The following is a 68,238-nucleotide window of genomic DNA, read 5'->3' on the forward strand; positions in this document are numbered from 1 at the left end:
GGCTCCAGGCCCCACCATTGACTCAGCCGTCCCCAGGCTGTGCCTCCTGGCCTCAGTTTCCCTGGCTTGCTCTGTTGATACTCCCCACCTACTGTAGGGTGTTAATAGGGGTGTGGTGCTTTGAACTTCTCAGATGAAAGCAGCTGGGGAAGCAGCACCTAGTTATTATCCCCGATATGGCCAGGCGTGGGAGTGGAGGTCGGCGGCTTTCATACTCACCCAGTTGGAGGAGCCTCCTCATCGCCCCTCACTCTTCTTCCTTCTGCTCTGACTCCCCAAATTGGGAAGCAAAGCCCAGTCGCCCCCATCTCAATGCCACTTCAGAACAGATTTTCCTAAGTTGAATTCTCCAACTGCCCAAACCACCAGTGACCTAGCGTCCCCCTGATTTATGATTCAGTAATATTCTACAGGTGTTTAAATTCTTCTTCCTGATGGGCTACAGATCCTGTGGGAGAAGGGCTGTGACTTTTCACCATCAAGAATTCACAATTAAGAAGTCAGCAAAGTGAACAATGAGACAGCCAGGCTGACCAAAGTTCAAACTCCTCATCTGTTGCCTCACTGTAAAATGAGCCTTCATAATATTCTATCTTGTCTCAATCTCCAGGAGTTGCTGTGAGAGCCACATGAGAAGCATGTTGTGTGGAAGTACTCTGTAAAATGCCAAGCCCTTCTCATGTGTTAACAGGACCAACTGTCTGCAAATAAGACTTCTGGCACAACTGCCATCTGTCCCCAGGCTGTGGCAGCAAAAAAAAAAAAAAAAAAAAGAAAAGAAAAGAAAAAAAAGCCTGGGGTGCCACCTATTGGTCGAAAATGTGAATCGCATTCAACCAGTTGCAAGAAGAGCAAGAAGCAAACGCTATTCCAACTTCAAGCCATCTTCATTTTTGCCACACTCCTCATGATGTCATGTTATATACTTAATATTTTTCTTTAAATAACTCACTTTTTATAAACAATTTCAAAGTAAACTTTTAACCACTCGTATAAATGGAAAACTAGTTAACACTTGCCAAAAAGGAATACAACTGTAAAATAAATACCATGAAAATAAAACGTTCAGATCTGCTAGGAAGCTTTGCCTGTGAAAGCTCAAGCTTGAGTCTCACTCCTAAAACTGACAATTAACCAAACTGCACAACCAGAGACTGAGTGTCAGTCCTCTAGCACAATCCCGTGCTTTGGGGGAAACACTGCCCCAGATAAAGAAACGGGACTCTTCTGAGGGAAGGCAACATTCCCTTGTTCTGCCTCAACTCTCTGGGCCTGGATGGTTGGAGAAAGTTTAGAAGTCACGAAAAGTAGAAAATAAACTCTTGTATTTGTAGCATATTCCATCATAGCCCAAGTGGGGCCAGCCCCGAATCCCCGGCAACAGCACCAAGAGCTCATGCCCACGGAGGGGTTGGTGGGTGCTCTGCTCTGGTTGGAAAGACTGCTCTTGGATCTGCAGTCCACTGAGCTGTCCACTGTCACTGGGAGCTGCCACGTTCTCCAGTGCTGGGTTATGCCTCTTGTTCTCCAGCCTGCTGCTACAGCTGCATGGCTTCTTGCTCCACCGACTGGTCTGAGGGTTCCAGGTACTTCTCCTGGATGCCCAGGGTACTGAGGGAGGCCGTGTCAAGGTTGGGAGCATAGGCAAGGATGGGCACTGATCAGGGCAGGATCTGACCTCGACGGATGCTGGCTCTACAATCATGTCTGGCTCCCATCCCTCTCCCTTTCTCACCATTATAGCTCCAGGCAACAGGAACCAATCGGGTCTGAGAAGCCCCTTCAAACATCCAAACCCAAATGCTCCCGTATTTGCCTCTTCCCACACTGCTGAGGCTCAAAGGACCAGAGAAGCACGAACCCTCCCGGCTGTGCTTGGGCACATGCTCTCCAGCCAGACCATTGGGGGGTTTAAATCCTGATTTTGCCACTTCCTTTCTTTTCCTCTGTAAAATGGAGTTGTTGTGAGGATCAAATTGAGACAATGAATACAAAATACCTAGTATGGCGCCTGGCACACAGCACGTTCGTAGTAAGGGTTTCTGACTTCTCTTCTGCCGTGGGAGGGAACTCAGGGAAGCACAAAGATAACAAATTTCCACTTGGGCTACTGGGTACCTTCTACCTCTCTCTGGAACAGCAGGGAAGTGGAACGGGAAGGATACAAATCAGATTCACAAAGGAAAACACTGTGATACTGCTGAGGACGCCCTGGGAGTCTGGCTGGCCTGAGGAGGAGATGGCCGTTGACCGTGGGAAGATGGCCACCATGGCTCTTCTACTAGATGACTCCAGTATCAGAAACTGAGATTCTACAACCAGGGAGACCGAGGTTTGAACTGTGCTTCTAACACATCCAGGGAGAAGGCCTTGCACCTGTCACTCTCAGAGCCCCAACTGCCTCGTCTGCAAGAAGGGACTGAATGAGGTTTAAACGAGATCCTGCAAGCAGGGTACGTAGTCCACCAAATGATGTTCAGGTTACAGACTTTCCTTCCCATCTCTTATGGATCCAGCCACCAAAATCCATCTCACCTCTACTCAAACTGACTTGGAACCTGTGCCCCTTCCACTTCACTCTTCCTCAGGAGGTAATGCCTTGTTCCTGTGGAAGTCGGCCCTGAGGGTCACTCAGGATGAGTGGAATCCATCCTGCTTGACATGCAATAATCTCAAACTTGCCTTGTCTCCAACCTGACGTCCACATTCCTGAGCAGGGCACAAGAAACCCTGCATCTATCTGCCCATCCGTCTGGCCCTATCCCTGCTCCCAGGCAAAGCCCTGTCCTGCCCACAAGTCACGCTATTCTACTTGCAACCCCCCACACGTACCTCAGCCTTGAACTGCCATGCCTCTGTACAAAATGTTCTCTCTGCCTTGAATTCCCTTTCCCTTTCCATCAGCCTGGCTGCCCCTCACTTTAAGATAATGCAACTCAAGTGCCGCCACCTCCATGAAGCTTTATCTACCCACTCATTGGCAGAGCTAACTTCCCCCTTCTCTGTACCAATCCTTAAATCATCTTCTACCTAGAGTGAAGCTGAACCTTAAGAGGATTAGGAGAGGTGGTAGAATCTAAAATCAGCACAAATGTGTAGATTAGAAAATATCCGTGAAAATTCCTCAAATCATCTATTAAAGAGTATGCACAGTCGGATAAATAGAATCCTGCACGGCAACGCGTACCAATGCATAACGTAATGCACCGCGTGCAAAAACTCACAGCACTGTTGGAACTGCCCCTTCTCTTTCTTGCTGAGCACACGCAGCTGATCTTGCCGACCGTAACTGCAAGTGTGAGGTAGCAACTCAACGCCTTCAACAAGCACTGAGCACTCTACTGCCACCATTTATAACATGTCTGTTTCCCTGGGAGCTTGGGAGCTTGGTTTCCCCCCTGTGAAAGGGCCTGACACAGACCCGTAAGTACGGGCTGGAATTCTCTTCCTCCATGCCAAGGACTCTGGAGCGCCTCTGGTCTCCAGCATACTGCGTAGGTGTCAAATATCTGGAACTATACTTGTGGGCCCGCATTTCCCTGTCCTGCCTCACAGGGGCCACCGTGACCTGACAGGCACCTACACATGACCTTAGGTCCACCCCAACGGTCACTAATCTGGCTCCAGTTCTGAAGGTCCAGCCGCCTCCCAGACAGCTCTGGCTGTCCCCACGGTCCCCTCCAACACAGCGCATCTGCCAGGGCCCATCCCTTCCACCCATGTGACAAACCTGCCCTCTCCTCTTCTTTTCTTGCCTCAGTGACCAACACAAGCAGCCACACCACTGTACTGGCCAGAACTGGGAGTTGAACTTCTGCTCTACCTCCAGTTATCCCATAACCATCCGGTCGGTGGGCCGTCTCCTTGTATCCAAGTCACACCCTTCTTTCCATTCTCACTACTCATGTTTCATCTCTTCTCATCTACAGACTGTAAGCACTCTCCTGCCCCCACTCACATCCCTTAAATGCAATTTCTTCACTCAGAGGGGCTTTTAAAAAATGTATGCCTGATCACGTCACACCCTGCACAACCATACGATGCTGGTTCCCACTGCCCACCCACAAGCTGAGGGCCACCCACTCCTTAGCAGGGCACCCAGGCCCCCTGCTGCCTGCCTTCTACTGCCCCTGCCCCCCTACATCCCCTTTCCCTTTCCCAGTCAGGACGCCAAGCACATTGAGGCCCTCACATCTCTCCCAAATGACCACTGCCCTTTCAATACTCAGCATCTGTATTTGCTGCTCCTTCTAATCAGTATACCCTCCCTTGTCCTCAGATACAAGCAAAGCTGAAGGCTTCTAGGGGACCAGCCTCTGCGCCTGAGAGACAGTCACCAGGGAGCCCAACCGGCCATCATGGAAGTAGTCAGCCACAAGGGTAGATGTGGCCATTCCTGAGCCCCACGTCTCCCCCTTGGCTGTGGCCCAGAGACTAGAGAGCAAGGATACGAGGAGAAATGGAAGTCGGCTCCCACGGCGGCAGACATCATGGCCTCCAGGCTTCGCTGTTCTTGGACCCCAAAGCAGTAGCCATTGGCTTTATCCACAGCCTGCAGGACCCGCCGGATACTCTCCTTGTCCTGGCCAGGGAGGAGAGAGACAGCTTTGTGAGTGAAACAGAGGCGTGTGGAACTGAGGCTGTACCAAACCGCAAGCAGTCTCCAAACATTCCCCTCGACCTTGCCTCATGAAGCCTCTGGACGTGCAGCTTCTGCGCCTGGAGTAGCTCTACATGTCCCCGGAGGCATGGCTACATCCTAGCTTTCCTGTCCACCAACCCACCCAAATCGGAACAGATAAGCTCCTCTGTGCACACCCATGGTCCCCTGGGGCGATCCTATTACAGCTCTGATCCTACCAGCTTACTATTGACAAGTCATGAACTCATCTGCCTCCCCTATTTGACTTTATACCCCATGAGGTCAGGGACTTATTTGTCGAGGTAATCCTCAGGGCCTGGCACAGTCCTTAGTTGAGAGTAGGCACACCCAATAAATATGTATATAATCTATTTGCTCATTCTCAGAATAGTGATAAGAATAGTCTCTACGTCCCGTGATGGCAAGGAGAGATCAGAATAATGCATGTACAAGTCCTCAGCACAAGGCCTAGCACAGAAAGTGCTCAGTAAGTGGTAGTTGTTATGATTAATATTGTAGGGTTCGATTTTCTCATTTTAGAGGAGAAAATTGTGGCATTAAATAGGGAACAGACAAGTTTGCTCATGTCCACACAGGGGCTGGGGACTACTTTGTCAAGTCAACAGGCAATTGCCCATCCTGAAGGAGGCTGAGAGACCTGTCTTTGGCCTTGGTCACGTCCCTTGCTGACGACTTTCTGAAATCACCCATTTTCACACTGATGAGGGAGCATGTGTTGAGACAACCTAGTGATACAGAATAAACAGGGCCAAAGTTTGGCCCACCCTCTTTACTGGAATCCTGCCCATGAGAGCCACTGGTCCTAAAACCAAGGGGACTGAACGATAGTTAGACCCAGGACAAATACCCCTGTTTGACCCCTCAAAGCCTCTTTGTACCCTTGGCTTAGTGAGATCCCAGGTACTGTCAGAGCCTAGGCGAGGGCTAGGCCTCTTAGTTCCCAGTACCTGAATGTTGAGAGGGATGAAGGAGACCAGACTGTAGTCTTCAATGAGCTGCACCAGTTTCTCATTGAGCTGACGGTAGTGGCGGAAGAAAGGGTCAGAAGCCAGGTGGTCGAGCAGGTAGGAGAGGTCCAGGACCTCTGTGTAGTAGTCCAGGTTGAAAGCTAAGGAGAGAAATTGGTGTTTAGGAGCAGCTGATATGAGGCTAAAAGATCCAAGGACAGGGACCGTATTTCCTTTCTTTCTTCCTTTTATTTTCATTCATTCATTCAACAAATATTTGTTGAGGCAGTGAAATGAACTTACTCAGAAGAAAATACTTGGTTTTACCCATTGGCTCTGTCATTTACTAGCTAGACGGGACTGCTGTGAGGATTAAATGCTCTAAGTCCCAGGGTCTGGTACACACAAGCACTTGCTCCATGGTAGGAAATAATAAGATCGAATGTGTCCCGAGAACAGTGCTGGGTCCCTGCCACATGGAGCTCAGGGTCAGGTAGTCGGACCCCCAGGACCCGGCACATGCACTGTAAGGACTCTAGCAGGGCACTTCTGGTGTAAATCACTTTCCCTTTCTGCGCCAGCTCCTTCTGAATGTAAAATGAGGACACCAGACTAGATGACTCCAAGTTCTAGGAATGCAAACTTCCTCTAAGAGAAGGAAAGTGGGCCTCCTGGCACTGTCCATTTCTGCTGGAAAACTCGAGCACTCGGGTTACTCAACTGGTCCGTCCCAGAGCAAGCCAAGGCAATCATTAGGCTGTTGGATTGACTGACTCACTCCCTACACCCAACGTGGGGCTCAAACTCACAATCCCAAAATCAAGAGTCACATGCTCCTCCAACTGAGCCAGCCAGGCGCCCCTCTGTCTCCTGTCTTCTAATCAGAAATTGTCACCCCTCTGCCTGCAAGGAATTATGTCCCGGGCATTCCTACAGACTTCTTGGATTGCCTGACAGGTACGTTCTTCCCCAGGAATTAAGCAATTGGAGCCAGGTGCACCTGGGTTTGGACTGCATCTGAGCTAATATACTAGCTGTGTGACTGACCTTGGGCTATTCATATAATGTCTCTGGGCCTCGATGGCCTCATCTGGTTTGCACATCAGTCTCTTATAAGGATGACTGGCAAGAGTCAGAGGCAGAAAGGTCAAGGATCACCACGTAGCCATCTGGGCTGGAGGCCATGAAGGTGGGCGGGGAGAGGGGCTTGGGAAGACTGTGGGCATAGATAAAATGGGGCTTCTGGGCCTACCAAGAGATGGACCAAGACTCTGGGCTGAGGCAGCCCCTCCAAGATGTTGACATCCCTCCCATGTCCTGACTGACAGCCAGCAGGCCTCCCTGGACAACGACCTGACACATCGTGATCCTAACAACATTTCTTCCTGTTCACTGCTGGTCATTTCAGCTTTTCTTCTCCAGGTTCCTTTGTGGCTGGAGATGCTATTTAGGGAACTGATGCCCCCAGCTCAGCGCACTAATTTTGCAGGAGTGCGGGCCATGAGGGCCCTAGGCAACTCCCCTGCCTCCTGCTTCTGCCTCAGTCTTTTGCACCCTGACAAAGGCACCTCCATCTGTCCATTAGCTCAGACAGAAACCTGAGAGTCATCCTTAATTCCTTGGTCTCCGTGCCCAATCCACTAGCAAACCCTATTTCTTGAGTGAGTTTTGGATCGATCTACTTCTCTCCATTCTCACTACCACTGTTTGGACTGCTGCAAAAACCTCCTCAGGGATTTGTTTGCATTCTTACCCGTTTCAATTAATTCTCCACGAAACAGCCACAATGACGTTCTTAATTCATGCTATGTCCTTGCTTAATATTCATCAATGGCTTTCTCTGGTGCTTCAACATTATAGGTTCTGGCCCCTGCCCATCTCTTTGACTTCATTTCCTACCACCCTTCCTCTGACTACTACCTCAGCTACCCTAGGCTTCCCCCCCCCACCCTCACTTTTTCCTTTAACACAAAAAACTCTTTCCCTAAGGGCCTTTCCTCCTACTGGTCCCTCTGCCTAGAACAGTCCTGCCTTGGCTGACTGCTTCTCACCATTTGGGTCTCAGCTCAGATAGCGCTGCTCACTGAGTAGCAGTGCTACTCACTCCCAACCACTCATTTTGTTTTAATTCCTTTGCAGTACATATCACCAACTATATAGCTCTCTTGTCCCCCAAACCCAGAACGGTATCTGGCCCAGAGTGGCACAAAATAAACAGGCAGGAATCAGGACCTGCCTGTGGCTATGATCACCAACATGCATGGTCCCTGGAAGCAGCTCCCTTCAGCTGAGATCTGCGCCCTTCTCCTTGCCTGTCCAGAATAGGAGCTCTCACCCAGCTTCCCATAGTGCTCAATGAGGTCCATCTTGGAGAGGAGGTTGACATGGGGCAGCTCCACATGCAGCATGGTGGCCAGAGAAGTACACAGTACGGAAATGAACTTGGCCGGGTCTGTGCAGTAATGAGAATCCACCAGGTGGACAGCAGTCAGCTGGAAAGGGAGGAAGAGACAGGGTGAGTGGCCTGGGGAGGCAGGAAACATCACGGCCTATGTCTTTCCCCAAAGGCTGGGGACTCCTGAGGACAGACTGCAAGCCTTCCCCATTAGTGTCCTCCTGCTTCTGCTTCATTCTAATAGCGACACTCATTTCCTTCTGCCAGGAGATATGGAGCATTTTTCCTTACAAGATGCCTTGCACCGTGCCTCCCAGTGGGCAACTAGCTCAATTCTGACTGCATCTGACTCTATTTCATTTACTTTTGCCCAGCAAGTCACAACAATAATCACCATACCGGGGCGCCTGGGTGGCTCAGTCGTTAAGCGTCTGCCTACGGCTCAGGTCATGATCCCGGGATCCTGGGATCAAGCCCCGCATCCGGCTCCCTGCTCGGCGGGAAGCCTGCTTCTCCCTCTCCCACTCCCCCTGCTTGTGTTCCCTCTCTGGCTGTGTCTCTCTCTGTCAAATAAATAAATAAAATCTTAAAAAAAAAAAATCACCATACCACTTTCTACATAACCCGTTCCATACTTCCAATAATCCCAAACTGGGTACTAGCACATCCATTCTGCAGATGAGAGAACTGAGACTCAGAGAGAGAAACTAACTTACCCAGGCCCACACAGCGAGTCAGGGGCAGAGCATGAATTCGAACTCACACCAGTTTTACTCCAAAGCAACTCGGCCCCTACCTCGCTGTGTGACATGGGGGCGTGGCATCTGTCCTCCCTGTCCCAGTTCCTCCATCTGCAAAAGGAGCCTTCTCGAACCAAGACGCACCCTGAGGTCCCACTGCGCCATCTGGGAGAAGATGCTGCGCAGGGCGCCGTGGTGCGTGCAGAGCTCCACCTGGCCCGGGCAGTCGAAGAGGAAGTAGTGGCCGCGGAGGGGCTCTAGCTTGGCCCGCAGCCAGTCCAGATTGGCCTCCAGGTACTCCATGCAGTAGAGCAGGCCGCCGTTGGGCCCCAGCCGCAGCGCGTCCATCACGTCGCCCAGGCCCACCAGCTCTCCCACGTCCACGGCGCACTCGTACGGCAGCCCCTCGTTGGCCGGGTCCAGGTTCACCACCGCCACGCGCCGGCCCAGCGCGCGCAGGAACTCACTCATGCCCAGGCAGTACGTGGTCTTCCCCGAGCCGGGCGGGCCGATCACCGCCTGCCCAAAGGCCGTGGTCGTGGCGGCCCCCGCCATGGGCGGCACGCGGGCCCGTGCAGGGCAGATAAGCTCGGCAGACACACAAGCTGAGGGCGGCGGTGGATCTCGGGGGCTGGCGGCGACGCCCGGGCGTCCCCGGAGGAAGTGCAGGTACCTGGGCGGTGCAAGGGGACCAAATGGCCCGTTACTAACCGGACCAGCACCCGACTTCCGGACGACGTCGGAAATGGCGGGGGCCCTGAGAGGAAGTCCCGCCCTCCCGATGGAGGCGCAGCTTGGCGTCTGGGGACGTGACGTGCAGAGCGTTTCTACCCGAGCGGGGGACTGCAGTCTGCGTGCGTCCCTGCGGTGTGGTGGGCAACTCTAACCCAGATTTTCCCGACCGTCCCCCGGCCCAAATTAGAAGATAAAAAGGGAACTCCGGTAGTAAACTTCTTTATTCTCCCGGTAGGTCGCAGACCCGGGCCACCTCCCGCCGGCCTTGCCGCTCCGGGTCCCAGCCAGTCAGGGGAGGAGGCGATGGAGCGCCCGCCCCAAGATCGTCTCTTACTAGCACCACGAGTCCTCCCCTCTTCCAGGTCCATTACCCCTTCTTTTTGACCTTTATAGCGACCCCCCCCCCCCCCCCCGCCCGCCAAGGAACTTTGTGCTGAGAACTCCAGTCAATACCGCTGTTCAAGGTACTGGGCGAGGCAACACGGGCAAGCCCAAACAGGGGCTGGGGATGGGAAACCAATGAGAGGTCATTAAGCCCTAATATTAAAAGAGGAGGCTAGGGGGCTTTGGGGAAACTGCCCTTGAGGTAGAGAGCCAGAAGGCAAGTTCAGAATAAAGCACCCTGAACAAGCTGCACAGATTGCTGTTCCCAAAGTTCTTTAGGCTGTGGTGGGAGATAAGGCCAAGGCAGTGGGCTGCCACTGTGCAGTTATGAGTGATACTGAGGAAGGCCTCAAAACTGTCACTCAGGCTCTGAGGGGGTGTCCAAGGCACAGCTGGAACTCCTCACAAAGGCCACGTCTGGCCGAAACTTCATGCTGGTGGGTGGCTGGCGTCGGAGCAGCGACTCCCCTTGATCTTGAGGTAGGGGCTCATCATAGATGGTGGAGATGAGCCCCAAGCCAGTTCCACGGAGCCTCTTCAGTTGCCCAAATGGCTGTAGCTTCTCTCCGTGGTACCTGCATTAAAAAGAGCTCACAGTGAGAGGACTGCTCTCAATCAAACTCTTTAATAGGTTGGGAAAGGACAGAGAAGCAGCTCTCACATGTCTGGTTTGTCCCAAAGACAGAGCCTTTAAATCTGGATCTTTGCTTTTCAGCCTCCTTATCTATTCACTGACAGTGCCAGCAACCTGGGGCCTCACACACTGCTTTCATTTTATTTATTTATTTATTTAAGATTTTATTTATTTATTTGACAGAGAGAAACACAGTGAGAGAGGGACACAAGCAGGGGGAGTGGGGAGGGAGAAGCAGGCTTCCCGCGGAGCAGGGAGCCCGATGTGGGGCTCAGTCCCAGGACCCTGGGACCATGACCTGAGCCGAAGGCGGACGTTTAACGACTGAGCCACCCAGGCGCCCCTCATTGCTTTCATTTTAAATAGTACACAGAGTTTAGAACAACTGTCAGCAAACTGTGACTTACAAGCACTCCCTAATGGCAATCATCAAGTCCAAACTCCTCAGACCAGGGGGTATGACTCCCCCAAAGATTAGTGATCCTGTTAAGCCTTAGGGCTTGGTCCAAAAAAATAGTGCCAGACCTACCTTTTCCTTCTAATTCTGCTTTGAAGTTCATCCTCTAGGAGTCTCTAGCACCCATCCCAAAATCAGAGGGACGGGGGAAACCAGGGTACAGATGAAAGGCTAGCTGGGTCTCCCAGGGAAGTCCCTTGGTCATACTCACCCCAATCCACGCTTGCATCTAGGGTGCTGGCCATCACTATCCAGGGCCTCAGGCACCCCTGAACACTGACTGCCCAGACCCTGGCCCTCAGCCCAGCCCTGCCGCTCCATCACCCTCCGTCCAATGCCCTGTGCAGGGAAGAGAGAAGACTCAAGAGTATGGGGTTCCTTGTGTGTGGGGGGGGGTTGGAATGGGGACAGAGAAGGAAAAGAGGGGTCAATGGGCTAGGCACAGTGCTTACCTTGGTGTAGCGCTCAAAGGTGCCCACTTGGCATTTGATCACAGAGCTGTCCTCCTGGCCATCACGGAGTCTCCGTTCCAGACGCATTTGGATAGAGTCTCGGGCATCCTTGTCTCCACCATCTGAGGAAGCAGAGCTCAGTTTGCAGAAGGGTCTCTCAGCAGAAAGGGGGGAAAAATCAGATTTCTAGGCCCTCCTCACAATATTTACATATTCATCTTTAGGGTGTTTTATTAATTTTTAAAAAATTTTTATTTAACAGAGAGAGCATGAGCAGGGGGGAGAGGTAGAGGGAAAGGGACAAGTAGACTCCCCGCTGAACAGGGAGCCCGACTCCGGACTCGATCCCAGGACCCCGGGATCATGACCTGAGCTGAAGGCAGACACTCAAATGACGGAGCCACTCAGGCGCCCCTGGTGTTTTAGTATTTTATTATTATTGGAGTAGGGACCCTGGCTTTCCCAGATGAGGAAACTGGTTACAGAAAAGTCATAGAGCCAAAAGATGAGAAGTGGAATTAGAACCCAGGTCTTTCCCTCCCACCCTCCCCTCACCCAGGTCATTTTTGACTCCAGAATCTAAACTCCTAACCAGAGCCTGAGCTCCTGGCCCTCCCATTCTACCAGGGCCTGCCCACCAGAACCAGAGCCCCCCAAAGGCTGACTCCACGAAAAAAAGGAAAAAGGCTCTGCCCACAACCAGCAGTTGATGCACACAAGTGGAGATGTTTGAAGAGAGGAACCCTCTCAGTGGCCGACCCCAAGGGAACTGGTCCCATCTCTGCTAAGCAGGCCTGGTAAAGTGTCACTGCAAGGCCAGAAGACCAGCTCCCCCTCCCCATACTGCAAGCCCTGGCCCAGTACCTGTGTCGTAGTACACACTCATGTCCACGTCCCAGTCATCGGCTGTCTGTTCATCAAAGTCTGCAGAGAAGTCAAACAGAGTCAGCAAAGGACTCACAGTTCTGTTGAGAGTTAAATCTAAACTAAGACCTATGTTCTAGAACTTGGGGCTTTTCATTGTATTTTTAAATCTTTCCTGGGGGGGTCATTTTTTCTCCACTCCACTGATCCCCCACCCCTAAAAAGGATGACAGGTCTCTCACACAAGCAAGGTAAGCCTCTTTGCTAGCCCTTTATTTGGCCTCACTGCCAAAGAACCCACCATGTGGAATGGAGAACCCTGACCCAATGCACCAGGGATCACTCCTGCCCTGGTCTGGGTGCCAGCATTACCTCCTTCTTCCTCCTGCCAGAACTGGGCGTCTGTGTAGAACACCAGGCCGGAGCCGCCTTTCTCCCACTTGAGCTCAATCTCCTCCTCAAAGAGCCGCTCAGTGATGCGCTCCTGCCCGGTCACATCTTCATGCAGTGCTTCATGACGCTCCCACTCTTCACCCCGGTCGTCATCCTTGGAGAAGGTGAGGCGAGGTGACCTGTCTGTCCAGCCTCCTGACCTCATGCCCGCAAGGAGGGCAGCTCAGGGCCGAGGAAGCCCGTGAGCCAGGCCCTCAGCTCCATTCTTCCAAATTTCTCTTAGAAGCAGCACATATTTGGCCCTAGAGGGCTTGCCCAACACATCTCTCCATCGGCCTTCCCCAAAGCCTGACTCCCTCTTAACCTCTGCGCTTCTGGCCATGTTGTTTCCCCTGCTGGAAATATCTGCCCTCCTCTCCTACCACCTTCTCTTCTTCAACTGGTAAATCCTCATCCCTCAAGTTCTACAGTCCTACACGAAGCCCCCACACAGAGGCCCACAGCACTCTTGCTGGTCTCCGAACTCCTCACTTTGGAGGTAATCGGTACACACTGTTTAGGCCTCCACACATTATGTCATAAAGAAAGAGGGGTAACAACTAAGACAACCTATTGTCTACTGTGTCAGGCCTTTCTCATAACTTAGCTCCTTTGATCACCCCAACAACACTGTGAGGTGAGTACCAACATTCCCGTTCTACAAATGAGGAGACCTGGGTTCAGAGGAGTAAAGTGATTTGCCCAAAATAATACACCAAGAGAGTGGCAGAGCCAGCATTCAAACCCAGGTTGCCATACCATACAGCCTTTCCAGATGCTGATTCTCTCTCTTCAGGGAGATTTAAGGCTCTTTCAAGGCAGGAAATGGATCTTGGAATGTCTCTGGAATCCTGCACTAGCCTGTGTGTACAACTACCTGTCTAGACTTGCAGAATGATAGGATGACTCCTGGCTTGAAATCTTGGGGGTCCCTGTCTTAGTTAAACTCCCAAGAGGCCTCAGGAGCCACTGCTGCAGAACAGGTGCTGGGGAACAGTCCAGACGGTACTATACTAAGGATGTGGTACAGATGTCAGCAACTCTGGGCTGGCAGCTTTGAAGACACAGATGAATTATTTTTTTACCCAGAGTATGCACACACAGAAAAGTTTCTCCAAAATCACACCTCTCCTGATTTTATGGATGAACAACCAAATTCGGAGAAAGAGGAAAAAGAAATGTCTATTTCATTGATAAAATTAGAGTGGGAGCTAGTGTCCAAGCCACAGACTCAAGGTCAGAAAATAGAGATGACTTCTCAGTCACGTAATGAAAGCACACAGAGGTTAGACAAGCAGCAAAGGGGGCCAAGTTCACATCCCACCTATGAAAAGGATGCTCCTCACATTCCTTCTAAGAGAATGCAAAGACGACCCCTTCGAGAATCTTCTGATAAAAACTCTGGCCCCTCTCCTCAAAGAAGTGCGTATTTGCACATGCAAATGCAGTTTTATATTCAACGACAGGGAGTTCTAACTCTCTGGAACCCTCCTGAGAAGCCTGCACGTTTAGAACTATTGTAATACACAACCGAAGAGTGATAGTATTAATGCTTTAGCCTCTCTTAAGCTGCCAGCAAAGACAGGGTAGCTCACTGTACTCACATCATCTGAGTGTGACTCTTCCTCCTCCTTTTCCCCTTCCTCCTCTGGCTCTCCATGGGAGCTGGCTGGTATGTCTGCGAGGCAGGTGCCTTGGGGTATTTCTTCACCTTCAGCCGTGTACACAAGCTCTTCCTGCTCCACAGTCTCTGAGTCCTCATACTTGAACGGTACATTGCCGTAGCGCCGGGAAGAACCTGTCTTGGGGAACTGGAGTTGCAGCTGGGTGATGATGCGAGGGGGTAGGCGGCAGGCCCGGATCAACTCCAAAAAGACCCGCAGAGGAGTCCCCACATTCCCATTGGGCATCAGCACTGGTGGGTTCAGCTCTGGCAGTTGCCTCAGATCGGCCAGAGTGAAGGCTTCACTCTTAGCTTTCCGACTATGCAGCTCCTTCCGGGTTTTGAAAGGAAAGGAGCCCAAACCTTGGAAAGGAAAGGAAAAAATGGCTCTTGAAATCTAGAAGCCTCCAGCAACACTTGAGCCAGAAATTGGTTCAACTCTTTTGGCCTAATGCTGTTCCTCCCTTTCACACTTCTCCAGAGTAACTTCCTCCATTTCCTGACCAGAACCACCTAATAATTTCATGCCATTTCTCATCACCCCAGCTGAGCACACGAGTTTCTTTCAGATCTGGTTCCCGTTGACTTTTTGATTCTCAAATGCCACCGACCCCCACTCCCTGCACATCCTCATACCATGTGCTTCATCCACACCAAACAATTTAACATGCCCTGAAAGTTCCATGGGCTTTCACCATCTGTCTGTGTCTGCAAATGCCATTTACTTTGAACACCGTTCCTTCCTACAAACTCCTGTTTCTCTTTCAGATCCAGATGAAAAGCCACATTTCCTGATCCCTCTAGGGGATCAGTTTCTCCCTCCTGTCATCTCGCAGCACTTGGTAATAAAGAGTATGGGCTCTGGGGCAATGTGCCTGGGTTTGTACTGTGCCTCTGCCACTTCTTAGCTGTGTAACCTTGAGCAGGTAACATAACTTCTGTATCCCTCAGTATCCTCACTTATAAAATGGGTAACAATAGCTCCTACCTTATAGGATTGTTGCAAGGAGTCAATAGGAAAATGAAAGGCTTAGAACAGTGCCTAGTAAGTACACAGGAAGTGCTCAGTAAACAATTATAATGGCATCTCGGGTGCCTGGGTGGCTCAGTTGGTTAAGCGACTGCCTTCAGCTCAGGTCATGATCCCGGAGTCCTGGGATCGAGTCCCACATCAGGCTCCTGGCTCAGCGGGGAGCCTGCTTCTCCCTCTGACCCTCTCCCCTCTCATGCTGTTTCTCTCTCTCTCTCAAATAAATCAATAAAATCTTTAAAAAAAATTATAATGGCATCTCTGTGACAATTACCTTTTTACAAATCTGTCTTCCTCTCTGAATCCTGAGCACAGGCTGTGTCTAACTGTTCTCTGCACAGCTGCTAGAGTCACACTAAGTGCAGCATATAAGCTTGATTTGTTGAATGAATGAATGAGAGGACTCTGCAGTGTTTCCTGTTCCCCCATCAAAGTGATTTCCCATGAAAATGGGAGCTGTCCAGAGAAAAGAGATTGTCTTTTCATTTGCGTCTTGCCAAGACAGGGCTGGATAGGAAGCAACGAAGAATGTGATAAAGACAGACAATAAGGGGCACCTGGGTGGCTCAGTCACTAAGTGTCTGCCTTCGGCTCAGGTCATGATCCCAGGATCCTGGGATCGAGCCCCGCATTGGGCTCCCTGCTCCGCGGGAAGCCTCCTTCTCCCTTTCCCAGTTCCCCTGCTTGTGTTCCCTCTCTTGCTATGTCTCTGTCAAATAAATAAATAAAATCTTAAAAAAAAAAAAAGACACTAAGTGACGCCTGGGTGTCTAAGTCAGTTAAGCGTCTGCCTTCCGCTAGGGTTGTGATCTCGGGGTCCTGGGATGGAGTCCCGTATCAGGCTCCTTGATCGGCAGGGAGCCTGCTTCTCCCTCTGCTTGCCACTCCCCTTGCTTATGTGCGCGCGCGCTCTCTCTCACAAATAAATAAATAAATAAAATCTTAAAAAAGACAATAAGAGGATTAGAAATCTCATTTCCTTTTCTTCCTTCCGTGTCAGTGGAATATCAACCCCTCAGATTGAGAAAAGGGTCTCAGAAGGAATCTAATAAATTGGAAAATGAAGTTTCATCCCATCAGGCCTCTTCCCGTTATTTCCACTCTAAGTTAGACTAACATGCAGTTGAGCCTGAAACTGATCAGAACTGACCTAAAACTCTCAATTAAGAGTCTGATAATCAGAGACCTGACTTATCCCCGTCATCCCTCAGGAAAGGGGTCTCCGTTCCAGGGCCGGTAGGCTCAGTCTATTATCTTTCCCACCCGTACCTGACGCCTCAGTAGGTAGCCGCAGTCTGCGGATGAAACAACGACCGGGCAACCAAGTCCCCTGAGAATCCAGCCATCTGCGGCCCGAGTACATGCGAAGAAGCTGTTGAGCTTGAGCTGCCCCCCGTACCGAAATGACGCAGCAGCAGGTGCGGGTCTGGACGGGAGCAGAGTCCGGAGTGGAGAGAGCGTGGGCATCGGTGGCCGAAGTCTGGGCGAGGTCCTGGCCCACAGGAATTAGGGCAGAGTCGGGAGCAGCCTTGGAGGGAGCCCGCTCAGGCCGATGCCGGTAGTGGAAACACAGGAAGCCACAGCCGGGCTGTTCTCGGAACTGGCTAAAGTAGCTCCGGAGCTGGGCCGACCGCAAACCCGCGGGGATACCGCTCACTATTAAATAGACTGTCGCCTCCTCCTCCGCCTCGCTGGGCACCGCCATCTTGGATTGTCACGTGATCCGCTGGGACCAACTCTCGCGAGAATAGCGCAAGCCGCGCGGAGGCCGCTGCTACGCAATGTAGAGTGATCCGCGATTAGTGCGCCGGGTTGTGGTGGAGCCGCTGAGAAGGTATGGGGTAAGTCGTTCGGGTCGCTCCCCGGCAGAGAGAAGCCGACGATGATGAGAACACTCACCTGAGAAATGGGTTTTACAGATCTCTTTCATAAGGCTTTAGTGATGATAAAATTAGAAGCCTGCGGGAGGTGCAGTTTTTAAGATTTTTGGTTTTTGGGGATTTCCCACACCTAATCACAGCTTTCTCCTTCACAGCCTTTTCAGTTCATTCACTTATTCTTCCAAAGCATATTCATGCCCTTCCACAAATCTCTAAGGAAAAGATAAGCCAATTGAAAAGTGGACTGAAGACACTTCACAGAAAAGAAACATCGAATTAACAATGAAAGAGCCTCAATTTCATTGATAATCAAGGAAATGCAGTGAGACCCACTTAACATCCATCAGACTGGCAAAAATTTTAAATCCTCAAGTGTCGGTGACAGTGTAAACAACTGGATCTCCCATACACCACTGAGGAGTGTAAACTAGTACAACCACTCTGGAAAACAATTTGACATTACCCAGTAGAAGTGAAGCTACTCATATCCTTTGACCCAGCAATTCCACTACTATGTATATATACTTAAAAGAAATTCTTGCATATGTCTCTATTGACAATGTTAAACTTCACCCAGCCCTGTGATCCTGGAAAAGAGTGAAGGTTAAGAAACCCCATTCCCACCCTTTTGTGTCCTGGAACACAGCTTACTGCAAAGAAACACGCTTCCTTTTATGACTTAGATAAAACCCATGGGTGCCCCCCTTGTTTACCTATGTCAAGGCTAGCAACAGGCTCCAAATTCCAATTCTTTGCCTTGTAAACGCTTAGATGAACTGCTTGTCCCCACTGATCAATCAGAACAAAATGCTTGTTAACCAAACTTTGGTTAAGCTTCTCTCCTTTCCCCGGGTCCCTGAACTTTGCCTCCCTCTCCCACCCCCCAAGTTTGCGCCAGCGCACAACCCCTCCTGAGAATAGGCTGGCTTCAGGGTAAAACATTTTCTGATCTACTGTCCCATCATGCCACTCCTGGCACTTCCTCACACCCAGTTCTTTGTAGCCTTGTTTACTTTTCCCTCTGAATGATGAACTCCTTTTGCCTAACCCTTGAAGGTAGATCTCATGGTCCCATTGCAATAGCTTCTTTCTCCCTTGCAATAGTTCCTTTCCTCTCTTGCAATAATCATTTAAAATGAAGTCCCTCTTTGGGACGCCTGGGTGGCTCAGTCGTTAAGCGTCTGCCTTCGGCTCAGGTCATGATCCCAGGGTCCTGGGATTGAGCCCCGCATCGGGCTCCCTGCTCAGCGGGGAGTCTGCTTCTCCCTCTCCCACTTCCCCCCTCTTGTGCTCTCTCTTTCTCACTCTCTCTGAAATAAAGTAAAATAAAATCTTAAAAAATATATATAAAAAATAAAGTAAAATGAAGTCCCTCTTTACTGAGTCCAGATTTGTTTTTTATTTGACAATATATATGAATATTCATAGCTGCAGTGTTTGTAAGAGCAAAAAATTGGCATTTAATACTATTAAGCAGGTATATGATGTTGAGGGGACATAAACAAGTCAGAAAACAGAATTATCTATATGAAAAGTTCAAAAATACAAAAATATTTCTTAGGGATACATAAGTAAGTATGCATTAAAATAATAAAGAAAAGGAAATGATTAACCCCAAATTCAGGGTAATCATTACCTTTAGGGGGAGGTGATAGATTTAGAAAGGGACTTCAAAGTTGATGGGACATGATGAGGGTTCATTGTACTCCTATTCTTTACACTTAATATATTTTATAAATGCTTAGAGCACAGCTCTTGATAAACGTTAGCTGGTTATTGTTTAGTAGCCACCCAGGACGACCCACCTGGAATGAGTGATTCCCCTTTTAACCCTGGTTCCCCTGAGACCTTAGCCTTGTTGCCTCTAGCAGTTTCACTGGGATTGCCTTTCTCTGCTTCCTTGTTCTGGGCTCTTGTCCACCTTTCCAGACCCATCTCTTGCTGCCCTGGGCCCAAGTTGCCCCAGACGGTTTGCAGTTAGCTGAACACTCTGTCACCCTGGTGTTTTTTGCACCTCTCATTCCCTCTATCTAGAATGCCCATCCCTTGGGCGCCTGGGTGGCTCAGTTGGTTAAGCGACTGCCTTCGGCTCAGGTCATGATCCTGGAGTCCCAGGATCGAGTCCCGCATCTGGCTCCCTGCTCGGCGGGGAGTTTGCTTCTCCCTCTGACCCTCTTCCCTCTCGTGCTCTCTCATTCTCTCTCTCTCTCAAATAAATAATAAAATCTTAAAAAAAAAAAAAAATAGAATGCCCATCCCTTGGGAAACCCCTATTCATTCTCTTTAGCTCAGAGCAGTCACCATGGGGCTGAAGCATTCTTCCCACCTCCAGACAGATTTAATCACTCCCTCTTCAGAGCTCCTGCTGCTCTCTGAACATCCCTCTATCACAGTTCAGATCTCTCTGGGTTGCAATTACTTCTGTGTCTCTCTCTGCCATAGACAGGATGTTCAGTGAAGGCAGGAGCTATATCTTATGTATTTTGCCCCCCTAAGCACCTAGCACAGGGTCTGGTACAAGTGGTCATCAAGAGAGATGTTCAATGATGGCATGAATGGAGGGATCGATGGTGGATGTTGGCTTTTTGTTGGCATCATAGGTTCTAGGATACCCACAGGCAGGGTGTGTCGGCCAAGGCACAGCACCTGACTGCTTATTAAGCAGTCAACGATTAGGCTAACAAAGGTAGAGATAATGGTGATAATAAAATGATACCCAAGGCTGAGCCCTCTCCTGACTCCTAGTGAGTTATCCCTGGCTGGGCCTGAGGATAAGGATCACGGCTGCGAGGGTAGATGGTCAGTAAACAGGAGCTGAGCTGGCTCCAGACAGCCTGATCCTGGCCATGACTCATGCCAACCTGTGCTGGCGAGCCTGGCCCCCACAGTCATACAGGCCTGAGTTCAAATCTCAGCATAGATAGTGATCAGTCGAGACACTGAGTATAAGTTGCATACCCTGTCTGAGCCTGTTTCCTCCTCTGCCCTCTCTGGTTGATGAGGCAGTTCCCACTTCTAAGCTGCTGATAATGGAGACACAGTCCCCCACATTTGTCTCACAGAGAAAGCATCAGTGCTCTTATTGTATTATAATTCTCTCTTTAGTTTTGCTAGATTTTTCTTGATCTTCCTTGCAGAAGGTTTGGATAGGGCACAGGGAACGACAAGAAATACAGATGAGAAACAGAGTGTAGCTCCCCAACCATGTGGAGGGGACAGGGAAGAAGTTTGCAAAGGAGCAAGGTAATGCTGATCAGGGAAGCTATTTGGGTGATGGAAACATTAGATAAGTTGAGGGGAAAGGCTGGGGTGGGTGGTGGAGAGGAGCACTTTCTAGTGGCTGTTCAAAGTTGGAGGAGGGAAGGGGTGAGGGGCAGGAAGATTCAGCCTGCAGGTTCAGAGAGGTGCAACAATAAACTAATGGGGGCAGTTAGTGAAGGAACATAAAAGATAGAAGGACCTGAAATCCCTGACTCCTCTGGATTTGGCTCCTCTGGAGAGACAAGGCATCTGCTCTTGGAAGAGTTCCCTCCCGCATCTGTGTGGTGAGATGGACAGTGTATGTCCAAGTGCCCGGAGGGGCAGGCAGAGAGAGGGGCCCTGGGGGCCTGAGCTCTGAGTCTGGGAGTTCTGGTGGAAAGGTAGGGGAGGGGGAATGCAAGGCCTGCTCTAGGCTGTAAAGGATGCTTGTATTTGGGACTTTGATTAGGTCCTGGCTTGGGGGAGCTGTGGAGCAGGGCATGGCCTGTGTGAGAGGAGGGTAGGTGTTGGGATCACCATGGGGAAAGGGGGTGATTGGTTAGTTGAGGCCCCAAATGCCAAGCAGAGCAGTTTGGCCGGGATTAGCAGGCTCTGGGTAGACCCTGAAGATGTGCAGACATCAGTCTGCTTACATTGGGGGCCACTTGTCTTTCTCCTGTGACATACAGAAAATGGAGAACATGCCCCAGTGTGAGGGTGTCTCCCTATCGTGTGCCCGCCCTTGAGCATAGGGATGGATGTGTGAACATCTGTCTCCAGTGCATGTGCCTATTGTCACGTGTTTGGGTCTGCTGAATGTCACCGAGTGAGTGTATCTTGGCTGTCCATTTCCGTGCTGTGTGTGGGTGGATGGTGGGTCTGTTTTATGGGTCTGCGTAGGTGTGTGTCTTAGCGCGTGCATGTGCGTGTGTGAGAGTTGTAGGTCTGAGTTGTGTGTGTCCTTGTGGGGTGTGGGGTGTGTGTTTCTGCCACTCTGGGTGTCTGAGTGGTGAGTGGGTGATTGGGTGAGGGACAGGGGTGCCCTTGCTGCTGGCACTGGGTGCCCATAATGGGTATATGGCTAGTTCAATTGTGGTCCTATCCTGGGGGCCTTCAGGAGAGGCCTGAATGACAACTCTTCGACTGTTGTCCCTGAGTGAATGACCTCTCATTGAGCAATAATTAACTTGGCCCCATGAAGAGAATCCGAACTGGTGGTGAAGAGGGTGGGACTGGTATGGGCAGGGCCTTATTGCTAAAGAAAGGGGGAGGCCTGCAAGGGGGTCCTATAGGCATGTGTGTTGTTATCATTCCCTCCCGTGTGCAGGTCAGTCACCCTAACCTGGGTGGTATTCAAAATCTTTACCCAGCTGTGAGCCACAGAGATTGACCAATCAGAACAGACCCGATCCCGCACTGAATGGAGTAGTCCTGGAGGCCTTGGTTATGCCAGGCACCGCCTCTCTGGTTGCTGGCCAATGAGAATGGATTCCACACTTGATCTTAGCCAAAAGGCTGAGAAGCGATTGAGAATGGATTCCAGGAGAAGAGCTGGGACAGAGGGGCCATGGAAGGGAACTCAGAGGGGCTCAGGGCTGTAGCTGTGAATCAACTGCTATGGAAGAGTCTCAGACTTCAAAGCTGGGGTGGCAGCTAAACCTCACCCGGCCTTGGCCTCCACACAGCTGCGCCAGGCCAGCCCTGGGTGCCCTTAAAAGAAGGGCCTCCCATTGGGACAGCAGTGGACTATCCTCTTCTGTCACCTGCAGGAATGGGGAAGTGAATGATCCCAAACTGTAGAAATTCCAGTGACCTTGCCTGTTTCAATTTGGGAATGGGCTGCTTCATATTCCTTACTGGCTGTGATCTGACTCTCATTGAGGTGAGAGGGAGCTTGTAGGGGTCAGAAGCCAAGGGAGGGGTCAGTGAGGGACTTAGGGATAAGGAAGAGACACCCCCAGCCCCAAAGGTAAAAGCAAGGAAGTAAGGAGGCCTGAACTGATCCTAACCCCTGGATTCAGTCCTGTGCAAAATAAATCTCGTCCCCCAAAATGAAATAATCATCCCACCCTGAAAAACTAATATCCCAGTTCCCTGAGGCCTGGCTCCAGCACTCCTTATGGTTCCTTCCTCTGGAACTCTTTCTGATAGGAGCAGGGTGGGCCCTGGAAGTGAGACATTCCCTTCCACATGTACAAATTACAGGGTCAGGCTCCGAAGGTGTCATGCCTTTTATTACAAAAACCAATAACTTAAATCAGTTCTGTGCAAAGTCAGTAGGACTCTTGTCCCAATGAGCAATCTAAGCTTCCATCCCCATCTCAGGAGGGGTCGGGAGTTTTGGCCCAGAGGCTCTGAGGACCACTAAGGGATGACCAGACAGCTGGAGCACCGTGTCAAACCAAGAAAGGCCAAGGGGGGGAGGTGTGCGGTGAGTGAGGGGCCCCATAGCTCGTCTTGTTGGTTCCAGGGAAGCTGAGGCCTGCCTCCTCTGGGAGCCGGTGTCACGCCTGGGGACAGCTGGACCAAGTCAGTGCTGCCAGCTTCTGCCCAGCCTACACTTGCTCTCTGCCTGGGCTGGAACAGGTTGGCTCAGCAAAAGCATGTCCTCAAGGAGACCAGCGATGTCAATGTCTCCAATAATAGGGCGGAAGAAGAGGTCCCCAAGCAGGCTGGGCGGGATGGACTTGAGGGTGGAGGCTGTGAGAAGGACACGGGCCAAGCGGCCTTGGCCTGCGGGGCACCAGGGCTCCAGGACCTCACACAGCGCGTGGTGAGCCTCTTGCTGCAGGTGTCCGATGTGGGAGGAGGCGTGGAGGCCTGGCATGTCTGTGGGCAGAGAGCGTGAAGAGGGCGGGTGAGTACCCCACTCCCAGGCAGCAATACTAGCCCAAGACCTGAGGTCACTGGGTTGGTCTTTGAGGCGCCATTACTACCTCCTCAATGTATTTATCATTTTATTTATTCATCCATTTATGGGGCAGCCCAGAGTAATGGTTAAGAGCCAGACTGCCTGGGTTTGAATCCCACACTGTCACTTAATAGCAGCATGACCTCAGATAAGTTAATATCTGTGCCTCAGTTTCCTCCTCTGTAAAATGGCAATAATAATACCTATCTCCTAGGCATGTTATGAAGTTTAAAACAGCTAGTATATGCAAAACCCTTATAATTGGGCCTAACATATGGTAAATGTAATACGAATATTCATTACTATCACTATAATTAATTAATTTATACATTCCATGAGGGCTTTCTGGTGAGGAATTCTCTCACATTTTCATTCTTCTCTATGGGGTCTTTCTGAACCCGCAGTTTTACCTGTGACTGAGGCACAGCTGTGTCTGCCCACCTTCCCTGAGGGTCAACGGCAAGTTTCTCAGGCAGAGTGGCAAGGACCAGTCTCTGGAGTGAATAAACCTGAATTCCCGTCCCTGCTTTGCCTGTACCAGGCTGTGTGACCTCCAGCCAATCACTTAACCTCTCGGAGCCTCTTTTGTGAGGTGACTTTCGGTGATAATGAGGACCCAAAGAGATAACGGGGGTCAAGCCCTGAGAAAGTGCCTTCCCTGGCTGGGCCCCCATCCAGGAATGTCTGGAAGCTCACCAGGATTGAAGAGGATGGTCTCTTTCAGGTAGGCATATTCCTTGGGGCCCAGCTCCAGGCTCCAGAAGGACTCCAGGCAGCATTGAAGCCGCTGTACGGCAGCTAGTGAGGGCTGGGGCCGATCGGGCAGCTGGCCGCCGCCTGCATTGCTACTGGGCTCCTCCAGCAAGATCTTCTTGAGTATGCTGGGGGCCGGTGCCTCAGCCACCTCGAAAGTCACAGTGTCTTGGGCCAACCCCAGCAGGAAGAGGGGGCCCCAGCAGCCTCGCAGCAGCCGCTGCTGGTCCTGAGGGGGCAGCTGACAGAAGGACGGCAGGTTCCTGAGGAAGCCTACTGTCCTGGCCAGAACATCCAAGGCCTCCCGGCAGGTGCGATGCGGGGCACACAGTCGGACAGGCCGGTGCTGTCTGCATAGGCAGCGACTCGGAGCTGGGGGCACAGCGGGCCTAGCCCTGAGGCTGGGGCTCAGAAGTGCATACAGGATGGCTGGGCGGCCTGCAGCACCCTGACACGGGCAGGTCCCTGGCTGGCTGGAGCTCATGGTTGGGGATCTGCTCGTCCTTCCGCCTGGCCCTCCTGCTCTCTGCTCTGCCCCCTGGGTGCTATTTATAGCCCCAGTGGGAGGGACGGTGCGGCGCGGGGGGGGGGGGGGGGGGGGGGGGGGGGAGTGGCCTGACAACCTTGACTCCAGAAGTCGTGTTCATTGAAAAAAAGAAACACGCACTGCCTGCAGGATTGGTGGGGCAGTGGTGGGGGAGGGGGCTTTGGGAGTTCCACGTGGCCCTGATAATCACTTCAGTCAATGAAGCAGCCCGTGCAGGGCACAGCCAGCTTGGCTGCCCCTTATCGGGTGACTCAAGTGGATAAACAGGGTCATTAACCTAGGCTGTACCAGGGCACCAAGGCCTCAGGTGCACAATCAGCAGGTGGCCATTGCAGGTGTCCCTGTTGGAGCCTGCAGGACTCTCACTAAGCTGGGAAGCCAGCCCTGGAGCTGGACAAGCCTTGAATGCAAGGCCCAACCTGGAAGTGCCTTATCACTGACTTGTTTGCCTAACCTTGGGGCTTTGCTCCTGTTGTTGGTAAGGAACCGGCTGCAGGGAAGGGAGCCAGGACCCTGGGGGGCTGGGAGGACTTTGCCCACTGTGCAGACTAGGAGGCCTCCCTCCCCTGACTCCAGTTCTGGGAGCCCTGCAGAAATAAGGTTCTTAAGAACTCTCTCTCCTCAGCTTGGATTCCTAAAGTTCTGGAAAGACTGTATCTGCTGAGAAGCCCTCGCAGAATGATAATGAAGTACGGCTACTATTTATTGAGCACTGACTGTATGCCAGGCACTTTCCATTCTGATATTCAGAGCTTCCCCATGAGGCAAGATTCTTACTTTTTGAAACTCAAAGAGGTGAAGTGACTTGCCCAAGGTCAGACCACTAAGAAGAGACAAGAGCTCAGATCTGTCTGACTCTAAAGTCCTTGCTTGTTCCCCTGGGCCCTCTGGCCAATTGTGTGGCCCAAGCTCTGTGACCTAAGTTTCCCAGAGCTGGTGGCCACCTGGGTCGCCCTCCCCCCCTTGTAGCAACCTGGTCTACAGACATTGCCTACTTATGATCTGGGCAGACACTTCGCACTGCCGCCAGCCACATGGCAACTCTGTCCTGGGCATCTGTCTCAGGATGGTGGGGCACAGGGTGTGAGAGAGGGTGGGAAGGTCCTCGGCTGTGTCAGGTCTATGGACCTTGGCAAGCCCAGCTTGGCAAGTCTTCTGCTAGCACACTGTTGGGCAGCCATCACCAACCCTGGCACTGGCTCCGGGCTCTATCATTTTCCAGGTGTGTGACCTTGGGCTGATCCCTGTGGGCCTCAGGTGCTTCATCCGGGACAATAACAAAGTGAGGTCCTGGATGTGAAATTCCAAGCAGTCTCTGGCATACAGTAGGAGGACTTTGCCCCTCCCTTTCCTCTGTGGAAGGAACTAAGCCCTAGCTGACAGAGTGCCTCTTTCTTTTGATTGTGAATAATCTTTTTTTTAAAAGATTTTTACTTATTTATTTGAAACAGAGAGAATGAGAGAGAGCACATGAGAGGGGGGAGGGTCAGAGGGAGAAGCAGACTCCCTGCCCAGCAGGGAGCCCGATGTGGGACTCGATCCAGGGACTCCAGGATCATGACCTGAGCCGAAGGCAGTTGCCCAACCAACTGAGCCACCCAGGCGCCCCTTGATTGTGAATAATCTTAATCCTTCCATTCATAAAATTCCTCTCACATCCTTTTATCTCACTGAGTCCTCAGCATCTCCCCGAAGGAGACTCTGGAGTCGGACTGCCTGGGTTCAAATCCTGCTTCATCACTTAGTGACATTGGGCAAGTCACTTTCTATTTCTGTGCCTCAGTTTCCTCATCTTTAAAATGTACAAGAAAGGCCAATAGTGGATAGTGGTTTTATGGGGCCTGACACTTATACAATTTGGAGGTTCCCTTTTTAGGAATAGAAAATCAGGTATGAGGGCGCCTGGGTGGCTCAGTCGGTTAAGCGACTGCCTTCGGCTCAGGTCATGATCCTGGAGTCCCGGGATTGAGTCCCGCATCGGGCTCCCTACTCAGCGGGGAGTCTGCTTCTCCCTCTGACCCTCTTCCCTCTCGTGCTCTCTGTCTCTCATTCTCTCTCTCTCAAATAAATAAAAATCTTTAAAAAAAAAAAGAAAATCAGGTATGAAAGTGAATATTTAAAATGAGAAAACAGAGGGGCACCTGGCTGGCTCAGTTGGTAGAGCATGCTGACTCTTGATCTTGGGGTTGTGAGTTCAAGCCCCATGTTGGGTGTAGAGATTACTTAAAAATAAAAAAAAATCTTTAAAATAAATAAAATGAGAAATCACGACCAATCACAAACTAAAATAAGCTGACTGAAAACCAAAATATTTTGATTAATTACTGACGATATTTGCCCATGTGTTTTAGCTGCACATTCTTTGCTTGCCTCTTCACATGAGATTTATTTTGAAACCATCACAAACACAGAAAGGTTCCAAGTACAGTACAGGGAAATTTTTTTTAGCTTGAACCGTTTGAGTAAATTGCCGACTCGCTGCCCCTAGCTCTCAAATACTTGAGCGTGTAATTCCTGCGTTTAAGAACATTCCTCTACATAAGCACAATACAACCATCAAAATCAGGAAATTAACATGGAACATTTACCATCTAATCTCAGGCTCCATTTAAGTTTCACCAAATGCTCCAGTGAAATCCTTGCAGCGACGGGGCTCAGGCCCAAATCTCACACTGCATTTGTTTGTCATGTCTCTTTAGTCTTTGTCAGTCAGGAAAAGTCCCTCCGTCTTTCCTTGCCTTTCACTACCTTGACACTTGTGAAGAGTTGTAGTTATTTTGTAGCAAGGCTCTCAACTTAGGTTTGCCTAAGGATTCTTTGTGATTAGATTCAGATTATGTATCTTTAACAGGAATATCACAGAAGTGATGTGGTTTGGTTTTGTTTTAAAGATTTATTGATTTATGGGCGCCTGGGTGGCTCAGTCGGTTAAGTGTCTGCCTTTGGCTTGGGTCATGATCCCAGGGTCCTGGGATTGAGCCCCGTGTTGGGCTCCTTGCTCTGCAGGGAGCCTGCTTCTCCTTCTTCCTTTGTCTGCCGCTCCCCCTGCTTGTGCTCTCTCTCTCTCTCAAATAAATAAATAAATAAAATAAAAAAGATTTATTTATTTGGGGGAGAGGGGGAGAGAATCTTCAAGCAGACTTCAAGCCTGCCGTGGGGCTTTATCTCATGACCCATGAGATCATGACCTGAGTCAAAACCAAGAGCCAGAGGCTTAACCAACTGAGCCACCCAGGCGCCCCATTCTTTTTTTTTCTTTTTAAACATTTTATTTATTTGAGAGAGAGAAAGAGAGCAAGTGGGGCAGGGGGAGAGCCGAGGGAGAGGGACAAGCCGACTCTGCACTGAGTGTGGAGCCCAACATGTGACTGGATCTCATGACCCTGAGATCATGACCTGAGCTGAAATCAAGAGTCAGACACTCAACTGATGAGCCACCCAGGCGCTCGCTCCACTGTTGTGTTCTTCTTGATACATTTTATTAGGTAACACACATTTCTTTTTTTTTTTAAAGATTTTATTTATTTATTTGAGAGAGAGAGAATGAGAGATAGAGAGCACGAGAGGGAAGAGGGTCAGAGGGAGAAGCAGACTCCCTGCTGAGCAGGGAGCCTGATGCAGGACTTGATCCCAAGACTCCAGGATCATGACCTGAGCTGAAGGCAGTCGCTTAACCAACTGAGCCACCCAGGCGCCCGGGTAGCACACATTTCTATCTGTCCCAAGTTTCACTTGATTAAAGTGATGTCTGCCAGGCTTCTCCACTTATTTACTCTTTTCCCTTTGAAAGGAACCGGTAGTTTGTGAGGAGGTATTTTGAAACTATGTAGATATACCTTCTCATCGTTTGAATGAATGTTTGTACTTATTATTTATTTATTTATTTATTTATTATTTTTAAAAATATTTTATTTCTTTGTTTTAGTGAGCGAGCAAGAGAGCACAAGCAGGGGGAGCAGCAGAGCGAGGAGAAGCAGGTTCAGCAGGGAGCTCAGGGAGCCCAATGTGGGGCTGGATTCTGGGACCCCAGGATCACAACCTGAGCCAAAGGCAGCTGCTTAACCAACTGAGCCACCCAGGCGCCCCTATATGTGTGTATTTAGTTATGAACTCATGGTCTCTTATTTTGTTTAGTAGCTTGTAATCTATTATTATCATTATTTCAATGCTCAGATTGTCACAGATTAGCCCAATGGAGCTAATCCTTAAACTGGAGTCTGTCCTTTTGACATGCCCCATCATTCTTCGAACATCCTTTGTTTTCTGATATAAGAAGATACCTCTTTTCAAGGCCCTGGAATCAACCAGTAATCCAAGAATCTCTGATTCAATCTTTTAGTGGAGTGGAGTATTGAAAAACTGTGATCTGGGTGCCAGGATGATAATTAGAAACCAAGACTTACTCACTGTTATGAGGGTGTCCCTGTTCCCAGGCCCTTCCAGAGCTAAAGAGTGTGCGCGCGCACACACACACACACACTTACAGTTACATTTATTTCTTTTTTAAAAGATATTTTAATTATTTGTCAGGGAGAGAGAGAGAAAGCATAAACAGTGGGAGCAGCAGACAGAGGGAGAAGCAGGCTCCCTATTGAGCAAGGATCCTGATGTGGGGCTCGATCCCAGGACTCTGGGATCATGATCTGAGCTGAAGGCAGATGCTTAACTGACTGAGCCACCCAGGCATCCCCAGTTACATTTATTTCTGTATCTATTTATACATACTAAAAAACAGGTTCAGACTATCATCTGCAATTCTAATCCACTATAATGGGGTTCATTCTAGTTCCCCCCCTTTTTTAAGGATTTTATTTATTTATTTGAGAGCGAGAGAGAGAGAGCACACAAGCAGGGGGAGTGGCAGTCAGAGGGAGAAGCAGACTCCTCGCTGAGCAAGGAGCCTGATGCAGGACTCGATCCCAGGACCCTGGGATCATGACCTGAGCCTGGGATCATGATCATGCTGAACACCACACTCAGCAGGGAGTCTGCTTGTGGATTCTCTCTCCCTCTCCCTCTGCCCTTCTCCCAGCTCACACCTGCTCTTTCTCTCTCAAATAAATAAATGAATCTTAAAAAAAACGTTTTCTTCTTTTTTAGTAATAAAAACATGTTTCTTTATTTTTTTTAAAAGATTTTATTTATTTATTCATGAGAGACAGAGAGAGAGAGAGAGAGAGGCAGAGGGAGAAGCAGGCTCCCAAGGAGCAGGGAGCCCGATGTGGGACTCGATCCCAGGACTCTGGGATCGTGACCTGAGCCGAAGGCAGACGCTTAACCATCTGAGCCACCCAGGCGCCCTGTTTTTTTCCTTATAGCCAGGATATATAAGCATGCCACTTCACACATACACGTTTCTGATACTTGTAGTAGTGCTTAGAGATATGTAGTAGGAATTTTGATAAATTCTACTTTGTGTAATTACTATCAAAAAAGAAAGATATGCATGTAGTATTTATAATTGCATATGCTGCATACTCCTTATAGGAGAGAACTTCCTTTCTGAGTTGGTGTCACTATTAAATGACAGACAACTTAGTGATGAATTTTGCACAGATTTGCTTCTTGCTCTTTACATATCCTTTCTCCCACCACCCACATACTTCCAGGTGTCTTGGGAATCATTCATACTGGGAAGTGGGATAGAGTGGGAAGAAAGAGTGGTCTTAGCAATTGTAGTTTTGAAATTTTATTTTTGCAAATTAAAAAGAATATATATATATATATACACTATATATAACATATAACAGTAAATCTGTATTTATCTATCTATCTATCTATCTACCTAAGAAGACATTGCTGGGCCTCTTCCAAGGCCTTGGAGGTGCCACGTGAAGTTTCACAGAAAATCTGCCCCTAATAACATCTTTCCTAGGTATTTGTCAGGTCACCAAGAGACAAAGAGCCTGGCACACAGCGAGTGCTCTGTAAAGGAAGGGCAATGCTCATTATTATTGTTGCTCTCACCCTCATTTTCTAGAGGAAGCAGGGGAGGAGGAGGAGACCCAGGGAAGAGAGGAGATCTCTCAGCCGGGGACGGGGGTGTCATGGTAAAGCTGGAACCCCAGGTTTCATCTTGCAGTTTTTGGGGTTTTTTTTGCACCGTGGAGAACTGTGTTTCCTGAGCCCTGTGTGTGGCCTGAAAGCCAACGTGTCAGTTATGGAGTCCTGGAGGGCAAGGAACAGCCCCAGCAAGGATCTCTCAGCCTGGGGTATGACTGAAGCTATTCATTCAGTGAGGTGGGAGGCCTCTGTGGGGGAGATGGCCCATCAGTTGCCCTCTGCCCAGGCCCTGCCTTTGGTCTGAAGGCAGAGACACAGGTCAACCTTCAGGAGTCCCTATTCAAGGGGAAGTCTTCAGTCTGTGGGGGAGACACAGGCCAGCCCTGAGGAGTCCCCATTCTGAGGAGGAAGAGACAGTCCTGCTTTCAGTAGTTCCAACAGAGGATGTCAGTGATGCACAGGGATGCTAGAATGGGGCAGCTGGGCCGAGCAGCTTGAATTCAGAGGGCTTTCTGGAGGGAAATTTCCTGACAATGCTCTCACATACAACACTCTGGTTTACAAAGTACTTTCACTGCAGTGATCTCAGTTAATCCTCAAGCGATGAGGGGATGAAGGTGTTCCTACCCGAGCAGGAACAACAATCATCATCATCCCAAGAATTATAATGACTGAGGCTTATTGAGCACCTACTATGTGTCAGGCACTGGGCTGAGTGTCATCTGTGAAGTTAAAGCGCACCCGGTAAGATAATATATGTGAAAATGCCTTGCAATCCTGTGGCCGGGGTGCACCTGTTTGCTCCCGTTGTGTACAAAGCCTTCAGGCTAATTGAGGGGGCAGCCACCAGATCTTGGGACAGAGAAGGCCTGGGTTAAGGACTAGAACTGGGAATCAGAGAAGCAGCATTAGGTGCCTTTTCATTCCCTGGGCATGTCACCTGTCTTTGTGCCTGCTCTTCCCCCTGCCTGGAATGCCTTTCCCTTACCCTGTCTGCCTAGTCAGCTCCCAGTCCCCTTTCATGGTCTTAGAACAAATGTTATTTCTCTAGCACAGGCTTCACATCTTTCCCTCTCCACCTCTTCAGAAGACTAATTTTCTCCTTTCCTGACTTCCCAGGTCACCAAGCCCGCACTCCTAATAGAGTGCTTAGCACATGGTGGTGTGATCACCCACCTACCTGCTGTTGGTGGTGTTGCTCACTGGTCACCAAGAGGCCTTCCCAGGCAACATTTATTATCTCAATGAATTCACCAGGGTCCAAGATCAGGTCTTGGTTTCCCAGGGAGGAGTCATATCAAACAAGCATCTGGGAATGATTTATAAAATCAGAGTGCTAATTCAGGGAGGCAGAACCCTGTGGTGAAGTGGGTAATGTGTGTGGACTCTGGAGTCTGGCTTCGTGGGTTTGAACCCTGGCTCTACTCTTTCAGCTGTGTGACCTTGAGCACATAACTTCACTTCTCTGTCTCTGTTTTCTCATCCTCCAAATGGGGACAATAACATAGGAGCATTATGTTAAGTCAAATAATGTTTATCAAGCGTTCAGTACAGTACTGGGTACTTAAGTCAATAAATTTTACCAGTATTTATTGATAAGTTGTATAATGAGATTCAATGGTACCAGGCAAAGACCACTTATTCATTCCCTAAATATTTACTGAGGCTCTACAATGTTTGAGGTTCTTTTTTTTTTTTTTTAAAGATTTATTTATTTATTTTGAGAGAGTGAGAATGAGAGAGAGAGAGAGCGCACATGAAAGGGGGGAGGGCCAGAGGGAGAAGCAGGTCCCTCGCTGAGCAGGGAGCCTGATGCTGGACTCGATCCCGGGACTCCAGGATCATGACCCGAGCCGAAGGCAGTCGCTTAACCAACTGAGCCACCCAGGCGCCCCTACAATGTTTGAGGTTCTGAGCTGAATGTTCATATGTATCAAACAGGTACTATCTTTCATGAAATTTATATTTCAGTGAGAGGAGATGAACCAAAATTTCTTAATTGTATGTTTCAATGTAGTCAGTAATTACAGAGGATGAGCATGAAGCACTTTGAAAGCAAGAGTCATGGAGGTGGAGACTTAATCTGCATATCAAGTTTCGTACAGTTCTCACAGAAGTGGCATTTCAGTTGAGACCTGATGGATAGAAAGGAGTTGACTGGCAAAGGCCTCAGAACTAGGACAGAGCATTTGAGGAAGCAAAAGAAGCCAATGAGGAGGGAGCCTGGTGAGTGAAGGGGAGCGTGGGACAAAATGTGTCCGGAGAGGTGGGCAGCACATTGATGGTGTCACTCGTCAGAAGCCATGGTTGGAAGTTTGGAATTTATCCTGAATGCAATGGCAATCCATAAGGGCTAATTTTAAGCAAAAGAGTAACAAGATATGCCTTATCTTTTAGAATAATTGCTCTGGCTGCTGGATGGAGGATGGACCAGAAAGAGACAAGAAAGGAGGTAAGGAGACAAGCTAGGATGCGAGAGATGGTGCTGTTTTGGACTAGAGTGACAACAGCTCCTTGCTTCACACGGCAAGGTGAGAAGGGGACGGACAGAGGATATACTTGGGAAGAAGAGCTGACAAGACCACTAATGGATTAGATGAGACTAGATTTTGGCCTGTGCAAATGGGTGGGTGAGTGGAGCTTTGGAGTTTGGCAAATTGGTGTTAGAAGAGGCCATGTGATTCAGTGGGGAAGACCTTGGGAGGAATTAATTTGTGTGTGTGTGGGGAAATATCGATGTTGGCCATGTTAGTTTTTTTAAAAACAATAATTCTTCAATATAATCAAATATCTAGTCAGAGTTCAAATTTCAAATTGTCTCATAAAAGTTATAAATGTTTTTATTGTAGTAAAATATACATGACATTAAATTTACCATTTGAACCATTTTTAAGTATACAGGTCAGTGGCATTAAGTACCTTCACATTATTGTGCAACCATCACCCCCATCCGTCTCCATAACTTTTTCATCTTCCCAATGCCATGTAAGTTTTGAGATACCTATCAGTCATCAAGCGGAGTTGTCCAGGAGGTAGTGAGATAGAAGAACCAGGAGCTCTGGTGAGGTCCGGGCCCAAGATACCATGAGATCACCTAAGGAGAAAGTGTAAGGAGGTAAGAGGAGAGAGCAAAGAACAGAGCCGCGAGCATTTACTGGTCTAGGTAGAAGAGGACACTGAGAAAGAGTGTTAGCGCAGTGGGAAGAAAACCAGGTCAGGGTGGTGACACAGAAGCTCTATTAGTTTGCTAGGGCTGCATAACAAAATACGACAGACTGTGTGACTTAAACAACAGAAACATAGTTTTTCAGTTCAGGAGGCCGGAAGTCCAAGATCAAGGTGTTTGCTTTCTCCTGCAGCCTCTCTCTTTGGCTTGCAGAAGGCTGCCACCCATGGCCTTTCCTCTGTGTACCAATGATTTCCTGGGGATCTCTTCCTCTTCTTGTAAGGACACGCTTTCAGATGGGATTAGGGACCCACCCTTATGAATTCATTCAACCTTAATTACCTCTTTAAATGGCCCTTACTCCAAATTGTCACACTGGGGCTTCAACATATGAATTTCGGGGAACACAATTCCGTATCAGAAGCCTAAAGGGAAAAAAAGGTGTTTATTTCTTAAGATTTTTTGGCAGCAAGTGAGAGAGCACAAGCAGGGGGAGCAGCAGGCAGAGGGAGAGGGAGAAGCAGGCTCCCTGCTGAGCGGAGAGCCTGACCCAGGGGCTTCATCCCAGGACCCTGGGATCATGACCTGGGCTGAAGGCAGACACTTAACCAAGTGAGCCACCCAGGCACCCCCCCAAAAAAGTGTTTCTAAAAGAAGGGGCAAACTGTGTCAAATGCAGTTGAGAAGTTGAGGAAAATAACAGTGGTCCATGGACTTTGGCAATAAAAGGTCATTATACCCTTGGCTAGAGTCTTTTAAGAAAAAACTAATTAGAATAAATTGAGGAAAGATGGAAGGTGACAAAGGGAAGAGACAAGTATAGCAATCTTTTCAACTTTTGCTGAAAATGAGAACTGAAAATTGGGGTGGTAGAAAGAGAAAAGGGGCTCACAGAATAGTAAAAAAATAAGTGACATTAGAGCATGTTTGTAAGTTGAGGGGAATGATCCAGAAGAAAGACATTTTTGATGCAGGAAATTTTAAAAAAAGGTTAATAACAAGGGTAGAATCTCTGAAAAGACAATGATGATGAAATTCACTGCAAAAGTGGAGGGGCTGGCCTTAGATGGCTGGGACATGTCCCCCACATTAACAGGAGTGAAGGTCGAATACAGCAACCATTACATAACTTGCAGAGCCCAGTGCAAAACGTGTTGTCTCTTGTTCAAAAATTAAGATTTTCAGGACTGCAGCAGAAGAACACTAAAACCAAGCACGGAGCACTTCCAAGACCGAGGCCCGCGCGACTGTAGTTTGTAATTCCAAGAAGCTGGTCCTGGCGATTCTGTGATGATGACGGAGGTAGGCTGTCCTTTAGGCAAGCCCCTTCTTTCTGGGCCTCCATTGCCTCATGGAAGCATTGGAGGAGATAACTAAGGACATTTTCAGCTCCACCGTTCTATAAAATGTTAAGTCACTCTCGAGGCGGAGGCGCCATTTATCCCTTTTTAACTTTCAACCCCACCAGATCGTAGCTCAGGGTTTTCTGGAAGGCTCCAAAGCATCTGGTGACCATAGCAACTCACGCCAAACTCCGGGACCCTCGGCTCCGCCTACCGCCTCCTGGACGCGCTCCTCGATTGGCTCAGCGAGTCGACCAATGGTTGGTGAAGCGGGCTGTTTGCCGCGCGGTCAATGGTCGCGGGCCGGGAGGGAGGCGGGAAGAGAGGGCGAGAAGGCGAGCCTGGGCGGTGCGGCGCGTGCGTGTTTCCGGCTCCGCTGCGGAAGGCGGACGACTGGAGCCGTTGGGCCGGACACTACCCGAAGGAGCAGGGAGAGCGCGGGACGCGAGTGAGGAGCTGGGATCTCGGAGCGTGGCTAGGGGCAGGCGCGATGGGCGGAGAGCAGGAGGAGGAGCGGTTCGACGGCATGTTGCTGGCCATGGCGCAGCAGCACGAGGGCGGCGTGCAGGAGGTAACGGCCCGCGCGGCGTCGGCCTGGCCTGGTCCTGCGGCGCTCGCCCACCCGCGCGGCCCTAGCCACGCTCGCTCCACTTCCCTGTCTTCGGGGGCTTAGATCCACGCCCGGGGCCTCGCGGGTTCTTGGGATTCCTCCTCCATTCTCACCGTGTCCCAGCTTCCGGTCTGGCCTCCCCACCGCACTTCAGGCCCCATTCGTTTCTGTCCCGGGTCCCCGGCGCCGCTCACTAGTTCCTGTCTTAGCAATTCCTGTGTCTCCGAACGCGGCCCTGGAAAACCCGCAGCTCCCCCCGTAGCCGGTCCCCCAGTCTCACACATGCTTCCGGCCTCGTTTCCCCCTCTGATGGCCGCCGGCGAAGAGCAGTTCTTAAGCTGAACCCTCCCAGTCTTTGGGATTTGCATCTACCAAGACCTGGACCGAGCTGACGAATGTGTGTGGGGGGGTGGGGGTGGAGGTGGGGGGGGTGTGATGTTAGCACGTGGTTCTTTCAGGCCTTGAATGGGGACTAGGAAGCCTGGGTTCACAATTTGTTTCTACCACCTACCCACAAGGGACCTTTCCACGTCTGCAAGCCTCAGTTCCTTTGTCTTTGAGACAGAGCTACGAGTCCCTTATTTTCTGAGCAGTGAGGAGAGTAGTGTCTTGACGTGAAGGATAGTAAGGAATTCTCAATAATCAGGTTTGTTCATTCAACAAATACTTGTTGAGTGATGTGTGCCAGACACTCACCGGACTGGGTCCTGGCTACATAGATGTGAGCAGAAATCTGTCCTTGCCCTGATGGAGCTTAAAAAGAGCTTTTCAAAAGCATAATTCATGCATACTGACCATGCAATAACACAGACCAACTGGTATAGATTCTGGAGTTGGTTTTTTGGACCCAAAACATGGAAAGTTAGAAGTAGAAAAGCCTATCAAGATCAGTTCCAGAACTCTCATTCTGAAAAGAAACCAAAGGAACTTGCCCAAAATCACCCAACAGGTTCCTGACTTAGGACCAGATTCCTTAGGCCTGTTTGCTTTCCACAGTACATTGCTGATTCTTTGTCTCACTGGGAACGAGTTTTCTTTGAGCTTTTCTGTTCCCATTCTTTTACCCAGGTACTGGTGGAGACCAAGAACTCCCAAGCCCTTTTAGGTGGGAAGAGTTACTAATTTGCGTGTGTAAAGGTTCCCTCCCCCATCCTCCTAAATTGTTGACTCCAAATTGGATTTGGGAGTGCATTTTTGAGTGAATCAAAAAAGTATCTAGAAGTAGAAACTCAAACCATGGAGATAAGTTCTAACATCGGCCTTAAAACCACTCATTTGGGCAAATAAAAGGGCTTGTATATGCTAACTCTAGGTCACCAGTAGATCTTTTCATTCAGTAGTTTTACTGAGCATATACGCTGAGCCAGATCTGGTGCCAGGCTTTGGGGATGAATAAGCCATAGTTCATGGTACCTACGTGTGAGGAGTTCACTCTGGCAGGAGGTCTTTTGCTCTGGGCCAGACACTGCTAAAGGCCCTCACCTGTGGTATCTCATTTGATCCTCACTAGGTTCCTAGAAATAGGTGTTGTTGCTACTTCTGTTTTAGAGTTAAGAAACTTCTCCAAGATGACAGCTAATATGTATCAGTCTGATACTCAAACCCATATGCTTAACCACTTGGAAACTCTGGTATACCCACCAGTTAGTTGGTTTTACCCTTTGAAGTGGCTTCATTTGCTCCCCTCTTTTCGAATCTGCCCTAGTAACTCAGCCAGTGCCAGTCTGGATGGACTTTTTACTATCTGGAAGGAAAACTGGGCCTAGGTATTTCAAGCCCTGGATGCAGAGGAGTGTTCTATATCCTTAGGCTGTTTTGAGAGCCTCAAGGAATGTGAAATGCATGTACACATATACAGGAGAAATGAAAAATCTGCCTCTCAGGCTATCTAAATAAGGTTAGGATAGGCTTCCTAGTGGAAGTGACTAAGGTAGGGCCCTTTGGGGGAGGCTGTCTCCTCAGATGAGAGGCTCAGGGTGAAACAGTCTAGTCTCAAGCTCCCTCCTGGACTAGAATCTGATTTCTGTGCAGTTGAGGGACTCCCAATGCGGCATCTCCACAGCTTCAGTCTCCTTCTGTTTTTCAGCTTGTGAACACTTTCTTCAGCTTCCTTCGACGCAAAACAGACTTTTTTGTTGGAGGAGAAGAGGGGATGGCAGAGAAGGTGAGTGTTGGGGCCTCCTGTCCCTTTGGAGCCTCTGTTTCTTCAGAAGGAAGGCTCACCTCATCTTCCTTTGGCCTAATAATAACGTTCAGCAGAAGTAAAAATGCCAAGGGCAAAGAGTCGCGGAAGGGAAGCAAACTGTTGTGTATTGAAGCCCCTCTCCTTGCCAGGTGCTTTATCTACCCCTGTTTCCTGTGATCCTTCAGCTTGAGACGGGCAGGTGTTACTATTCCCATTTTGCAAATGATGAAATTAGCTCAAAGTGTTTGGCACTTTGTCCAAAGTCTTTTTTTTTTTTTAAGATTTATTTGTTTATTTGAGAGAGAGAGTGAGTGTGCACGCATGCACATACATGAGCTGGGGAGGAAGGGCAGAGGGAGAGTCTTAAGCAGACTCCACGCTGAGCACGGAGCCTGATGCTGGGCTCGATCTCACAACCCTGAGGTCGCAACTTGAGCCGAAACCAAGAGTGGATGCTTAACGGACTGTGCTACCCGGGCAGTGGGACTTTGTCCAAAGTCTTGAGCTAAGTTGTAGAAGAGCCAGGGTGGGAACCAGAGTCTGTTGTAAAACTGCCTTCTGCCCCTGACACCACGCTTCTTGGTTCCTTTTCCATCAAGGAGGTTTTATCTGATTACCTAGCTGGAGATGAGAGTGGGCAAATGTTAGAAATTGAGCTTAGAAAACAAATACAGAAAAACTTAAAGCCAGCCAATCCCAGTATTCCCAGACGCTGTGACCCAAAATTCACGGGTTTGGGAATTGCATTTTGTGCTACAGGCTCTGAGACCTTGAACTTTCTTTTGATTCCTTAGGTTGTAATTATATTTTTGCAGCTTGGTAAGTCATGAAAAGGTTACCTCATTGAACAGTGATTTTTAGGACCTTGATATTTGTTTTCACTTAGAGACATAGTAACAAGGAGACATTTTTTGCAAACTGCTTTCTGTGGCTTCAGGGGTCTGCTTAGCTGCCATGCTGTCTCATGCATGCATCCCACCATGATCTGAGGCTACTCTGTCATAGACACACTAGCCTGGGAGTGGAGAGTCCGGGGATCTTGGCCCAGCTGTGTGGCTTGGTTGATTTCCCACTAGTTCTCTGGTTCTTTCAATCTACATGTCTGCAGAATGGAAGAAGGTGGATTTTTTGACCTGTAGGCCCCTTCTGGTTCATATATTCTTTCTGTGTTAGCACCAGCACCTCCTGTTTTTCTGTGGGCCAGACTGCCTTATAATAGTCATTCATTCGTTCAATGAGTATTTATCGAACACTTGATGCTTTGTTTGTGGTAGGTATTATGCCAGACCCTTTGGGATTATAGAGATGAATACAGACATGGTCTTTGTTTTCATGGATCTCACAGTGTAGCACCCTGCCCCCGGCCCCTAAAAAATGAAGAAGTCATGGGTGTTAGGGAGGAGACCTGGGAGCATTAAATGGGGACTAACCTAGGCTGACAGCTAGGTGTCAGCTGTGAGGCTGTGGTGCTTGAAGGATGAGTGAGCTGGATGAAGGGAGAGAGGTGAGTGATACAAAGAAGAGGTATTAGGGCGCCTGGGTGGCTCAGTCAGTTAAGTGTCTGACTCTTGGATTCGGCTCGGGTTGTGATCTCAGGGTCATGAGATCAAGCTCCATGTTGGGCTTCGTGCTCAGCTCAGAGTCTGCTTGACATTCTCTCACTATTCCTCTGCCCTCCCGATAAATAAATAAAATCTTAAAAGTGGTATTTTAGAAGTATGGGGATGATGGTAGCTGCCACGTACTGGATGTCTGCTGGTCCCCTCTTAGACCTTGTCATGCTCTTTGGTTTTTCATTCCTTTAGAAACAAAGCTCTTCCCCAGGAGGTTGGTCAGACTTGCGGGCAGGCAGAAACCTGTCCAGCCTTCTCACCTAGTCTCCATTTGTAACACAGTAACTTTTATATTGAGTGCCTACTGTGTGCAGGCCACCAGATACATCATTTTCAAGTGCACTGGTCAGGAGCATGGGCTCTGGAGTTAGGCAGATGTGAGCTGGAATCCCAGTCCCCGGTCTTTCACCCCCCCCCCAGCCCCCAGCAATTGTGTGGCATTGGGTGAATCATTTTTTTCTCTGAGCTTCATTTTTTTCTTACCTGTAAAGGGGTCTTAATCCTTACCTCATAGGGCTATTGTGAGGATAAAAAGAGGTCATGTAGATGAAGTGGCTGACGTTTGAGAATACAAATTCATGGTGGAAACAAAAAACATTGTTTTTTTTTTTAAGATTTATTTATTTGAGAGAGAGCTCATGAGGGGAGGGACAGAGGGAGAGGAAGAGGTAGAAACGCAGACTCCCTGCTGAGTGGGGAACCTGATTTGGGACTTGATCCCATGACCCCAAGATCATGACCTGAGCTGAAATCAAGAGTTGACGCCCAATCAGTTGAGCCACCCAGGTGCCCCAAGTTCATGATCCTTTTTTTTTTTTTTTAAGATTTTACTTATTTGACGGGGAGAGAGAGAGCACAAGCAGGGGGAGTGGCAGGCAGAGGGAGAGGGAGAAGCAGGCTCAGTCCTGGGACCCTACAATCATGACCTGAGCCAAAGGCAGATGCTTAAGCGACTAAGCCACCCACATGCCCCCGTGGTCCTTTTTTTGAACCTCTTAGGTGCAGATGTGTTTTGGGATTTCGAATTCTTTGGATTTTAGGAGGTGATAACGGTGCATATACTATACATATGGTAATTTGTTACAGTGTAGTAACGTGTGTAACATGTGCTGTGTGAGTTAGGAGCAGCATCCTGTAATGAAGCATTAGTATTTCTGTAGAGAAACGTCTATCAATATTCATACCAAGTGGGAGATATGAAGACTATAAATACCTTCATGCCACAAACTTATAATTTCAAAAACAGTTTTATAATTTTTATAGCTTTTGGGGCTAGGAATTATGGATAAGGGATTGTGGATTTGAGGAAAGCCATAATGATCAAATCCGTGTGTTATTGCCATAGGAAGAGACAAATGGAACAGTGAAGCAGAATAGAGAACCCAGAAAAAGTCTAGCACATGAGAATTCAGTACACGTCTGATGTAGTAATTCAGTTCTGTAGGCAAAGGATGATTGAATAAGTCATTGCTCCTACAACTGGCTATTTATCTGTAAAGAACCACAAGTATACCATCTGTTTTACTCATATGTAAAAATAAATTGCAGACCAAGAAGAGTCTGTTAAGGAAAGCTAGGAAACCATATGATCTTCTGTGGGGGAGGCCTTGCAAGATTAGAAACCTGGAAGCTATAAAAGAAAAGGTAGCTTTTTGCCTGTTCAGTCATTGAAAACTTTGTGTGTCTGGCAAAAGGGACATATAAAGTTAATTGGAAAACAGATTTAGAAAAAGTGTTCAGTGGAGAGGACAGAAAATTTAATGACTAATTTAATATGCAGGAACTTGTAAATTGACAAGAAAATGATAAACAGAAAAATAGGCAATTCCAAGAATAGCAGATCCAAAGAGCATATGAAAAGATGTCCAACTTCACTAGTTATCTAGGAAATCTAGGAGAAATAAACAGTGAAATGTCCTTTTTTTCCTGCCAAACTGACGAAAGTGTAAAAAGAAAAGACCCACAAAAACCATTGCTTACAGGGATGTGGCAAAAAGGGTAATCTTCAGGTATTTCTGATAAAAGTGCATTATTGTGGCTCTTTAAAAATTTTTTATTATAAAAGATGCTCAACATCACTAATCAGAGAGATACAAATCAAACCATGCTGAAATATCACCTCACACCCATTAGGATGGCTTCTATAAAAAACCAGAAAACTCCCAAGTGTTGGCGAGGGTGTGGAGAAATTGGCACATTTGTGCATTGTTGATGGGAATATAAAATGGTGCAGCTGCTGTGGGAAACAGCATGGCACTTCCTCAAAAAATTAAAAATAGAACTGTATGGTCCAGCAATCCCACTTCTAGGTACATTCCCAAAAGAATTGAAAGCAGGTTCTTGAGAGATTTGTACACCCATGTTCACAGCAGCACTGTGCACAGAGCCAAAAGCTGAAAGCAGTCCAAGCACCCATTGATGGAGGAGTAAAGAGTCTCGTATATACTTACAGTGGATCTAATGGAATATTGTTCAGCCTTTTAAAGGAAGACACACACTTACGAGTACTTACTGAATGATTTCATTTAAATGAAGTTCTAGAACAGGAGCGTGTTTTCTCTCTCAGATGTGTTGGGTCACACACACCCCACCCCTCCAAGCGCCTGCTATGTTCAGGTTAAATACCTCTTGGTGTCTCTCCTGGCCAGGCTGGTGGGAACCACTCTTTACTCCGCGATCACCCAGCCTCGGTCAGGGAAAGGCTGTGCTCAGTATGCCCGCTTAAGAATCTGGGGCCTGTCTTCTAGAACTAGCGTGACCGTCCTCATCCCTTTCCTACTCTGCTGAGCTGTGGTTCCTGAAGATGTGTCCAGTGACAGATGCTTTGCTCTGTGACAGCCTGCTGGTTGGCACCACAGAGTAGGCTACACACCCCCAGGGGTCTCTGCCTGGGACTGGGCCTGGGTAAGGCTGGGAGGAGGAGATTGGGAGGAGGGGTCAGAGGCTGCTGTGATTGGCCTTGACTGGGCCTGGTGGTTCAGCTCTGCCCTCACCTAACCTCCAGGAGCTAGGAAGGAACAGGACAAATGGGATGTAACATGATTCACTGGAGCTGGGAGAGGGGAGGGCCCTGCTCCCGCCTCCCCTTGGCCACTGGTTGGCAAATGGCTTGAGTTCAAGGTCTTCCCGATTAGGGATTTGGGACCAAGGCCCCGTGGTGGAACAGCCTCCGCTGGCGTAATTATCTCATGACTGATTCTGCTGACAGCAGAATGGCCTCCGGGTGACTCAACTTCTCTTTCACTGAAACCCCATTTTGTTAACCCATTTGGTTTGGGGGATGCTTTTGGTGCCTTTAGCCTTGTAGAGTATGGAACTACCACGGTGTGGCATGAGGTTGGGAGTTCCGAGGTAGCAGGAGGAATTGGCATCAAATGAATGAGAAGCCATGGGACATTTGCCAGAACCTAGGTCCAGGAGCCCATGGGTGACTTTGGTGACTTTGGTGACCCTGAGCCCCACGTAAGCCTCTCAGCTCTTACAGACCCTTCCCCCCCTCCTGCTCTGGCTCAGAGATGTTTGGAAGATGGTAAATTGACCACTGATCATGTGCTGAGTGCCCTGCAAGGTCTCTTCCAAGTGTGTGGGCTGACACGGTTGGGTTTCCTGAGTTGGGTGTGTTCCTGGGCCTGCTGAAGGTAAAGAGGTGAAGCTCCAGAGACACTGGAGCTGGTTCTAGAGGATGAGCAGGAGATTGCCGGGTGACCTGGGGGTAGGGACAAGGACATTGTAGGCAAAGAACAGCTTATGCAAGATTGCTTTTGAAAATAATGAAATAGGAGCACAGAGTGATGACCTCAGGGTCACACAGGTAGAAGGAGTAGTCTGGGAACTCCAATCTAGGTGTGACACTCTGGTCTTCTTGAGAATTGGGCAGGAGGGCTTGTTAAAAAAAATACAGACTGCTGGGGCCCCTTGGTGGCTCAGTCAGTTAAGTGGCCTGGCCGACTCTTGATTTCGGCTCCGGTCAGGATCTCAGGGTCCTGCATCGAGTTCCGTGCTCAGTGGGGAGTCTGCTTCAGGATTCTCTCTCCTTCTGTCTATCTCTCCCCTCCCCCCACTCATGTGTGCTCACGTGCGCTCTCTCAAATAAATCTTAAAAAAAAAAAAAATACAGGGGCGCCTGGGTGGCTCAGCTGGTTAAGTGACTGCCTTCGGCTCAGGTCATGATCCTGGAGTTCCGGGATCAAGTCCCGCATCGGGCTCCCTGCTCAGCGGGGAGTCTGCTTCTCCCTCTGACCCTCCCCCCTCTCATGCTCTCTCTCTCTCTCTCTCTCTCATTCTCTCTCTCAAATAAACTCTTTAAAAAAAAATTTAAAAAAAATACAGGCTGCTGAGCCCCACCCCAGAATGTCTGATTCAGTAGGTCTGGAGTGGGGTCGAAGTTTAGTGTTCCTAGCAAATTCTAGATGATGCTGGTGCTGTAGGTGTGGGGAACCACGTCTGGAGACCTACTGGTATAAACAGGTGAGCCGTCTCTCCCATTGTATTTTTATAGTGGAGAATGTACTTGTTCCCACCACTAACCAGCTGACACCGGGTTAGCCTAAGTCAGGCAAGGAGTGTTGGGAAGCTAACACTTTGTATGTGGCTGTGATTTGGCAAGGACTGTGCCAGCCTGTGTAAGTGTCTGTTGTGTTTGATCCTCATGACAGGTGAGAAAATGGAGCTTACAAGGTGTCAGAGTCGTTCCCTTGTCCAAGGCCACACAGTCAGATAGTGACAGCGGCAGCAGTCTTGTGGTAGCTCCTGGGCAGCAGGGAGGACAGCCAGCAGCATGTGGGTTGGAAGCGTCCTAGGGAGGCACAGTGGAAGAGGAGGGACTTGACATTGATAGCTTGCAGGCTGAGGAGAGGAGTCTAGCCTCTTCCCTCAAGAAAGCTCTCTCTGGCTCCCTGCTAATCTGGCAGTTCTGGACGTGGTGCTGAGGGCAGCACGGCTGGGTCTGCTGTCCTGGAGACAGGTACATGTGGGGGAAGAGATCAGTCAGGAGCTGGGCAGTGCAGGCCTGCGAGCTCAGGGGAGGCCTCTTGGGTGGAGGCTGGAGTTTGGCTTCTAACAGTTCTGCTCTGTAGGGAAGGACTCTGAGCACAACAACCCTGTGAGGTACAGAGATTCATCCTCACAGGTGAGGAATCTGAAGCTCTTACAGGTTAAGTCCTTTGCTAAAAATACAATAGCTAGTGTGTGACAGCCTGGGTGAGAACTCCGCTTGTCTGGCTTCACTGTCCGTGTTTTTAGTCACTAGACTTTTTTCTTTTTTAAGATTTTATTTATTATTTATTAGAGCGCGAGCGAGCAGCAGGCAGAGGGAGAGGGAAAAGCAGGCCTCCTGCCGAGCAGGGAGCCCGATGCGGGGCTCCATCCCAGGACTCCGGGATCATGACCTGAGCCGAAGGCAGATGCTTAACCGACTGAGCCACCCCGGTGCCCCTCGACTGTTGTTTTAAATAGCCACTGTTTATCCCACTAGGTACTTTGCAGGTGTTCTCATTATAACTCTGCGATTGCTGTGTACAGTGTGATCCCCGTTTTATAGATGAGGACCTGAGGTTCTGAGTACAGTGCCGTGCCCAGGCATCCAGCACATAGAGGTGGACTGGACTCCAAGCCTTGGGACACTGGCCACTGCCCCAGTGCCTCATCACCTTCTCTCCCTTCCCTAGCTCATCACACAGACCTTCAACCACCATAACCAGCTGGCACAGAAGGCCCGGCGGGAGAAGAGAGCTCGGCAGGAGACCGAGCGGCGGGAGAAGGCGGAGCGGGCAGCCAGGCTGGCCGAGGAGGCCAAGTCCGAGACCTCTGGGCCCCAGATCAAGGAGCTGACTGATGAGGAGGCAGAGAGGCTGCAGCTGGAGATTGACCGGGTAAGAGTGGGCTCCCCCACCCCAGCCCCCATCCCTGTTGGCACTGGCAGCGAGGATGCTCTTGCCAACTGCTGTGCCCTTCGCCACAGAAAAAAGATGCAGAGAATCATGAGGCCCAGCTCAAGAATGGCAGCCTTGGCTCACTGGGGAAGCAGGTGAGATGGACTGGGGGTGCCTGAGACTAGTCAGGGCTTGGGAACTTCCAGGGACCTTCTAGCCTTTCTCTTGTCTCTAGAGTGCCTCCCCCTGTGCCCTTTCCTTCAGCTGTGGGGGTCCTCCCCAGAGTTCAAGATCCCGCTCATAGACATCGGACCACAGGATCAGGTTTTAAAAAAACAACCCACTGGCCTTAAAGCCTTGGTAGGAAAGCCCAAGAGCCAGAGAGGGCAGTGCCTGGACAGGTATCATTCAGGCGGGCCGGGGTCTGTGGGCCCAGCCTGGCCCTGTGTGTTGGGCTACTCTGGACACATCTGGGGGATGTGCCCCTCAGGGCTCCTCCCTCTGACTCAAATCCAGCTTCCCAATCGTTTGGCTTTCCAGAGTTTCTGGTCTGACACTAGGGGTCTCAGCCCTACAGACACAGAAGAAGAAAATTGATCGTTGGGCAGTCTGGTTTTGTTTTAGAACAACCATGCGCATGGCTACCTTGTGACCTTCTGTTCTGCGCCGGGCTTTCTTTCCAAGTCCCTTGGCTTGGATCCCCAGCTAGGTTCTCTGGGTCCATCTCTGACTGTCACTGTTCCCCAGCTGTGTCCTTTGTCACACGGTATGCTGCTCCTCTCAGGCAGAGATCAGAAGCTGTGGCTCCCAGTGGGCCATGGAGTGGGCAGGGACTGGGTCTGTTTCATCTGGCGGCTGTATGCCCAGGGTCAGCCCTGGGCCTGGCTCAGTGGGGTACAGTCTGTGCCTGTCAGGTAAGTAGCTGAGCACCCCAACTGTGAGCAGGAGGCTGAGGAGGACGAGGAGGAGGAGGAGGAGGAGAAAGACAAAGGGAAACTGAAGCCCAACCTTGGCAACGGGGCCGACTTGCCCAATTACCGCTGGACCCAGACCTTGTCTGAGCTGGACGTAAGTGGCCACGGCTAGGGTTAGGAGGTTAGGGAGCCAGCCTGGGGCTCCTTCTGACTTCTCCTGCCCCATGCAGCTGGCATTGCCCTTCCATGTGAACTTCCGGCTGAAGGGGAAGGATGTGGTGGTGGACATCCATCGGCGGCACCTCCGAGTGGGGCTCAAGGGGCAACCGGCAGTCATTGACGGGGAGCTCTACAACGAGGTGAAGGTGGAGGAGAGCTCGTGGCTCATCGAGGACGGCAAGGTGGTGACGGTGCATCTGGAGAAGGTGTGAGCACCGCGGCCTTCTGGCCTGCATCTTGGTGGAGAAAGGAGGGAGGTGTCTGCTCATTCACTTGGGGACCATTGCTGGGGGTCTAGCGGACGTGCTTAATCTGCACCAGATTTTTAATGTAGGTCTGTCCCATTTTAGAGTCAGGAAAAGGGCAACTCGAGATTTGCCAGGCTCCTCCCTCTAGGTAGGGATGGAATTAAGATGGAAGGTCTTTGGTACTGAAGCATCTTCCTGTGGTTTGTACATGCTTTCAGTTCAGATACGGGGATACCTGCTATGTGCCAGAGGGTGTTCTAAGTGCTGGTGAGAGGGCAGTGGACAAAATGTAGAGAGTTGCCCTCAGAAAGCCTCCGCTCATTCCCTTAGAGAGACGGGGCAATGCATGTAATGTAAAGCAATGTCTCTGTTAAGTGCCATGGGTCCAAGGAAGGCTTCCCCTGGCACCTAAGGCCTCTCCTAGTCTACCTGCCTCTCCCTCACCTCTGCCCTTGTACTTGCTCCTCCTTCCAGCTGAAATCCCTGTCTTGCTTTTTCATCAGGTGTACTGTGTGTCCCTCAGGCCCAGCCCAGGTGCCACTCTTAACTTCTCGCTCTCCACCCTGGATGAATAGCTTCCTCTGTTTTATTTTTGCCCCGATGATGCTGATTTGTTACGGTCTCATCCGTTTCCCCCAGCCACTGGGGAAGGCAGAGGCCTTGCCCATCTGCACCCTAGGTCCCCGCACAGGATGTGGATGGGAGTGAGTTGGGTTCTGGAAAGGGTGAGGGGTGCATCCTAGGGCACAGAGGGAGCTACCTCCCAGCCCCCGGTGGTTCCCCTCCTCACAGATCAACAAGATGGAGTGGTGGAGCCGCTTGGTGTCCAGTGACCCTGAGATCAATACCAAGAAGATCAACCCTGAGAACTCCAAGGTGAGCCCTGGCTGGTTGTAGGGGGGCTTCAGCTGGGAGGTGAGGGCGTAGGGGGCTCCAGAGTTCACCTATCTTTGTTACCGCCTGCCCTTAGCTCTCAGACCTGGACAGTGAGACCCGCAGCATGGTGGAAAAGATGATGTACGACCAGAGGCAGAAGTCCATGGGCCTGCCTACCTCGGATGAGCAGAAAAAGCAGGAGATTCTGAAGAAGTGAGCAATGCAGAGATTGGCCGGGGGTGGGAGGTGGGGTGGGGAAGGTGGGTGTTGGGCCTGGACCTGGGTGACAGCAGTGAGTGGGTCACTGAGCAGGACACAGGAGCTGCCTTGTCCCTTCCGGGATAAGCCAGCCAAGTTTATGGATTTATAGCCTCAGTTTGCCTACCCTAATCATTTTCCAAGGTCATCTTGAGGGCAAAGGCACCTTGGGGTAGGAAGGGATAACACAAGCAGTCATTGCCTCCTACAGGAAGACCCTGAGGCCCTAGCACTGCCTGGCCTGGCTCCAAGTTGCTCAGGGTTCTAAAGAAATTAGACCTGAGGTTGTGGGGCTGGGAGAAAGGGGCTCTTTGATGAAGGGGATGGCCTGTTTTACCTTCTTCCCACTTTCCCTCCCCAGGTTCATGGATCAGCATCCTGAAATGGATTTTTCCAAGGCCAAATTCAACTAGGCCCTGTGTTTGCCTCCCTGAACTCTTGGGGCTGAGCCCCCAGCCATCCACCTTCTTTTCCTACCCTCCCCTGGGACTTGGGGGCTTCAGGGCTGGGGCAGGCACGGGACTGGCTCAGGCACACTAGTCCCAGGGCATCATGGGAGAAGGGCTGGGGCCTTGTGGGGGGTGTCTTATCTTCCCCAGTTGGCCTACTGTTACACATTAAAACTATTTACTCCACCTGTGTCTTCTCTTCGCTCTGGCCTTTCCCTGGGGGACAGGCCTCTCTCATTGCTGCTGCTGGGGGCTTGGTTTCTAGCCCAGATTCTGCCATGTGACCCAGAGCAAGTCCTTACACTGTTTTTCAGTATAAGGCTGTTTTTCATTACTTAAAAGGGAGAGTTAAAACAAGGCTTTTAGTCTGTGTGTGACTGAGCAAAGGTGAGTTTTTCTGGTTACAGGGACCAGAATATATGTCATTCTTAAAGGGGCCCAGGACTCAGCAGAATTTAAGACCAGCTGGACTTGATTCCATTAACATTCTCAATCTTGGCGAGGCTTTGATGTGGGTGAGATAGAGCTGAAGGGAAGGGGCCAGTTTTGTCACTGGTACTGGGCCTTGTGGTCACAGCCCCCAAGGGGACCGTACTGTGTGTCTGATAGGGAGCTGGATGAGTACAGTTTGTCTAGTTGTCACTTGCCAAAAGGGCCTGTGGGGACAATAAAAAGGTGAGGTGTGGGGGCTTATAGGTGAGGGTGTGGGGATCCTGGATAGCTAATTGTTTAGTCAAGAGTGGTCTGGTGGGCCTGCTCTGTCATTGCTGAGAGGACTAACAAGACACTCCTGTGTGTGAGGAGTAGCCAAGTAGGATCTTTCTGAACCCAGTTGGGCTTGTGTCCAAACAAGGGGACCCTGCTTCTGCCCCAAGCAGGTGAGCTTGCCAGCTTTGGGGCAGAACTGCCAAGAGGCCAGCTTCTAGGTCCAGAGCGAGTTACTAGCTGTGTGACAAGTTCCTTGACCCCTCTGAACCCCAGCCTCCTAGCCATGAAGGAATGACCCCCTCCACGGTAGTTGGGAAGGTCAAGAAGGTTCCAGTAGACCACAGTGCTCTGTCAGAACCAGGGAGAGGTGGAGGAAGCCTCAAGTCTGAGGGTGGGTGGGGGCTGACCCATGCTTAAGACTTGGGGAAACGGCAGGGATGGCCAGAAGCAGGCCAGCCTGCAGGCGGTGAACTGCAGCAGCAGGAGTCCGGGTAGGCCTGCCTAGAACCTCTCAACAATGACAGAAACCACTTGTCAGACCTTTCTCAGGTACAGAAACTACAGAAACTGGCTCTTTGGAACTCACAGTGAACCTGAGAGGTGGACGCTCTTGCTCTCATTTTAGCCGCCTTTGACCCCACAACACTAAGGCAGGCTGGGCGCTCTATCCTGTCTCCTGCTCTGTGTATCGGTCAAGCAGATTGGACAGAAAGGGCAGTATCAGCCGAGATGACCAGGCAGTCATCTATCTTTGTACTTGCAACTATGGTCATGTTAGGATATAGAACATCAGCCAAGAACCAACAGAACATAAGGTGGAGTGGGCACTGCCCACAGAATTCAAGACAGAGGCCCTGCCTGCCCCCCCCCCCCCAACCCAATCCATTTAAGATAAGCTGCTCTGAGCTGTCACCCTCTCCCCCCACCCTCATCCTGTGGAGGGAGAAGTTTGCATGACTGGTTATGGGGTGTATTTTATGGGGGTAAAGCCGGGATTCAATCCCAGAAGGTAACTCCTAAGTCTTTGCTTTCCATGATCCAGGCTGCCTGAAGACCGCGGGCGGGAAGGAACAGGCCCGGGCAGGGGTCAGGCCAGCAAGGGATCCAGAGTGACGTGGGCACCATGGCCCAGTGAAATGCACATGGTCCAGGAACCAGTCAGCCGAGGTGGGAGGAGCCAGCGTGGCCCAGCCTCCTCCAAAGGGGGTCCTGCTTCCCCTCTTCAGCTGTGGGCCATACTGGGCGGGTGAGGGTTAGCAGTACACCTGGAGCAGCGGCGCTCCCGACGAGTCTGTGTCTGTGCCCTGGAAGGATGAATCGTGGCTGGCTGGGTATCCTGAGGGGAAGGGAAGAGGAAACAGGCTGAGATGGGAAGTAGCTCATCCAGGGACCAAGGGCAGGGAGAAGCCTGCTGAGAACGAGCAGACTGGGACTCGAGCCTGGGTCAGTCTGATCTCAGTCTGATCCTGGCCGGGTGACCCACTCAGCTTCTTGACCTCTCTGAGCCCCAGCCTTGCTGTCTGTTAAAGGGTAGTGACCCCACTCCTGGGAGCTTAGGAAGCCCAAGAAGGCAGCAGAATGCACACGGGGGTGTCTTTTCAGCACTGATGGATGGCCTCCGCCCTTCACTGTCCTCCCCAGTGACGCGGGGGTGCTGAGATGCAACTTCGGAGCACCTGCCCCCTGCTGGTTCAGGGGCAGCTCCCTGAATGTCTCCTAAGTGAACCCTTTAAGCCAGCTTGCAGGATTAGGATGGGGTCTGTGGCTGCTCAAGGCTTCTGGTCCCTTTCTGATCCCAGCCCCACCCACCCCAGAGGAAGCTGGGAGAGGGGCATGGCGGGGGGGGGGGGGGGGGTGGTGCTGAGGGCGGTGCCCCCTCTCTGACTCATCAGGTCAGGACCAAACCTGGGGCTCCATAAGGCCTCAGCTTCCTGGCGATGGCATCTGCAGTGGTCTCCTGGGAGATCTGCACTGTGAGTTCTAGGGAGGGAACAGGAGGGGGCAGTGGTCATTATCACATCCTTTTTAACCCTACCCCCCCTTCAGCTCCCAGCCTGATGAGGGAGGGGTCACCTACCTGGGCCAGGCTTGAGAAACAATATTTAAAATAAAGACACAGACGACTTGCGTGTGCACATGCCTGTGCGTGCGTGTGTGCATGTGTGCATTTGTGTGTGTGTGTCTGCAGTGGTGGCTGGGTGGAGGATTTGGTTAGGCCAGGGCCGAGGTCCAGATTCATATGGGATCGCGTTATTTTAACCAGGCGAGGCCTGCAAGCTCTGGCAGGTGGTAGCGGGGGACAGAGGGTCCTCTTAGGGGACACGGGAGTCGAGAAAAGGGAGGAAAAGGACAAAGGAGAGCAGGGACTGGCTGAGGGGTGGACCCGCAGTGGCCACAGACCCAGTGCAGCCCTCCCTTGGCCAGAGCCTCCTTCACTCTGCCCTTCAGCCATGTGGAACCCCACCTACCATCCTGGCTGAGCCCTGAGCCCACCATGGTCTCGTGGCCACTATCAGGGGCAGCAGCAGGGGCTGCACCCCGCATGGAGCGCCCCTCTGCGGTCTGCGGACGGGCTCGGCTCTTGCGGGTACTGATGCGAATGATGCCGCGAACCAGGCGGCCCTCAGCATCCTGCTCATCCAGGTGGTAGTCCTGGGTGATGCTGCTGATAAGGTCCGAGATCTTACTGGTCTTCTCCAGGAACACAGTGTCTGATGTGCACTTGGCCAGCTCGTCAATCTGGTGTACGCTGAACAGCTCTGTCAGCTTCTTGAAGATGAGCACATCAATCTCTCGACTGGACATGGAGCCGCTTCCTATCTCGGGCAGGTCCAGGTCTGACTCATGGAAGGAGTAGTACTCTTCGGAGCCACGGGGGCTGCTGGCAAGGGTGCTGGGCAGGCTGTGCCGCATGGGTGGGGGTTCAGCCAGTGGCTCCTTGTAGCAGGAGTCCGCATCAGGGGCTGGGGAGGTGGCGCTGCGGTAGGGATACACAGGGATGCCTTTGAGCTTGACGTCAGGGTAGCTGAAACTGCTACCCATGGTTGACTTGAGCCGTTGGCCATCCCGCCGGCTGGGAGGTGCACGGTCGGGGCTGGGGGGCACTCCATTGTGTTCTTTGGCCCAGTTGGCTTCAGCAGCCCCCTCAGGGGAGTCCCCAGCAGACAAGCAGGGGCTGCAGCCCCGCATGCAAGCCCCGCACCGCTGGAGGCAACTCCAGCAGCGGCGGAAGCAGAAGGCAGCCCGGCACCAGTCCCACACCCAGGGGCGCCAGAGCAGACAACAGGCTGGGGGCTCGGCAGCAGACTCAGCAGAGCCAGAGATGAAGGTAAGGCTCTCGGGCCCATGGTGGCCAGGGTCCTTGGGGTCTGGCCTGCGGGTGCGGCGGCTTGGTGGGGGTTGGGATGGCTCATCAAAAGTCTCCAGGCATAGTTCTGTTGGCCGCTCCCAGGGTCCCAAGCGTGGGGGCCCAGATGATGGGCGGGGGTGTCCAGGGCGGGGCATGGCTCATTGCATGATTTGTTGCAGCCAGGCACCTATAGAGGAGAGGCCAGGAAGGAGTCAGGTTCAAGGGTGCAGTTATGCCCATGAACCCTCACCTAGTGTCCCTCCCTCCCCAAAGAATAAATTCTGTCTCTGGTCTAACCTACATGTCAAAATTTCCTGGGACAGGGCGCCTGGGCAGCTCAGTCAGTCAAGTGTCTGACTCTTGATTTCGGCTCAGGTCATGATCTCAGGGTCCCGGGATCAAGCCCCGCGTTGGGGTCCCACGCTCAGTGCACAGTCAGCTTGGGATTCTCTCTCTCCTTCTCCCTCTGCCCCTCCCTCTCAAATAAATAAATAAACCTTTAAAAAAAAAAAAGTCCTGGGTATTATATAAGACTGATGAATCACTAACATCTACCTCTGAAACTAATAATACATTCTATGTTAATTGATTGAATTTAAATAAAAATTAAAAAAAATTTTTTTTAATGTCCTGGGACTTCACACCCATGGATGTGGTGGGATGGCTACTATTGAAAAAGCAGAAAATGACAGGCCCTGGAGATGTGGAGACGGAGGAGCCCTTGGAGAATGGTGCGGCTGCTGTGGCAGACAGCACAGCAGTGCCTCCAAAAATTAGACACAGGACGGCCATGGGACCCCGCAATCCCAATTCTGGGTATATACCCCCCAAAAGGATGGAAAGCAGGGGCTGAAACAGACATTTGTATGCCAGTGTCCACACAGCAGCATTATTTGCAACAGGCAAAAGGCGGAAACAACCTAAATGTCCACTGACAGATGAATGAATAAACAAAACATGACGTATACATATGACAGAATATCATTCAGCCCTAAAAGGGAGTAAGATTCTGATATGTGCCACAACATAGATGAGCTCTGAGACATTATACTAAGTGAAATAAACCTGACACAAAGTACACGTATTGTATGGTCCCACTTATATGAAAGATCTAGAATAGTCAAATTCTTAGGACAGAAAGTAAAATGGTGGTTGCCAGGGGCTGGAGGCAGGGGGAAATGGGAAGTTAGCGTTTAATGGGTAGAGTTCCACTTTAGGAAGATGATAAAGTTCTGGAGATGGATGGTAGTGATGGTTACACAACACACAACAATGTGAATGTGTTTAATGCCACAGAACTGTAGAATTAAAATGGTAACAAAAAATTTAAAATGTTTTACCACATGGAAAGAAAATCTCCCGAGATCTCACTTTCTGGGGAGTGGTCTCCCCCAGTTTATTCCCTCTGTTGGTAATCCTACCCAACAAAGTCTCTGAGGCTCTCAACACACGCCTTCCCATGTGACTTGTTACAGAACCTGACCATTACTACCTTCCCTTCCCCTCTTCCTTCAAATCAGTCATGGGCATGTGACAGTTCCCCTGTCAGTGTTTCAGACCGGCTCAGATTTGCTCTCCTAGCAATATTTAAAACCAAGCACTCTTTTGCTTCCTTTGATTAGACAAGAAAGCCAAGCCACAAAATGTACCTTCTTTCCCTTCCTGACTTGGTTGCTAGCAGGCTCAGAGTGAGGACTTCCTTTATCCCATAATCACTGAGCCCGTAGGCGCTGTAAAACTAAAGATGAATAAACTAGAGACCCTGTTCTTGTGATTCACTCAGTTTTGTAGGAAAAACAGATGCTTAAAAGCTCCTAAGATGTAACGTGTAGGATATAGGAGGCATCATGGGAGTGAATAACTATGCCTGAGGGAGTCAGGGAACATTACGTAGTGATATGTGGAAGGTCCACGATCCCTGTAGGGGTTTGCCACGCAACAACCTGGATTTTCTGCAACACTGATCCCTTATCTTTTTATCCCTGATTTAATGGCATTGGGGTCCTAGAACTAGTGATGTGTGAGGAGCCTGGGAGTGGGCATCAGAATATCTGTGTTCTAGTCCCAGTTCTGGATCTAACAGACAATGTGCTTTGGACAAATAAATGCCACCTCTTTAAACAGGGCCACGATCAGGGCGCCTGGGTGGCTCAGTCGTTAAGCGTCTGCCTTCGGCTCAGGTCATGATCCCTGGGTCCTGGGATTGAGCCCCGCATCTGGCTCCCTGCTCGGTGGGAGGCCTGCTTCTCCCTCTCCCACTCCCCCTGCTTGTGTTCCCTCTCTCGCTGTGTCTCTCTCTGTCAAAATAAATAAATAAAATCTTAAAAAACAAACAAACAAACAGGACCATGATCATCTCTCACCCAGGTACTGTCAAGGCTCCCATTCTGGCCACCTCCATTCCCTTCTACTTGCTGCAGCCAGGGAGAACTTAAAAAATCTGGAGAAACCTGGCAGATTCCACTGTAATCAAACGATCGAAGTTAACATCATCAATAATGGGATGAACTGACATCCTGTGCCTCCTGATACTCTGCACTAAGAAGGATACTACATCACTTAAGAAGTATTTTCTGCCCAAAATGTATAACCTAAACATAATCATGAGGAGACATCAGATAAGTCCAACTTAAGGGAATGACAACTAAATGCAATGTATGATCCTTGATTGGATCCTGGATCAAGAGGAAAAACAGGAAACTGGATAATGTGGATAAGTGATGAAATTTTAAAGTAGACCGTATATTATTTACTAGGAATATGCCAATGTCAAATTTCCTGAATTTGATTGCGGTTATATAAGACAATGTTCTTATTCTCAGGAAGTATATACTGGAGCATGATATCAGCAAGCTAATCTAAAAAGTTTCCCACGAAAATCAGAAGCTGCATGTGTCTCAAGAGAGAAAGGGAGGGAAGGAATGTTAGCCATGCGACTGGTAAGAGGATACAGGAATTCTTTATTCCTGCAATTATAGAATTCACTCCTCTGGCCCCATTCAGCACTCCTTCTCCAAGGCCCCTCCAGCTCCCCAAGTCAGATGGGAGCCCCTCTCCTCACAGCTTCCTGCTGGGCTCTGTCAGCTGGGTCAGCCTTGAACCCACTGTTTGAAGATAAGCCTATATGACCCCAAGGGGCAGGGACTGTGTCTGACTCCCTTCTGCCTCAGTGTCAGAACAGGGTTGGGTACAGTAAGTGCTTGAGGGGACTGACACATTCTGTGCGACCTCAGAGTAGAACCAGGACCATTGGGTAGGAAGAAAAATGACTTAGACTCTAGGCTGACCAGAGTGGGGGTAGCAGCAGGCTTGGGGAAGGACAGTGAAACCCCCTCTCCAAAGGTGTGCACACAGAAACTGTAATAGATGACTTGGAAGTCCCTCACGATCCAGACAGGCTAGTGGTTAAAAACCTTTGCCTTGGTTTGAGCAATGTGGGGGTGAGTATGGACTCATTCATTCACTCAATTAACAAATATTTAGTGAGGGCCTACTGAATGCCAGGAACTGTTCTAAATTTGGTGGACACCAAATTCCCTAATCTCAGGAGTCTGCATTCTAGTAAATGAGTTAATTATTGACAGCTTACATTGTTCTATGTACTGTGAATGTATTATACCAATTCTCACAACCTTAGTCGCAGGTATTATTATTGTTGTTATTATTATTATTACTCTACATCGAAAGGCTCAGATAAGTTAAGTAAGCTGTTCAAGCCACACATCTATTTGTACCCAAGCAGCCTGGCCCAGATTCTTGCCCACTACCTCATCCCATCTATTACTTGGGAGGAAGGCGCAAAGTGGCCAGCCGCCAGCTCCATGGAGGGACCTGTACCCATGGAGGGACCACAGAGGAAGCCCTGAGTCTTCCAGGCTCAGGCCTTGGATGAGGAGATTGGGTGCCTCTACACTGTTGGAACCACACTGAGCTCTGGGGTACCTGGGGTTTGTAAAAACATCAAGGGGTTACTGATGATGGTCTGGGTCACTCCTTCTCTACCTCCAAGGCTTAAGGATTTGCTACTATTCATTAAATTCACCCAGCAAATATTTATTGAGCACTACCATGTGCCCAGCAATGTGCTAAATGCTGGGGAAACAGCAGTGAATGGGCCAGAAACAGACTACGGCCCAAGAGGACTTTCACTTTACCTAACAGTCACACCTGCTCTGTAAGTATTATAACTCCACTTTACAGATCAGGAAGCTGAAGCTCAGAAGTGACTTGCCCAGAGACACCCAGCTGGAAAGGAATGGAACAGGATTTGTACTGTGCTCTACCAGACTCTGGAGCCCATGTACTTTGTTTTGTGCCACATATCTGGAATGCGGGTGAGATAGAGAGAAGTGGGGAGCAAGACCTAGGGTAAGGACAATGGCTTGTCTCAGTTTCCCCCACCCCTCTAGGTCCAGAACCCTCCTGAACTCAGCCCATTTTTTCCAGGCTTTATCTTCCCCTAACTGCTGCTGCCCCCACCTCCCAAACCCTAGGAACACTGGTCACTTGGTTGAGTGAGGGGAGGGCCCCTGCTCCTATTGTGTGGCCTGGAGCAAGACTCTGGGCCGCAGTTTTCTCCTCTTTAAAGGCGAGAGAGGAGTGAGAGAGGAGTATCTTCCTGGGCCACTGTGAGGTTTAAATGAGATATTCCGTGCATGTTGCTTAGTGTGGTGCCTGGCACGTGGGAGGGGCTTGGACGCTGGGCGCCCCAAGTCACTGCAGGGATCTTCCTCAGAGTCAGAAGGTCCTAAGCCCGCCCTCACCAAACTTGTCTTGATGCTCTTCCCCTTCCCCAGTCCCTGAGAAGACACACACACAGGGGTCTGTCTCTGTACCATCCCCCTCCTCCCAAGGTCCCCAGGACAGGCCCCACCCCCGTACCCAGCCTAGTCTTGCACACCCGGCCGAGAGGGGCACCCCAGCGCTGCTCGGGAAACAGCCTTCTGCTCTCTCACCCGGCATCCCCGCACCCTCCATTTCCTGCCCCAAAACTCAGCCCGCGACTCCGGCATCCGGGGACACCTACTCCCGAGGCAAGGGAGAACCAGACCCCGGCACTGCCCCTCCGATCAGCACAGCCCCTACACCAGCAGTGCCCTCGGAGCGATCACCACCCTCTCCAGCTGCAAGGGCCCCCCGCCTGCCCTGACACCTTTCCTCTGGGTGTGCACGGCCCCCCGGCTCCTCCCGACCCTGCCTCCCCCGGCCAGCACGGCTCCCGCCCCCAGCCAGCGCAGCCCTGAGGGCGACCGCGGCCCCCCCCCTCCCACATTCTGCCCGCCCAGCCCAGACGCCCGCTCGGGCCGCTCCCCGGCCCGGCCCGCGCACCCCGGAAGTGGGAGGGTGGCTCCCGAGGAACCGGCCCCGGGACCCTCCCCCGCCCAGGAGTAGCCTCGGGGGTCTCTCCACACCAGTGCCGCCGTGCTTCGCCCCCCACAGGCCCGCGCGGGGCTTACCTGTCCCGCCAGGTGAGCCGCCTCCGGCTCGGCCCCTCCCCCCGCCCCCCTCGCCGCTCACCTGGAGCGCAGGTGAGCGTCTCGCGGGAGCGCTGCACGGGCCGCCGCTGGGGACACACTTCCTGCCTCCGCGAAGCGCTGCCGCCGACGCCGCCGCGCACCTGGGCAGAGGCCCCGCCCCGAGCGCGGGGTGGGGGGGCGTGGTTCACCGCGGCCAGGCTGGGGCGCTGGGCCTACGGACAAGAAGCGGTGCTCAGCCTGGTCTGGCTAAGCGAGGCGGGCAGGGTAGACCGACGCTGGTGGTTCAGTCTCCTCTTCTGTTAAATGGGCAGGTAGTCCTAGCAGTCTCTGCGCACCTGGGGAGAGCTTGCCAGTTCTTAAAGACGCAGCTCCAAGGGCATATATCTCCTGGGACGCGTTCCCTCGACCCTAGGCCTGTCTGGTTTCCTGTTATATAGAACAGTTCTCTGTACTTCGTTGTCATAATACTCAGCACGCAGTTTTCTTGTCTTCTGACTCCTCCTTTTCTGACTCGAGGACAGGGTCTGGTCTTGTTCCCAGTGCTCGTGGTGCCCACCGCAGGACCGGCACATACTAGGTGCTCAGCAGATATTCTCAGTTGAATGAACCACTGGGCTCCCCGATTTCTTCCTTTGCCCTGAGATAGAATAGGGGGTGTGCATCCTCTGCTCGCTGGTTAATTCACCTCTGGGGAAGTCTGAAGGGGAGATCAATTCCTTCTATTCTGGGGCCTAGAAGCAGGGTGGAGGAGGGGGCTGGGCTGTGCAGTCCTGAATGACACTTCACGGAGCGGCGGAGGTAATCAAAATGGGCCATGATTACCAGTTCCCATGGTGTCTCTGCAAGAGGCAACATCACTGGGTGACTAGAAGTCAGGGCTCAGATTATCTTGGGTTCCTGCTCTCCTTAATAACAACTTAATAATAACAACAGCACCAATAAATAAGTGACTATCCTTTTTTTTTTTTAAACAAGTGACTTTCAAGGAGCATCTCCAGGGCTCATGCTTGCCTAGTATTATTTAATCCTCCCACTAGTCTGTGAGGTGAGTCAGGTGTTATTCCCATTTTACAGATATGGAAACTGAGGATAAGGAAGGGAAAATTATTTGTTCAGGCAGTTGGAAAAAACCGTGTGACTTTGGGCAGGCACTTCCTTTCTCTAAGCCTCACCTGTGAAGATAATAGTACCTCTCTCCAACTGGGAGAATTAAAAAAGATAATGGATCCAAAGTGAGATAAAGGATATGTGGAGAGATCTTTGGGGCAAGGATTGGTAAGTAGGAGGAATTCAGCACTGCGAGGCCTCCCCCCTTCAGATGTACCAGATACACATCCTCCCAACCCTAGACGGAGATACTGCCAAATAGAATCATAGAGCCGTTTGTCTGCCCTGTTTGGGTCCCAAGCCCTCTCCTCCAGCCAGGGTGGAACACTCCTTGGAAGATGATGCCCATGCCAACTGGGGGGTTTCCTTCCCTGTCTCATCTCTGAGGGCACCATCATCTCAGTCTATGGGTGCCTTACCATGTGCACACAGTAGTGTTCAATTCCACCAGGAACCATCCGCAACTCCCACCACATCTTGTCCACATTCTCACCTAGAGGCAAGTAGTATGATATATCCTCATTTGGAGCCCAGAAAGTGAGTCACATTGTGTATAGCTGAACGTCTGTGTATAAGACCCAGGAAGTCCATTCCTGGGTACAGCCACAAGAATTGCACACATACGGGGTGCCTGGGTGGCTCAGTTAGATTAAGCGTCAGACTCTTGATTTCAGCTCAGGTCATGATCTCAGGGTCCTGGGATGAATCCCCACATGGGCTCTGTGCTCTCCCCCTGCCCCTCTCCTCACTCATGCATGCTCTCTTTCTAAAATGAATAAATAAGGAGTGCCTGGGTGGCTCAGTCAGTTAAGCGTCTGCCTTTGGCTTGGGTCATGATCCCAGGGTCCTGGAATTGAGTCCCACATCAGACTCCCTGCTCACTGGGGAGCCTGCTTCTCTCTCTGCCCCTCCCCCCTCATGTTCTCTCTCTCTTGCAAAAACAAATAAAAATAATTAAAAAAAATAAAAAGTAAAATAAATAAATAAATCTTAAAAAAAAAAAAAGGCCACATATGCCAGGAGCCATGTATAAGAATGGTAGTAGAAACATTGTTCATATTATCCCCAAACCAAAAACACTCAAATGCCATTGACAGGAAATAAAGAAATGTGGAATAATTATACAACAGTAGAAAATGAATGAAGGGCACCTGGGTGGCGCAGTTGATTAAGCTACTGCCTTTGGCTCAGGTCATGATCCCGGAGTCCCAGGATCGAGTCCCACATCTGGCTCCCTGCTCAGCAGGGAGATGCTTAACGGCTGAGCCACCCAGGCACCCCTAAATAAAATCTTAAAATCTAAAAAAAAAAGAAAGAAAGAAAATGAATGAAAAACAGCAATGCGGCTGAATCATGGTGAAATAATATTGAGTGGAAAATGTTAAGTCCTGGAGTACCTGGGTGGCTCAGTCGTTAAGCATCTGCCTTTGGCTCAGGTTATGATCCCGGGGTCGGGACTTAACTTTTTTTTTTAGGATTTTATTTATTTATTTGACAGAGAGAGACACATTGAGAGCAGGAACACAAGCAGGGGGAGTGGGAGAGGGAGAAGCAGACTCCCCACTGAGCAAGGAGCCCGAAGCGGGACTCGATCCCAGGACCCTGGGATCATGACCGGAGCCAGAGGCAGACGCTTAACCAACTGAGCCACTCAGGCTCATCCCTGTGAATCTTTAAATGTTCATGCAATGGCATGAGTACCACCACAATCATGATTTAGTTAAAAATAAAATCTTAAAAAAAAACGAATGAAGTTCTGATACATGCTACAAGATAGATGAATATTTTTTAAGGTTTTATTTTTAAGTCATCTCTAAACATGGGGCTCAAACCTACAACTCCGAGATCAAGAGTGGCATGCTCCACTGACTGAGCCAGCCAGGCGCCCCAGCATAGATGAATCTTGAAGACATTATGCTAAGTGAAATAAGCCAGACACAGAAGGACAAGTATCGTGATTCCACTTATATTAAATATTTAGAACAAACTCATTTATAAAGACAGAGATTAGAGGTTACCAGGGGCTGGAGGGAGGGGGTAAATGGGAAGTTATTGCTTAATGGGTACAGAGTTTCTATTTGGGATGATGAAAAATTTTGGAAATAGATCATGGCAATTGTTGCACAACAGTGTGAATGTAATTAATGCCACATTGTACACTTAAAAGTGGTTAAAATGGCAAATTTTATGTTTTTATATATTTTCTTTCTTTCTTTCCTTTTTGTTTAAGACTTTATTTACTCATTTGAGAGAGAGAGAGAGAACAAGCAGAGGGGAGAAGCAAACTCGCAAACTCCCCACTGAGCAGGAAGCCCGATGCAGGGCTCAATCCTACGACCCTGAGATCATGACCTGAGCCGAAGGCAGACGCTTCACCATCTGAGACACCCAGGCACTCCTATATATTTTCTTTTACCATAATTTAAAAAAAAATTGATGACCTTTTTTTATTAAAAAGATTTATTTATTTATTTGAGAGAGAGAGTGAGAGAATGCACAAGCAAGCTGGAGAGGGGCAGAGGGAAAGGGAGAGAGAATCTCAAGCAGACTGCCCGCTGAGCGAGGAGCCCAATGTGGGGCTCTATCCAGGACCCTGAGATCATGACCTGGACTGAAGAGTCGGATGCTTCACTGGCTGAGCCACCCAGGTGTCCCAATGACCCTCTTTGAGAACAACAACATACCTTATGGGTCCAATATTCAGCATAACAAAGGAAAGAGTCTACTGGAGTGAATTTTCCAGATAACAATCAACCTCTCCTGTGTACTTTCCTGTATAGTTTACAAAGCAAACACTTAAATTTGATCCTTACAGAGCCCAAGGTAGGCATTGTCATATTCATTTTACAGATGGGGAAACTGAGGCTCATTAAGGTCCCAAGGCCATACTGTGACAGAGCAGCACCCAGCCCTCTGGTTCCCAGTGTCGTGCTCCTCACTATGAGGAGCCCTCACAGCCCTCTGGGCTGTGTTTGGACTTCTTTCTAAGCAGAAAGTGGTGCCTTTCTTTCTTTTTTTTTTTTTAAAGATTTTATTTATGTATTTGACAGAGAGCGACACAGCACACAGCGAGAGAGGGAACACAAGCAGGGGGAGTGGGAGAGGGAGAAGCAGGCTTCCCGCGGAGCAGGGAGTCTGATGTGGAGCTCGATCCCAGGACTCTGGGATCATGACCTGAGCCAAAGGGAGACGCTTAACAACTGAGCCACCCAGGCGCCCCAAGGCGTGCCTTTCTAACCAGAGCCCACTGAGCTGTTTTCCCTCTTGGCCATGACCAGGGGCCATCATCTGTTGCTTTACTCTGATGTCTACTTTTCTGATCTCCTTCCTCAGCCACCATTCAGCCTCCTTGGCTGGTAACAGACTGGGGAGAAGAAGGAGATGTCAAGACAGCTGGGGTTCTGGCTTGTGCCACGGGCTGGCTGCCTGGAGAAGACTGAGGAGGGCAAGTCTGGGGTGCAAAAGTATAAACTTGGAGTTAGATTTGTTGAATTTGAAGATTTGTGAGATAGTCAAAAAATATCACAATTGTATATGTAGATGGCATTCATATTTAGAAACTATAAGATGTGCAGCTTTGGTCATGGGCAGGAGTGGTGGGGTCAGGGGAGTGTGGATCAGGCTGCAGGGGTGTCTGCTGCCAGCCTCTGGTGTGTATCTCCCATAGGGGGCACTAGGGGGCAGCATGCAACAGTGGAAATTGCCAGAACTTCAGAGCACCGGTTTAGCTCTCTATGCATTTAAGTTCTTGGAACCTCAGCACGTCTCATCTGAAAATGGGTTTCATGTGAGGCAGGATAGTATGGTGGTTCAGAGTGCGAATTCTGCAGCCAGAGGGCCTGAATTTTGCCCCTGTTCTGCCACTTGCTGGCTGTGTGACTTTGGCCAAGTTACTGAATTTCTATGTGCCTCAGATACCTTATCTATAAAGTCAAAGTAGCGATAGTTTCACGTGGTGATTAGCTATATCATTTTAACTCCTTCTTCCTTCTCTGCCTCCCCAGCCGTGCCGGGGCCAGGACTCTCTGAGGGTTAGGGTTAAAAGGGCCATCGCCTCTGAGAATAAGCAGGAAAACAAATTATTGCTGCTGCCCATGAGCACCTGTTAGGTGTTAGGTGTATTCTGTGCCTTATTCCATATAATTTTCACCATCACTCAGTGAATAGGTCCCAAATCCCCACTGTATAGCTGAGAGAACAGAGGCTCTGAGATTTAAGGTCACACAACCAGTAAGTGGTAGAGCCCAGAGCTGATTCTGCACAGATAGCCTGAGCTGTTGCAGAGGCTCCTCTGGGTCCCCCAGAAACTGGGTCCTGGAGGTTGTTCCAGGCCCCAGCAGAGCGGGGGGGGGGGGGGGGGAGGGCGGATCTCCCACAAGAATCCCCTGCTGTAATCAGCTCCAGTTCTGCTCACCAGGTCCCTCTTGCTCAGGTAGGATTTCCTGAAATTCCGAGTGCAATGAATGGAATGGAACCAGCGAAAGGGAACCCCTCGGGGTAGAAGGAGACAGAATGGTGCAGGATAAGTAGAACTGGAATATGGCAGTCGAGGCCGTCTTGGCTCCTCTGATTGGTCAGATGTGCTGAACGGGTTGGACAAAGGGCCAGTGAGTTGCCTCTCCCCTTTCCTTCATTGGCCAAAGGGTGGTGTGTCCTGGAGGCTGAGGAGAACCTGGGAAGTCTGGCAGTTACGCTGGGGAGTGAGGGCCAGTGAGCTGAGGTCTGCGCTGGGAGGATGATGTACATAAAGGTGCACCTGGAGCCCTGGGATTCTAAGGAGCTGGGCCGCGGTGGCTTCTGGAACTCTAGGTTAGACTGTTGGGTGGGAAATCCCGGGTCCGCTTAACACTGGGGATTCCTGGGGCTCCCTGGCTCCTGCTAGCCGAGCGGCTATTGCTGGGCCCGGAAGGAGCTGCAGGCTGAGGAGCCATCCTGTACCAGGTTAAGGCAAAGGCTGTTTCTTTGGCCCTGAATTTGGTTGCACTAGACGTATTTTCTGCAGAGTCCTTGTGTTCAAAGTACCTTCATCCGGTTCCCTGGAAATGAGGCCCGTGAGGGGAGTGACCTTAGCTGGGATGGTATAGTGAATAAGCAGCAGGCCCTGGAGGGGGTAGGCCTCTTCTCCCATACTGTGCTCTGTGTGGTGGCAAGAGAGGCCTGAGTTTCAGCCCTGCCTTTCTCAGCTAGTGCCTTTGTGAGCTGGGGCAAGCCGCTCAGCCTCTCTGGACTTGAGTTTCCGCATCAGTAAAATCCGTTTATTCATTCCACCCTATTTTTGTCTATCTCCACCTCAGCCCTGGTACTGCTCCCTCACTCTCCACACACACACACACACACACACACACACACACACACACACACACAACGGGGCATGGATACCCAGGACCAATGCTGAGGCTTCTGGTCTCTCACAGGGAACACCAGTCAGCTCTGGCCACTGAACACCAGCCCTATTTTCTGGCCCTCCCTGCTAGCCAACCTCACATCCCCTGTTAAGCCTTCCTGGAGAGTTCCCAGCTTGAAGACTGCCTTCCTGAGCTAACCCCACAGGCTGCCTGAGCCCCTCTGTTGCCCTTGACCTCTTCTGCTGTTTTCCCTGTCCCCGATGGGAGCTCCCAGAGGGCAAAGTCTGGTCTGATTCATCTCTGAGTCCCCAGCACCCAGCCCAGGGCAGGGTCCAAAGGCTATGGCCAGGAGTGTTTGTAGAAGGAGTAAGTAAAGGAGGAGACCCCTCTGACCCCTCTCCTTTCTCAGGCACCCACGACCACCACTGTCATCCTCCCAAACTGCTGATGTGGCAGAAAGAGCCCTACAGTGGGGGGATCCCACAGACCCAGGATGGAATATCAGCCCGGCCTCCTCCTAACTGTGTGAACATGGGCCATGGCTTCCCTTCTCCAAGCCTCAGTTTCCTCTTCTATAAGGGGCCTTCCCGAGGGGACATGTAAGTCGAGAACAGAAAGACCTACAGGAAGTCTGCTGGGCAGACTGGCGCAAAGGCCCCAAGGTGGGGATATGCTTGGCATATTCAAAAAACAGAAAGGAAGCCGGCGTTGCTGGGGTGTGATGAGCAAGGGGGAGAGCCACTGGAGATGGGGATGGCCACACGGCTGGCGCTGGACTACACGGGGTATTGAAGGCCATGGAGGACTCTGTGTTTTAGTCTTAGTGATGGGGACTGACTGGAGGGTCTTGAGCAGGGGTGTGACGTGATCTGACCAAAACCCCAAAGACTTCACCTTGGTCGCCAGAGGGTGACTGGAGGGACGTTAAGACTGGAGGCAGGGAGCCCAGTGAGGAGGCTGTGGCCATGGTCCAGGCGAGAGATGATGGTAGCCTGGACCAGGGGGCACCTGGAGATGTGGTGAGAAGTGCTCAGATGTAGGATGTATTCTGGGAGTGGATTTCATAGGACTGGATGTGGAGGAGGAGGAAAGAGAAGATGCAGGATTGGGCCTTGCTTCAGTTATCTATGGCTGTGAAAGAAACCGTCCCAAAACGCAGTGGCTTAAAACAACAATGGTATATTATTTCTGAAAATTCTGTGGTTTGGCTGGGGCCAGCTGGCCAAATCTGCTGGTTTCACCTGGGGTTGTTCCTCCGGTTGCAGAGTTGGGGGCAGCTGGGGCTGGATTGCCAAATCACCCAGGACCTCTCTTCACCTGACCTCTCATCATTCAGTTGTCTAGCTGACCATCTTACAGGGTGGTAGCTGGCTTCTGAGAGGACAGGCCCCAATGGGCAGGTGCCTGTTGAGTCTCTGCTTCATGCTTCTTGATGCCCCATTGGCCAAAGCAAGCCATGAAGCCAAGCCCAGTGTCAACATGGGAGGGTACACACAGGGGTATCCATACCTGGAGGCCTGCTTCATGAAAGCCGTGAATGTGACTGTTTAGCACACACTCCCCTGGGTTTGTGGCCTGAGGAACTGGGTGAAATTCAAGGGTGGAGGAGAAAAGTCAGGGTTTGCCAGAGGTCCTGGTGTAGTGTCCTGCCCCAAGTGAGACACTGAGGAGGACCGTGGGCTCGGGAGACCAGCAGCAGGGGAGATACAAAGTCCCGGGCAGGTATGGCGAGGCCCAGGCGGGGATAGGAAGGGCGTGGTGATCAAGGTAGAGAATGTGAAAAGTCTCCAGGCCATTCTCTCACTCAGCAGGCATCACTGAGCACCTTCTCTGGGCCTTGCCCCGGCCTGAGCACTGTGCACACAGAGAGGGATGAGACTTGGCATGTGACCTTGGGCAATGCACAGTGTGTGGGAGAGACAGACCATTCCCAGAAGTGCCAGCAGTGTGAGAGGTGACAGCTTAGTGCCGCAGGGGAAGCTTGTCCAGGGTCCCAGGGGAGGGATTCCAGAGTGGTTCCCAATGGAGTAGTACTAGAAGAATATATAGCTGGTCAGACAAGATTTGGGAGCTGGAGCAGGTAGAGTCCAGCCTGGGCCCCAGCCTGGGCCAACTGCCTTCCAGGCCTGGCAGTGAAGGGGTGAAAGTGGACCCACCAGTGTTCTCTGGGCAGACCATTAGCTGATACTATTCTTCCCATTTTATGGATGAGCAAACTGAGGTTCGGAGTGAGGAAGTCATTCCATCCGATCTGGCTCCTCACATCCTGTGCTTTTTTCGACACTGTTCAATTCTTGCCAAAATCATAGGAAGGTGAGGGAAGGACAGGTTTCTCCTGAGCTTGCAGGAATGCCCATAGAGGCTGGTGTGGGAGCTGAGGCGGGCTACCCCTCCCCGCTGGGTCCCCAGTTTGCGCCACCTCCCCTAAAGCAGGCAGAACCCTGTGAGGAGACATAAAGGGAGGTGGTGACATGGACTGGAGATGGGCAAACCAGACTTGGAGCCCCCAGTCTGAGCAGAGAGCCCCACTCTTGCCCTCAGGACCCTCCTGTGGAGTCCAACCCTCAGGGCGCCCTGTCTGTGGAGGTGGGGGAACATAGTCTGAAGGATGAAGGACGGGGCGGGGGACTGTGTGGAAGTTAGGGGTCAGAGGCCAGGGCCAGCGGAGGGCATAGGGTACCTCTGGCTAGCTGGTTCCCTATCAAGTGGGGAGGAGTGGGGGGTTGTCAGGTTTAGCCCTGGGGGCTCAGGTGCAGAGATGGAGGGAGGCTGGGAGCTTAGAGGCTGGTCTAGCTCAGCCTTAGCCTGAGTGACCTGGAGTTTGTCCCACTGTTCTAGGCTGGTGCCCAGAGTCCCCAGAGGTCTGCCAAGTGGAGCAACCAGTACAGCAGCTCAATAACACAAGAGCCGGCTAGGCCCTAGCAGCCCCACATCCGACGCTAGCTGGAGCCATGTTGCTCCTTCCTCCCAGCTTGTCTGGAGGCAGCAGGGCAGGTGGCTGCTAAGTCCAGGCCTCAGACACCTGAAGATGGAGGGAGGGTAGGTCCTGGCATCTGATGCACTCACAGCCAAAGCCTCTTTTCCTTGGACCCAAAGTGTTCTGCAGTGGGGCTGGAAGCGAGCCCCAGAGAGAGACTGGGAGCAGAGTGCAGGGGGCAGGTGTGGGGGTGGTGAGGGGGAGAGAGGGAGGCTCGGGGGAGGAGAAGGCAGAATCAGAGAAAGGCCTGGAGAAGGAGGTGGAGATAGAGAGTCTGAGAGAGAGAAGGGAGAAAAAAGGCAGAAGCAGGTGTAGGGGGTATGAATATGGGTGCATGCATTCAGGTAGGCAAGAAAATATAAAGATTTTATTTTTTAACTTATTTTAGACATATAAAGAGAGTGAGCAGGGGAGGAGCGGAGGGGGAGAGAGAGGGACAAGCCGACTCCACGCTGAGCCCAGCTCAATCTCACTACCCGAGATCTTGAACTGAGCCGAAATCAAGAGTCAGATGCTCAGCCGACTGAGCCACCCATGTGCCTGAAAATAGACAAAAACTTACTCAGAGCACTCATAGTCAGTTGGGTGTCCCACTCGATCTCAACTCAGGTCTTGATCTCAGGGTTGTGTGTACAAGCCCCATGTTGGCTGTGGAGCCTACTTAAAAAACAAGACAAAACAAAACAAAAGTTACTCAGAGCCCTCATTTCATCTGGCCAGTGGAAAATCCAGTCTCCGTTATTGTTGGGCTCCCTCAACCTATGACAGCCCTAGAGTTACGATGTTATAGAACT

General features: G+C 50.5%; 5 protein-coding genes across 7 annotated transcripts; 1 reads left to right on the forward strand and 4 right to left on the reverse strand.

Moving 5' to 3' along the window:
* Positions 1-1,308: 1,308 nt before the first annotated feature.
* GPN2 (GPN-loop GTPase 2) lies at positions 1,309-9,450 on the reverse strand. The gene is made up of 5 exons (XM_027576666.2): positions 8,890-9,450; positions 7,946-8,102; positions 5,611-5,771; positions 4,452-4,582; positions 1,309-1,611 (listed from the first exon to the last, which is right to left on the reverse strand). Exons 1-5 carry the CDS (start codon positions 9,298-9,300, stop codon positions 1,539-1,541), a joined length of 933 nt encoding a protein of 310 aa, XP_027432467.1. The 5' UTR covers positions 9,301-9,450; the 3' UTR covers positions 1,309-1,538.
* A 240-nt stretch (positions 9,451-9,690) lies between these two features.
* On the reverse strand, positions 9,691-17,133 carry GPATCH3 (G-patch domain containing 3). The gene is made up of 7 exons (XM_027568878.2): positions 16,666-17,133; positions 14,308-14,729; positions 12,644-12,818; positions 12,272-12,331; positions 11,408-11,529; positions 11,167-11,294; positions 9,691-10,439 (listed from the first exon to the last, which is right to left on the reverse strand). Exons 1-7 carry the CDS (start codon positions 17,099-17,101, stop codon positions 10,223-10,225), a joined length of 1,560 nt encoding a protein of 519 aa, XP_027424679.1. The 5' UTR covers positions 17,102-17,133; the 3' UTR covers positions 9,691-10,222.
* Positions 17,134-22,737: 5,604 nt separating this feature from the next.
* NR0B2 (nuclear receptor subfamily 0 group B member 2) lies at positions 22,738-24,701 on the reverse strand. The gene is made up of 2 exons (XM_027602420.2): positions 24,124-24,701; positions 22,738-23,345 (listed from the first exon to the last, which is right to left on the reverse strand). The coding sequence occupies exons 1-2, from the start codon at positions 24,662-24,664 to the stop codon at positions 23,047-23,049; spliced, it is 840 nt and encodes a 279-aa protein (XP_027458221.2). The 5' UTR covers positions 24,665-24,701; the 3' UTR covers positions 22,738-23,046.
* Positions 24,702-35,602: 10,901 nt separating this feature from the next.
* NUDC (nuclear distribution C, dynein complex regulator) lies at positions 35,603-48,681 on the forward strand. The gene is made up of 9 exons (XM_027568893.2): positions 35,603-35,810; positions 37,936-38,013; positions 45,314-45,517; positions 45,607-45,672; positions 46,463-46,585; positions 46,662-46,856; positions 47,691-47,774; positions 47,869-47,987; positions 48,394-48,681. Exons 1-9 carry the CDS (start codon positions 35,730-35,732, stop codon positions 48,443-48,445), a joined length of 1,002 nt encoding a protein of 333 aa, XP_027424694.1. The 5' UTR covers positions 35,603-35,729; the 3' UTR covers positions 48,446-48,681.
* Positions 48,682-49,868: 1,187 nt separating this feature from the next.
* KDF1 (keratinocyte differentiation factor 1) lies at positions 49,869-58,139 on the reverse strand. 3 transcript variants are annotated; one of them, XM_027621832.2, is made up of 5 exons: positions 57,995-58,030; positions 54,902-55,001; positions 51,658-52,725; positions 51,095-51,169; positions 49,869-50,525 (listed from the first exon to the last, which is right to left on the reverse strand). In XM_027621832.2, exons 3-5 carry the CDS (start codon positions 52,691-52,693, stop codon positions 50,443-50,445), a joined length of 1,194 nt encoding a protein of 397 aa, XP_027477633.1. In that variant the 5' UTR covers positions 52,694-52,725; positions 54,902-55,001; positions 57,995-58,030; the 3' UTR covers positions 49,869-50,442. The 3 variants fall into 3 exon arrangements, with proteins under 3 accessions (XP_027477633.1, XP_027477625.1, XP_027477615.1); XM_027621824.2 differs by lacking the exons at positions 54,902-55,001; positions 57,995-58,030 and adding an exon at positions 58,056-58,139; XM_027621814.2 differs by lacking the exon at positions 54,902-55,001 and having other exon boundaries at positions 57,995-58,118.
* Between the last annotated feature and the right edge of the window lie 10,099 nt (positions 58,140-68,238).

The sequence above is a fragment of the Zalophus californianus genome, chromosome 4 (genome assembly GCF_009762305.2).
Source record: "Zalophus californianus isolate mZalCal1 chromosome 4, mZalCal1.pri.v2, whole genome shotgun sequence".
In the NCBI taxonomy this organism is placed as follows: domain Eukaryota; kingdom Metazoa; phylum Chordata; class Mammalia; order Carnivora; family Otariidae; genus Zalophus; species Zalophus californianus.

Excerpts from the sequence above, each read along its gene's own strand:
- GPN2 (XM_027576666.2), bottom strand. The coding sequence starts at position 9,300 with ATGGCGGGGGCCGCCACGACCACGGCCTTTGGGCAGGCGGTGATCGGC. Across the intron at positions 8,103-8,889 it reads TGGCGCAGTGGGACCTCAGG|CTGACTGCTGTCCACCTGGT; the intron begins GTGCGTCTTGGT and ends CTCCCTTTCCAG. Across the intron at positions 5,772-7,945 it reads TGAGCACTATGGGAAGCTGG|CTTTCAACCTGGACTACTAC; the intron begins GTGAGAGCTCCT and ends TTCTCTCCTTAG.
- GPATCH3 (XM_027568878.2), bottom strand. The coding sequence starts at position 17,101 with ATGGCGGTGCCCAGCGAGGCGGAGGAGGAGGCGACAGTCTATTTAATA. Across the intron at positions 12,332-12,643 it reads CTGGCAGGAGGAAGAAGGAG|ACTTTGATGAACAGACAGCC; the intron begins GTAATGCTGGCA and ends ACTTCTCTGCAG. Across the intron at positions 11,295-11,407 it reads CCTTTGAGCGCTACACCAAG|GGCATTGGACGGAGGGTGAT; the intron begins GTAAGCACTGTG and ends TTCCCTGCACAG.
- NR0B2 (XM_027602420.2), bottom strand. The coding sequence starts at position 24,664 with ATGAGCTCCAGCCAGCCAGGGACCTGCCCGTGTCAGGGTGCTGCAGGC. Across the intron at positions 23,346-24,123 it reads GACCATCCTCTTCAATCCTG|ACATGCCAGGCCTCCACGCC; the intron begins GTGAGCTTCCAG and ends CTCTGCCCACAG.
- NUDC (XM_027568893.2), top strand. The coding sequence starts at position 35,730 with ATGGGCGGAGAGCAGGAGGAGGAGCGGTTCGACGGCATGTTGCTGGCC. Across the intron at positions 45,518-45,606 it reads TGCAGCTGGAGATTGACCGG|AAAAAAGATGCAGAGAATCA; the intron begins GTAAGAGTGGGC and ends CCTTCGCCACAG. Across the intron at positions 45,673-46,462 it reads TTGGCTCACTGGGGAAGCAG|GAGGCTGAGGAGGACGAGGA; the intron begins GTGAGATGGACT and ends AACTGTGAGCAG.
- KDF1 (XM_027621824.2), bottom strand. The coding sequence starts at position 52,693 with ATGCCCCGCCCTGGACACCCCCGCCCATCATCTGGGCCCCCACGCTTG. Across the intron at positions 51,170-51,657 it reads CTCAGGGCTCAGCCAGGATG|AACTCACAGTGCAGATCTCC; the intron begins GTAGGTGGGGTT and ends TTCCCTCCCTAG. Across the intron at positions 50,526-51,094 it reads GAGGCCTTATGGAGCCCCAG|GATACCCAGCCAGCCACGAT; the intron begins GTTTGGTCCTGA and ends CCTTCCCCTCAG.